The sequence below is a fragment of the Lathyrus oleraceus genome, chromosome 6 (genome assembly GCF_024323335.1).
Source record: "Lathyrus oleraceus cultivar Zhongwan6 chromosome 6, CAAS_Psat_ZW6_1.0, whole genome shotgun sequence".
Classification (NCBI taxonomy): domain Eukaryota; kingdom Viridiplantae; phylum Streptophyta; class Magnoliopsida; order Fabales; family Fabaceae; genus Lathyrus; species Lathyrus oleraceus.
Window position 1 is genome coordinate 310,196,831 of NC_066584.1, and position 72,089 is coordinate 310,268,919.

Genomic DNA, 72,089 nt, shown 5'->3' on the forward strand with positions numbered 1-72,089 from the left:
ACTTGAATGCTATGTCGTATTTGATGATGCAATCAGTACCAGAAGCTTCTGAAGTTATTTCCTCCTCTAGTTTTGAAATTTTGCTTTTCAAAGTAGATTTATTACTTTCTAAAGAAAATAATTTTTTGTTTAGAGAGGAAATATCATTCCCAAGCTCTTTCTAAGTTTCAGAAGCAGTTACTTGGACTTGTTTAAGGTCCTTGTATTTGCTTTGAGGACTCTGATACTTTTCTAGCATTTCAGAAAGACAACTTTCAATATCAGAATAAGATAGATTAGAGAATACCTCTTCAGAATCGGAGTTTGATTCTGATTCTGACAGAACCTTGTCTTTGGGTTCCTCGGAGCTTATGGGATCCTTAGTAGTTTCCATCAGTGCAACATTAGCTTTTTCTTCATCAGAATCTTCTTCAAATTATGAGTCATCCCAGGTAGCCATCATCCCCTCCTTGACTTTGGAGAAGTTCTTCTTGGGCCTTTTGTCCTTCTTTAGCTTGGGACATTCATTCTTGTAATGACCTGGCTCCTTACACTAGAAACAGATAACTTCTTTTCCAGAAGTTTTCTTCTTTTGACCAGAAGAGGATTCGAAGCGACCAACAGTCCTTCTGACTCCTTTGAATTTCCCTTGGCCACTTTGCTTGTGTTTCCAGAGTCTGTTGACTCTTCTTGTGATTAGAGATAGTTCATAATCATCTTCAGAGTCTTCATTAGATCCTATTGATTCTTCCTCGGGTTGATATGCTCTAGTCTTCTCGGGCTTAGATTTTAGAGCTATAAATTTACCTTTCCTCTAAGGTTCATCTTCTTCTAACTCAATCTCATGACTTCTTAAAGAACTAGCAAGTTCTTCAAGACTGATGCTATTAAGATCCTTAGCCATCTTTAGAGCAGTTACCATAGGTTTCTATTTTTTGGAAAGGCTTCTGATAATTTTCTTGACATGATCAGTTGTAGAATACCCTTTGTCCAGAACCTTAAGTCCTGCAACAAGCATCTGAAACCTTGAGAACATGGTTTCAAAATCTTCATCATCTTCCATTTTTAAAGCCTCATATTTCTATATTAAGGTCAAGGCCTTTGTTTCCTTTACTTTAGTGTTTCCCTCACGAGTCACTCTCAGAGAGTCAAAAATGGATTTGGCAGAATCTCTATTTGTTATCTTCTCATACTCCGTACAAGAGATAACATTGAGCAAAATGGTTCTGGCCTTATGATGATTTTTGAAGTCTTTCTTTTGTTGATCATACATAGCATTTCTTGCTAACATATTTCCTTCAGCATTTACTGGATGAACATAGCCATCAACTACGAGATCCCAGAGATCAACATCGTAATCAAGAAAGAAACTTTATATTTTGTCTTTCCAGTAGTCAAATTTTTCACCATCAAAAATAGGTGGTTTGGCACTGTAATGATCTCTATCATTATTAACGTTAGCACCAGCCATTGTTTCTCACACAACTGCACCAGTACTGAACACTGTGAGATGTTGATAAAAACTTTTTATCACAATCAGAACCAGAGCTCTTATGCCAATTGAAGGTGTGAAAAACACAAGAAAGGGGGGTTTGAATTGAGTTTTTAAAAGCAAAAGCTTTTACCAAAACAAAAAATCTACTAACAAGTTGAATAATGAAGAGATAAAAACACAATGATTTTTATCCTGGTTCACTTGAAACTCAAAGCTAATCCAGTCCACCCGCCAGGATGATTTACCTTATACACAAGGACTTAATCCACTATGATCAACATATTACAATAAACACAAAGAATACCCTTCTTTGTATTCTCAAGGATCCAACTAAACCTTAGTCTCCTCAAGGATTCATAAAGAAAAGTTTTATTTGTCTTCTCAAGGATAACCTCCTTAAGGAATCAAACAAATAGTTTGAATACAAGTTTATGTATTACAAGATGCTTCTTCAAAATTAGATTTTACACAAATGAATAATAAATACTTAAAGAACATTGAATACAAAAGATGAGCTTTTCAAAAAGAAAAATAGCTTGTGTAATTCAGTAGCAATAGAGCAAATGCGCCAGTTCTTCAAGTCTCTAATGTATGCTTATATAGTGTAAGCATGTGACCGTTTGAGGGCAAAATAGGGAAAGCTCCTTGAGTGGTTGTCCACTGTTGGATGAGAAAGGAATTATATAACGTATGTCCTTTCGCCCATAAAATCAGTGACAGGTATGATGAATAGTACAGTCCTTGCCCATGAAATCATGTAGTGGAAATGTTGTTCGATTTGTACTATGTATTGTTTGATCACACTCCCATTTGATCTTATCTTCAAATTCATTAGCTTCTGATAAAAGATGATTGAAGCATGAAGTGAAGAAATAGAGAGCTGGATTCAGAAACTTCAGAGCCCTGATTCAAAATCTTGATAGTGTCAGTAGTCTGGCTTGAGTTCTTCAGAGTCTTCAGAATCTTTAGAGTCTTCAGAAACATAACACAACTTCAGAAGCTTGCCATTATTTAGAAGCTTGTTGATCAGAGTCACGTCCAGAAGCAAAACAACTGAGAAAACATTGCAACAACAACATAGTGTCTCCTTAAAAGATTTTGATGGGTGAGATAAAGCAAAAGTAGAAAGAACATTGCAGCAACAATATTGACGTCTTTCAGAACTTCTAATTGCAACACAAAAGTGATTTTGGAGCACAAAGTTCAGAAACTAATGATGTTACATATCATATGATCAGAATTAAAACGGTTTGTTAAAGCTACACAATAACAAACCATTAGGGTGCCAAAATTATTCTCATACAAATACAACATTGTTATCATTAAAACTCAAGGTATAGATGCAGAACCAAATCTTGTTCTAACAGATCTTGCAAGTAAATCTCAATAGGAGGCTAGAGATTGTTCGCACGAAAACCACGTGCGAACAAATTGGCACACCTGGTGGGACCCATTGTGTTAAGTATATGTAATTACGTAGTGGTAAAATGGTAACACCACATCCAAATCCAAACAAAGAACCATCTTTGGGAGGAAGTACAGTTATGCCGCAAAGAATTGATGTTGATTCTGGCATTGTGTATGCGGTTTCCACTGCACATAATGGACCAATATTGACACCACGTCATCCTGACACTCCAAGGCCAGTGATGATGGGAACTTCAGGTAAATAGATGCCCAGTTTCACAGTGCCCATGCATCGATCCTTAGGAATGCCAGCCGAATTTATGGAAAGTATACATAATAGCAGTTTGACATTTGGTGAAAATCCATCGTCACCATTCCCACCCTACCATGGGTTAGGACATTTGGCAAACCAATTCATTCAACCCTCGGGTTTAGGATTTACATATCAGTCGATCCCAACTTTCACATCGAGCTCTATCGCAGTCATGAGATAACAGATGGACGAAAGTAATCACGAAATGGTCCATATGTTGACTCAGTAAATAGGTACCATACTTAAACCATTCATTCAAGACTCGAATCAGAGTTACCAATAACTGGAAACTCAAATTACCCTAATAGGGGATTTCCTAGGGGCTCCTAGAGAACAATTTCGACAGACTCCCCCACCTCCACCTCGACAGGAAACCCCAGTCTGACATGAGGAGTTGTTCGACGAAACGTTTGGCGAAGAACACCAGGTGGTCGAACCAATACCCAGGGTGGACCAATGACCTCCAATTGTGTTATTCAATAGAAATCAAGATCTCGGCCATGTGGTCAGGCAGGTTCGACAAGATGCAATAGTTGGAGAAAAAAATTTAGAGGTCATTATCGAACGAATCATGGTTCGAAATGGGGTGAACCCAGGCCTTCAAAGGCCAACGTATTCGTCTACATTACCAGATTTTGTTTTACAAACAGAATTACCTAGGGGATAGAAGGTTCCAAAGTTCACCAAGTTCGTCGGAGACACTGAAGAGTCCACTGTCGAACAAGTTGCCAGATATCAAACCGGAGCTGATGATATAGCAAACAATGAGGACTTGAAAATGAAATATTTCCCAAGTTCCCTTGTAAAGAATGAGTTCACTTGGTTTATGATGCTACCTCCATAAGTCACCCATACGTGGACGCAATTAGAGAGATTATTCTATGAACAGTTCTTTATGGAACAATCAAAAATAAGTTTGAAAGAACTGGCCAGCGTCAAACGAAAGACTGCTGAGTCAGTCGATCAATATCTCAACAGGTTTAGAATTTTAAAAGCAAGATGCTTTACTCAAGTCCCTGAGCACAAATTAGTCGAAATAAATGCAGGCGGTTTAGACTATTCTATCAGGGAAAAGTTAGACACACAATATCTTAGGGATATAGCACAATTAGCTGATAGAGTTCGACAGGTCGAATGCATGAAAGCTGAAAAAACCAAAACTGGTAGATACCATAAGAAAGAGAAAATGTCTTATGTAGCAGCTGACGAATACCCTTATGACGATGAAGAGTTTGTCGATGAAAGCGAGGTCAATGTGGTTGAGCTTAATCCAGAACCTTCTTATACGTGTAAATTGTTGAAACAATCAAATGGGAAAAGTCTTGTCGAAATGGAGAAAACAGATAAATATGTTGCTAAAACTTACACTTTCGATGTGTCTAAATGTGACGAGATATTCGATTTGTTAGTTAAAGATGGTCAAATTATTATTCCTCAAGGTTTAAAAGATCCCCCATTAGAGCAGAAAAATAAAAGGGGATTTTGTAAGTTTCATAATTTTCTTGGTCATAAAACATCTCAAAGTGTTCTTTTCAGGGATTTGGTGCAGAAAACATTGAAGGAGGAGAGGCTTCAATTTGGAGAAACGCCAAAGATGCAAGTATACATAGATCCTTTAAAGGTCGAAGAAGCCTTATATTCCGAGCTTTTTGAATGTATGATGGTTAAGACTAGTGATGGTCTCAACGAGTCTTTGCCTGCTTAATCTTTTGAATGCATGATGGTTGAAACTACTGATGGTTTCGACAAAAAGACTGAAGACGAATTAGAGGCAGTATATCCTCAAGTTGGAGAAGACTTGACTAATTTTCAGGAGAAATGCAGAGTGAGTGGGTTGAAGACGATGATATGTCCAAGGTGCAATGGTGTGTTCGATGATAAAGTCGCTAAAAAATATGAAGCTGACAAGAAGAAGGCACTGGAAGAGGAAAAGCCCAACATCCCAAGGTTTGTGTTCGACAAAAGTGGGGCACCTCGTCGAAATGAAGAGTACAAAAGGCAATTCCAGCAGCCTCGACCAAAGACCCTTTGTCCTCCGTCGGATATCCTACAAGAGAAGTGAGTGGAACCTGTGAATCATAAGGGGAGCAAAAGGCCAAAGTGGAAAGTGCTTGATTTGGAGAAAGAAGCAAAGACTTCAGAAAAGAGGGTTGAACCCAGAGGTTATGGGGTTTCCCCTAATTATAAAGGGAAAAACCTTATGACAAGAACGCAATTGAGGCGTTATCAGAGACACAAGAAAGCTGGGAAAGAGGCTTCGACTTCACAGCTGAAACCTGACGAAACATCTGGACAAAAAACACAATATCCAAAAGGAATGTGGGTTGAAAAAGGGAAAATCGTGGTGAACCAGACAACGGCCATGACCATGGAATCTTCAGGAGAGAAAGGAATAGTATCAACCCAAAGCATAAAATGCACATCTCTGGTCGAGGATAAGAAATAACCTAAATACAATCCTCAATCGAATGAGGAGGAACCTTAATATTCTCCTCAGTCGGATAAGGAAGAACCTAAGTATTCCCCCCAGTCTGATGAAGAATATAATTTGTCACCAGATGATTATATGTATGATGATACTAACGATGATACTTATGGTGAAGATTTCATCATCAACTGTGGCATCGCGTCGGTATTGCCTGCCGAATATGATATGGTGTCGGAAGTCTCTAAAGCAGACGAGGATTTCATACCAAATGAAACTGCTGAAGACAAACCATTATGTTATTATGTTATGAACAGTGGCGTGGTGGAAGAAAAAAAGGATATGTTTGAAAAGCCTAGTCCAAGAATGATGTATCATTTGAAACCATTGTTCATAAGGGCAAAGGTCGACGGAGTAGCAGTGAATAAAGTGTTCGTGGATGAAGGAGCAGCTTCCAACTTAATGCCTCATACTTTGTTTAAGAAAGCCGAAGGCTAGATTGCATTGTGAAGATGGCCAACAAGGCCAAACAACGGCTTCAGAAAGCCGAAGGCTAGATTGCATTTGTGACAATGAGCCTTTAAGGCTTGAGAAAGACCCATTAAATGAGTTGTAGAGAATGCAAGCGCGAGATCCACTCGAGGAGATAGATTTAGGGGATGGGGTCATAAAAGACCAAATTATATAAGCACTAAAGTTAGGTCAAAAATGAAGGCTAGACTGAATGAAGTATTGAAAGAGTACATAGATTGTTTTTCCCGGGACTATAGAGAAATGCATGGCCTAAATCGAAGTGTAGTAGAACATCGATTGCCTATTCATCCAGGAAAATGGCTAGTAAAGCAGCATCCTCAACTGTTTGCTCCAGAAATAACATTGAAGATTAAGCAGGAGATCGAGAGACTACTCAAAATCCGGTTCATCAGAACTGTAAGGTAGGTCGAATGGTTAGCCAACATAGTACCCGTTATCAAGAAAAATGGAACACTTAGAGTCTGTATAGATTTTAGAGACTTAAACAATGCAAATCGAAAAGATGAGTATTCGATGCTAGTGGCAGAAATGCTAGTCGATTCAGCCGCATGAGTCGAATACTTGAGTATGCTTGATGATTATTCTGGCTATAATCAAATTCTCATAGCAGAAGATGATGTTCCCAAAACGGTGTTTCAATTCTGCAGAGCTTTAGGAACATACGAATGGGTTGTGATGCCGTTTGGTTTAAAAAACGCCGAAGCAACCTATCAAAGAGCCATGAATGTCATATTCCATGATTTTATTGAAAATTTTATGCAAGTATACATTGATGATATTGTGATAAAGTCATCATCTGAAAATGGTCATTTGGGCCATCTTCGATGCTCATTTGAAAGGATGAGAAAATATGGATTAAAAATGAATCCATTAAAATGTGTTTTTGGTGTACATGTAGGAGACTTCTTGGGTTTCATGGTGCACAAAAAAGGCATCGAGATCAAGAAAAACAAAACAAAAGCAATTTTGGATCTTAAGTCTCCTTCGACAAAGAAGCAGCTCCAGTCTTTGTTAGGGAAGATAAACTTCTTGAGAAGATTTATATCAAATCTAAGTGGCAAGACGAAGGTTTTCTCGCCATTGCTCCAGATCAAGAAGGAAAGTGATTTCCACTGGAAATGAGAGCAACAAGGGGCTTTCAACGCCATCAAAGAGTACCTCACAAAGCCCCCCATTTTATTGCCACCTAGTATGAATAAGAATATGAGGTTATATATTGTTATGTCGGATACGACCATAGGAAGTATGTTAGCACAAAAGGATGACAATGGTGTCGAAAGACCCATCTATTATCTCAGTCGAATTTTAATAGATGATGAAACTAGGTACAATATGATTGAAAATTTGTGCCTATGCTTGTACTTCTCATGTATGAAATTAAAGCAATATATAAAACCAATTGATGTTTATGTTTCGTCTCATTTTGACGTTATTAAACATATCTTGTTTAAACCCATTCTACATAGTCGAATTAGGAAATATGCACTAGCATTAACTGGATTTTCTTTAACATATATGCCTTTAAGGGCTATGAAAGGCCAAATAGTGGCAGATTTTATTATAGACCATGCAATAGTCGAACCATCATTAAACATGGGCGACACAAACCCATGGAGGTTATACTTCAATGGGTCAAGTCACAAAAACGGAAAAGGTGTTGGGATCTTAATATTATCCCAACAAGGCATTCTGACAAAGTTCAAATGTAAAGTCGACGGAAACTGTTCCAATAATGAAGCAGAATACGAAGCCCTAATCATTGTCCTCAAAATCTTAAGGGATTTAGGAGCCAAGGTCGAGATAAAGGGTGATTCTGAGCTAGTGATCAAACAAATCACATGAGAATATAAGTGCATTAAAGAAAATCTATTGATGTATTTCGCAATGGCAAAATGCCTATTAGAGTGCTTCATTGTTGTCGGCATCACACATGTGCCTAGAATAAAGAATCAAGAAGCTAACGATTTAGAACAAGTTGCATCTGGGTATAAAGTGTTGAGAGATAGGCTCAAAGACTTTATTAAGGTGAAAGAAAAGATGATGTCGAACGTCTCACCGTCACCCAAAATGGAAATCCCAAAAACTGGGGGGAAGATGTCTTAAGTAAAAAAATTGAAAATTTTAAAAAGTTTGAAAGACATGAAGTTTTTGCCATTGACATTTATCGCAGTCAGATTGGAGAAAACCAATCATGGAGTACTAAGAAAATCCAATCGGAAACATTGACAGGAAAATCAAGTATAGAGCATTATGTTATGTATGTTTGGGAAATGAGTTATTGAAAAAGACTCCAGAAGGAGTGTTGCTCAAGTGTCTTGGGGATACGGAAGCATACTTGGCAATGTCTGAGGTACACAATGGAATATGTGGAGCTCACTAAGTTGTCCATAAAATGAAATGGTTATTATTTTGACAAGGTGTTTACTGGCCAAGTGTGTTAAAAGACTGTATTGACTTTGCTAAAGGGTGTCAAGAATGTCAGATACATGCAAGCATTCAACATGTGTCAGCCAGCGAGTTGCATGCAATCATCAAGCACTGGACCTTTCGAGATTGGGTGTTAGATGTCATCAGTGAGATTCAATCAGACTCATCGAAACAACAAAAATTTATCCTGGTAAGTATAGAATATTTCACAAAATGGATAGAAGTTATCTGTTTGATAAAACTGGATCAAGAGGTTGTGATCGAATTCATTCAAAAATACATTGTGTATAGGTTTGGAATTCTTGAAATCATTACTACAGATCAAGGTTCAGTTTTCGTTGGTCAAAAGATGCAAGAGTTTGCTGCTGAAACTGGATTCAAGTTGGTTACTTCCACACCTTACTGCGCCCAAGCAAATGGGCAAGTCGAGGTAGCCAATAAAGTGATAATTGGGTTAATCAAAAAACATGTTGCCAAGAAACCTAAGAATTTGCATAAAACATTAGATCAAATTCTATGGGCTTGTTGAACATCCCCAAAGGAGGCAACCAATTCAACGCCTTTTCGTTTGACATTTGGGCATGATGTCGTGTTGCCAACAGAAATCTGTTTACAATAAGTTAGGGTGCAGCGGCAAAATGAAATTTCGTCTGAACAATATTGGAGATTGATGTTTGATGAAATGACCGATTTAGACAAAGAAAGGTTGGCTGCAATAGACATGTTGTTGCGACAAAAAGCGTGTGTGGCCAAAGCGTACAGTAAAATGGTTAAGATAAAAACCTTTGCAATAAATGATTACATTTGGAAGGTGATCTTACCTATGGATCGAAGAGATCGAACTTTAGGAAAATGGTCACCAAATTGGGAGAGACCATTTCAACAACAAACAAACAATTATTCCTCCGTCGCATTCCCAGGCAATGGCTCATACAGTCTTTCCCCTCTAATAATAAACAATTATTTTGATGTCGAATTCCATACCTCAAAATACGAAAAGTTGAAAGTTTGGGTAGATTATGAAGTTGGGCCTCAAATATTAAAAGTTAGGTTAAGCAAATTGAATGGAACATTTCTTAACGCACCCTATATGTTTCTACCGCGCCACACGAATTTCCAAAATTTTCCCCATATTTTCGAAGATACATCTCTGGATCCACCTCTTACATACTAAACAAAAGTCATTATGAGTGGCGTCCTCTTATTTACCAGTTCAATAGAAATTTCGGAGATGCATCTCCGGAATTATGGGCGGGATTTTAAAATATGCTATCACCTATGCATGTCAGATATTTCTGGATGAGCTGGCAGAAGAGGCATATGAGGTAGAGGAGAGGTAGTCATACATGCACAGTAGTGTCTTATTATATAGTGTATTAATATGGTGTGTATTTTATCTTGACGGTCATGCTACTTTATTGATCTCGATTGTATGATATTTTGACATTTATTGATATTTTATTTATGTATGGCATTTTTTTACCATCTAGAATTATGTACGTAGATTTTTATTTTTCGATCGTTTGATATGGTTTAAGTCTTCATTTGAATACAGATAAATAAAATATAAAGAGTGCATACGAAGATGCATCTCCAAAAACTAAAGACATTTAAATAATTTTGTGTAGTGGTTAAGAAATATTAAGAGTGCATTAAGAAATCTTCATTGAATGAACCTATATCTCCTAAATAAATTGATTCACATTACATTTATTTGTGTAAATTTTGGGATAATGAACTTGTGTTTGTGTTAATGGGTTTGAGTTCTTCATTGTAATCTCAACTTGTTAATATTGAAGAACAAGAACAAAAAAACTCAACATAACTAAGAAAATTAATTCTGCAATCAGTTCATTCATTTTTCTTTGACATATGGGTTGTAAAGGGATTATGGGTAATAGAAATTAGTTTGTTAGTTTCTCTCTCATGATCTTTAAACAAAAACAATAAACTTATGTATTTATATCAATATTTTAATCAAATTTAACTATTTAATTTCCTCTTTATTTTATTTGACTTTGTTTTAATGATAATGTGTATAGCTACTATGACTGAAAATGGGGAATAAAGATTGGAAAAGTTTATAAGAAATTTGTGTTACTTTGAATAGTGTTCTTATTGATAATAATTATTGATACAAACAAGAATTGAATGGTTTATTTTCTTTCAAGAAAGAGTTTATACGGGTATCTATAATATAAAAAAAAATGTAATGTTGTGAAAATCTCTTACATGTTGTTCCCTTTCAAAACGACACGTCATCAAAATGAGGACAATTTGTGTCCCAAACTTATTTTTTGCAACCAAAATGTACTATTGAACCAACATGGTTACTACTTATTCTATTTTCTTCTTTTGGTATGTCGCCAATCGATTAACACTGATTCGTTTAAAACAAACTATTGATTTCAACTTTTTCTCTGCTACCAATGCTTTTTGTATTTCACTAAATCCCTCCAAAAGTTCACTTTTTCATCTCCTTTCTCTCTCCTATTCTAACCTCTCATTCTTCTTCATCTCCTTCACATTGTGAGTGACTTCAAGGTTGTTTCTTCTACCTTCATCCATATCTTCTTCCGTCATTTTTGTTCTTCGTCCTCATCCTGTTTTTGTTAACTTTTGTTTTATTTTCCAATTTGAAGAACATTTTGTGGTACAACTTTATGATATTTGCAAATCTCCTTAAGAAATACTGGTTCTACTTTATTGTTTGTTCATATTTATGTTGATTTTGATGCTATGAAGAAATGGTTTTTGGTATAACCTAACAAAGGTTCAACCTTTATGTTTGAGTATGATATCATTATTGTGTCTTTATTATGTTTGGTTCTGTTATTAGTTATCTCTTTAGTATTGTGTGATTAACATCACATTTCTTCAATCTAATTTCCCTATGGTGTCCCCTTATATTTGTGAGAAAATTCGGTAAAATTAAATGGATCCAGGACTGAATCGTGATTGAGAATCACTTTCCTTAAAAGTATTTCAAGCACTCTTTTATTATGTCTTAGAGTTGGAAAATGCAAGAACACTCAGGATAATATCAGCCTTAATTTCGAGCCTGCACAAGACAAGTGAAGAACCCGAAATGCAAGGAAGGTTTTTCTGGAATTTGGAAGAGAAATATGTTTTTAGTTCTTGTGTTGTTTTTTCTGAATAGAATCATATATTTATAGGAGATATGGATGTTGTTTCAAAAGTATGCAACCTTTGATGAAACAACACCATTTCACCATAAAACACAATGTTTCATATATGACACTATTTCATGAAAAGATATGAAAATTGAATTCAAAATTCAAACAAAACAATAACTATGTCCATGTGGCACCTTATTCTCTTTGTTCCTTTGGTGAGTTAAAGTTTCAAAGCATTTATAAATGCTTTAAAGGATGTCTCCACTTTCTATGTGGGACTTAAAGTAAAGCATTAAATGTTATTTAACTCTTTTGTCATTTTGGAACTAATATTGCAAAACAATTTCCAACAATCCCTCACTAGTTCTAATAATGACAAAAATCATTCCAGATAGTGAAATATAAAAAAGTGTTAATACAGTTAGGTATCTTTCGATTTTAAACTTAACCTTAGTGAGGATAACGCAAAGTTTAATCGGAATGTTTGGTAGCAAAGCTTTTAAACCATTAATCCATGGGATCAGACCGGCGTTACCTTACACACACTCTTTAAAGGTTCTTCCTTTACATATCTCGCTTAGCACTTATTTATGGCCATATGCTATCCTTTTCATGAATTTTTCATGAGAGAAACTCCAACTCTCACTTTGAGACGGCACCATCTCAAAATTCACATAGGTGAGGTTCATATAGCATCCTTTCCAATAGATACTCTTCTTCGTTAATGAACTTCATTAAGAGGTTTTGGAAACCTCAACCCTCAATTCAACACAGTCAACCTTATTTCCCAAATTCTTGACTTACATCCAATTCAACGACTTGTTGTTACCCATTGAATCTTGAAGTTAATGTTTTGTTAACATAAGGTTGTTGCCGCTGTCGGAACATTTATTTAAGGAGTCTCAACCTCATTCCTCTCGAGGTTGTTCGTACTAAGTCTCTGGCCAGTGGCTTAGTAAACGGATCTGCTAAGTTATAGCATGTTCGTATGTAGGTGAGTGAAATGATTCCATCCTTAATCAATTTTCTTACGAACGAATGTCTAAGTCCTATATGTCTAGACTTTCCATTATACACTTCGCTGAATGCTCTTGCTAATGTGGCTTGGCTATCGCAATGTATCATCACTTTTGAGACATTGTCTTTAGCCAATGGAACTTCCAACAGAAGATCCCTCAACCATTTCGCTTCTTGACCGGCGGAAGCGAGAGCCACGAACTCTGATTCCATGGTCGAAAGTGTAATGCATGTTTGTTTCTTGCTCTTCCAAGAAATTGCTCCACCAGCAAGTGTAAATATCCATCCAGTCGTAGATTTATGGTCTCCAATATTAGATATCCAACTCGCATCAGTGTATCCTTCTAATATGGCAGGGAACCTTCCATAGTGAAGACCAAGGTCCTTGGTTTTCAGTAGATAGCCAAAAATCCTTGTAATTGCCTTCCAATGTTCATTACTTGGATTACTAGTAAATCGACTCATTTTACTGACTGCAAATGATATGTCGGGTCTGGTACATTGCATTAGGTACATTAGACACCCTATTGCACTTGCATATTCCAATTGAGCCACTGATCTTCCATTATTCTTTTGAAGTTTGTTGGCATGATCAAATGGAGTGGTTACTTCCTTAAAGTTTAGATGTTTAAACTTATCAAGCATTTTCTCAATATAGTGGGTTTGACTAAGTTCATAACCCCCACTATTTCGCTTAACCTTGATCCCTAAAATTGTGTCAACAAGTCCAAGATCTTTCATCTTGAAAGTGGATGTTAGAAACTTCTTTCTTTCTAAGATTCCTTTTAAATCATTACTAATGATCAACATATCGTCGACATAGAGACAAAGGAATATTACAGTGGTTTTGCACGTCTTTGTGTATAAACACTTGTCACAAGAATTAGGAATAAATCCATTTGAGAGTATTACAGAGTCAAATTTTTGATGCCACTGTTTTGGTGCTTGTTTTAGTCCGTATAAGGATTTGACAAGTTTACACACCTTTTATTCATTCCCAGGAAGCAGGTAGCCTTCCGGTTGTTCCATGTAGATTTCCTCATCGAGATCTCCATTTAGGAACGTTGTTTTAACATCCATCTGATGGATTATAAGATCATTCAAAGATGCTAAGGCAAACAACAATCTAATAGTAGTTGTTCTTGCTACTGGTGCGTATGTGTCGAAGTAATCTATGCCTTCTTTCTGTCTAAATCCTTTTGCCACTAATCTGGCTTTATAAGTGTTTAGAGTACCATCGCTATGGTATTTCTTCTTAAACACCCACTTGCATCCAATGGGCCTTGATCCCTTAGGTAAGTCAACAAGTTCCCAAGTGTGGTTTGATACAATTGAATCCATTTCATCTTGGATAGCATCTTTCTAAAAAGTGGAGTCCCTTGAAGTTATTGCTTCCTTATAAGTTTTTGGATCATCTTCCACTTGAAGAATAATCGGAATGCGTTGAACAAAGTTCTTACAATTTCCCTCAACAAGATAAAAGGAAATAGATTGAGAATCAATCTCATCTGGTCCTAGATTCTTTGTTTTCCGAATTCTCTTGCTTATCCTAGGCTCGGGTTGTGGTTCAATGATTATAGGAGTGCCTTCAGTTTGTATTTCTACGATCCGAGAAGAGTTATCTTCATGAGATTCTTTATTAGTGGCCGACTCCGATCCTTTATCCTTTGTGATAAGGTTTTCAAAGAATTCTACATCTCGGGATTCAACAATTACATTAGATTCTAGATTTAAGAGTCTATATGCTTTATTGTGTTGTGCATATCCTACAAAAGCACATCTTATTCCTTGAGGACCCAACTTGGTTCTTTTAGGGTCCATGTTTTTGTAGTATGCCATACACCCCCACACTTTAAAGTAACTGATATTTGGCGCTCTGCCTTTCCATGACTCATATGGAGATATACCAGTTTTCTTTAACGGAATTCTATTGATTATATGACAGGCGGACAATAATGCCTCACTCCACAAGTTAAGGGGTAATTTAGAATGCATCAACATGGCATTCATCATCTCTTGATATGTTCGATTCTTTCTTTCTGCCATGCCATTTTGTTGCGGTGTTCGTGGTGCCGAACATTCATGTATTATACCGTGCTCTTCGCAGAATGCATCAAATTCAATTGAAAAGTATTCGCCGCCCCTATCACTTCTAAGGACCTTTATACTTTTATTTAATTGATTTTCGACTTCTACTTTATAAGTCTTAAAGGCATTAAATGCATCATCTTTATGCTTTAAGAGATATACATGAGTGTATCTAGAGGAATCGTCTATGAATGTAATAAAGTATCTATTCCCTCCACGTGTCAGCATGCCATTAAATTCGCACAAATCTGAGTGCACAAGATCAAGTAATTTCGTTTTCCTTTCAACACTTTTGAAAGGCTTCTTAATCATTTTTGATTCAACACATAATTCACATTTTTTGAAATCCTTTATATTACATGAAATTAGTCCAGATTTAATTAGTCTCTTCATAGAACTAATACCACAATGTGCTAATCTATTATGCCATAAAGAAACGGAATCAAGCATGTAAGCGGAATTAGAAATTTCATTAATAATATTATCATTAGTACATAGTTTGATCATTCCCTCTGCGGAATATCCTTTTCCAATGAATACACAATTACGGGTCAAAATAAGTTTGCCCGATTCATATACAGATTTAATACCCGGTTTTCCCAATAAATCCCCACTAACAAGATTCCTATTCATGTCTGGAACATGAAGCACATTTACAAGTGTAACTTTCTTTCCAGAAGTGAAGTTAAGTTCGACCGAACCGGTTCCAACAACTTTAGAGCGGACTTCATTTCCCATTTGTACCTCTTGTCCATCAATTGCTTCAGAATAGGTTTTGAATGCAGCCTTGTCATAAGTAACATGCACCGTAGCACAAGTGTCATACCACCAACCTTGAACTTTTTCTTTGATTGCCATAATTTCGCTCACTGTAGCAATTATGTCATCATCTGATCGAATTGCATTGATCTCATTTTTTGCTTTATTTTGTCTGCAATCTCGAGCATAGTGTCCAGGTTTACCGCATACGAAACATCCGTTCTTTGGACCTTTATGACCACCAGAGTTCTTGAACTTGTTATGTTCTTTCTTTGGTCCAAGATGACTCTTCATGCCATCATGTCTCTTCTTTCCCTTGTTGGTCACAGCGTTTGTTTTGAAATAAGTAGGGGGTTCTGATTTCTCCCTCTCCTTCGATTCCTCCTCGATTCGAAGATGTTTCTGAATTTTCTCCAAGGAGAAGTCCTCGGAACTGTGCAACAATTTCTTTCGGTAGCCTTTCCATGAAGGTGGTAATTTTGCAATAATTGCACCGACTTGGAAGGTCTCAGGGATGTTTATTTTTACTGCCTTTATTTTATTGACCAGAACTTGCAATTCATGCACTTGGGGAAGAATGGGCTTAGAATCTAAGAATTTAAAATCGAAATATTTAGATATTAAGAACTTCTTTGTACCTTCCTCTTCAGCCTTGAACTTGAATTCTAGTGCCTTCCATATTTCTGTTGCCGATGGATTGTCTGTGTAGAGGTCGTAGAGACGATCAGATAAAGTATTCAGAATGTGTCCACGGCAAAGCAGTTCGTCCTCCTTGCGTTTCTTGCGCTCCTTCTTGAGTTCTTCCGAATCATTTTCTGTTGGTTCAGGTATTGGTTGTAGGTCGGGATCAAGAACATAGTGAACCTTCAGGGCAGTCAATAGGAATGTCATCTTGTCTTGCCATCTTGTGTAATTTGTTCCATCAAATCGATCTAACTTGACAAGATCCTGGTTCATCACTTTGATGCTTGAAACAGTAGCGTCTGAAGCCATTATGTTACTAATACTTTTAAGATTGTGAGAAAATTCGGTAAAATTAAATGGATCCAGGACTGAATCGTGATTGAGAATCACTTTCCTTAAAAGTATTTCAAGCACTCTTTTATTATGTCTTAGAGTTGGAAAATGCAAGAACACTCAGGATAATATCAGCCTTAATTTCGAGCCTGCACAAGACAAGTGAAGAACCCGAAATGCAAGGAAGGTTTTTCTGGAATTTGGAAGAGAAATACGTTTTTAGTTCTTGTGTTGTTTTTTCTGAATAGAATCATATATTTATAGGAGATATGGATGTTGTTTCAAAAGTTTGCAACCTTTGATGAAACAACACCATTTCACCATAAAACACAATGTTTCATATATGACACTATTTCATGAAAAGATATGAAAATTGAATTCAAAATTCAAACAAAACAATAACTATGTCCATGTGGCACCTTATTCTCTTTGTTCCTTTGATGAGTTAAAGTTCCAAAGCATTTATAAATACTTTAAAGGATGTCTCCACTTTCTATGTGGAACTTAAAATAAAGCATTAAATATTATTTAACTCTTTTGTCATTTTAGAACTAATATTGCAAAACAATTTCCAACAATATTAGCAGGCAGAAACTCTACAATGTGCTCCTCGGCTGAAGGTACAGTTAGCCAAATCTTTTGATTATAGTGAGATATTTAAGTTTTAGGATTTTGATTGAGATTATTGTTAGATGATATTACGATTTTTATCATGCCATTTTCTATAATGTTTGTTACTCTATCTTTCTATTATTCTAATGATAATTCACATGCTCAAACTGAAGAAAGAAATGGATCTCCATTGCAGCAAGAGAACTGCAGATCGAATGCATCAGAGCTTCCATCCAACCACACCTATATTTGGTCAGACCTGTATTGAGATGTATTATTTCTCATTGATTTAAATTCTCAGCAACTTTTGCATTTTCTAGCAACTGCAGTTAAAAATACTAATCCCAAGAAGGAATTAATAAATTAGTGGTGGTAGGGAATGCGCACCGGTTTCTCATTGTAATTTAAAGAATTATTTATTTACTATTTTATAGATTAGAATATTGGTTAATGTTTCTATTGTGAAAATAAAAAATAATTGTTTTCAAAACACAAAATAAAAATAAATAAATAACCATTATCAAACATATTATAAATTAATTTAAAAGGAACAAGACTCAGGTAAATTTAAATAATAATTTAGAAAAAGTACAAGTTCACACAATGAAACTTCTACCATTTAATTAAATAACAATTAAATTATATTTGTGAATATAATTAAATATATAAATTAATTTAAATACATATTTATAAAAAGAATAAATGTATGAATATTTTTTGTTACTACAAATATTTTTTTATAAAAAGAATAAATGTATGAATTTTTTTGTTACTATAAATTAATTTAAATACATATTTATAAAAAGAACCAATTTTATAAAATAAAAGTTATCTTTTTTGTTAATACAAATATTTTTTTATTTTTTTATTACATAATGAAAGTAAATATATGAATTTTCCAGTACTCAGTCAACCACATTTATTTTTAGAACCTTTTATGCGCTATAACATTTTTGCAACCATTAATACTTACACATTACATAATCAATGTATTTCTCTAACTTTGCTTTTTGGCAACCTAAATTAACATGTTTGTTTCTTATGCATATACAATTCCTAACGAGTTCAATCTTAATGAAGCCATCAATAGCATTTAAGTGTGTCACATGAATTTTTAATTTTTGTACATATTACTTTTCTTAACAGTTTGTTATAAAAAGAAATTTTTTATTATTGATATAAATATTTTATATTATTAAAATAAAAATAATATTTATATAAAAAATATACATATTATTAATTCAAATATTTTTATATACGATAATTTTATTATTAATTTAAATACTTTTATAAATATTATTAAAATGAAAATAATACTTATATATTAAAAAAAAAATTATTGAATCAAATATTTTTAAGAATTAATTACTATGCACAGACTTTTAAAATAAAAATCAAATTTATTTTAATATTCAATATTATTAACTGAGATTATAAGTGTATTTCAATTAATTTTATATTTTTATATACGAAAACAATATTATTACTGATTTAAATATTTTATAAATATTTTTAAAATAAAATATTATTTATATACCAAAAAACTATTTTGTTAAATTAAATATTTTTATATACGAGAATAATTTTATTATTGATCAAATATTTTTTAAAATAATTTTAAAATAAAAAAAATATTTATATATAAAAAAAATTATTATCAAATATTTTTTATAAAAAAAAAATACTATTCTTATAAATAGAGATAATTCACTACTAATTTAAATATTAAATAATAAAAATTTATCGATACATAAAAAAAATTATAAAAACTAAAGAAGTTTTTTATTATTTTCAAGATGGCGTTAATATTTTAATTACTAGTAAGTTTTTTTTATGGCTTATTATTTTCAAGATGGCGTTAATGATTTAATTACTAGTAAAAAAATAAGTTTTTTTTCTTTTTATCAAACAAACGCACCGATTTGATTACTAGTAAAAAAATAAGTTATTTCAAATTATTCATTTAACTTTTGGTTCACACTTTAAACAGCTTAATATTTCCCGTTAAAAATAGAAGAAAAAAAATAAAGCATCGAATGATGATCAACATACTGGATTGTAAACAAGCTTCCAATTATAGTAAACATCCTCCAATAACATAAATAAGTCGCAATTTCTTCTTTTACCTAATAGTAATACAAGGCAACCCAACGGTAGCCAAATAAGCAATCCAAATTTCTGAGTAACTAAAATTACAATGTATATTCCCTTATAATTTTTGACAAACCTCTGAACATTACAGGGTAGCACTATAACTTCCTCTTGACTTTCTTATCTACATTTCCGTCTACTACGGTTTTCCTATGCCTATTTATCATAAGGACATTCGATATCATTTTCAGTGACCTTAAAATGCTGTGTCCGTTGACCAGAGCAATGCAAATTCCACATTCTAAAATATGCTCTGTCGAGATTCCTCACCTGTAAAATTACCAGCATAAAACTCAAATAATTAACCGTGCAGGACACAAAAATTAGATTGAAGTATAAAGTAGCACTTTGAACTCACCCATCGGTTTGTGTCGAAGAGAGGACAGGTCATGCGTACAGCTTTGAGCTTGTCAGTTAGAGCTTGAAGCTTAGGGCGATTCAGAGCCAGTGATACAGCTCTATCTTCATACTCTTTCATACTACATAGTTTCACAGAAGTTCAAAATTAAGCATGCAAGAAATTAAGAAAAGCAAATTCTCAAAATCGGAGAGCATTGGCATTGTTGAATATCTACAAGGGGGATTAAGAAGTCTATATCATTAATGAGACTCAAGCAGCAATTGACAAATATTATATTGGAAAACAGCTCACCTGTTGACAATCATCTCGTCTCCCAGTCCAGTGGAGAGACAGAGTGAGCCAGCAACCCTAGTAGCCATTTTCTCAAGAGGCAGAGTAACCATAGGAAGACCTGCCCATAGTATATCTGTTCCTGTTGTATGTGCATTGCATAAAGGCCTAAAAGAAAGCATATTCAGTATATGTAAGTGACACAGCAACAGAAGGCTGAAAAAGCAAAACAACATGTAGATGAGATGAATTACGTGTCAAGAAATAGGTCTGCTAAAGAACTCCGTCTAATGTGTTCGCTCTTCATCGCAACATCTGTGAAGATAATTTGATCGGGCTGCACCCCTTGTGTAGCAGCATCTGAAAGAAGTACAATAATTATAGTTAGTTCACAAGAATATTACGCAGCAAATACAAATAGAAGAATAAAATGTCCCATGGTTTTGACATGAATAATGCCCACCGGAGAATTGATTAAAAAAAGTACATTGCAAGCACACACATATTTATGTGTGGTAAGTATTATGAAAACAAAGACACATACATGCCCTCAGTCTCATTTCGCCTGCTGCAGGAAATTTCAGGAGCCAAAGTGCGCTGTTGGGCACACGTTTAAGTATATTGCACCTAAAGCAACACATAGGCACACACACGTAAAGGATAAGATGCCAGGTAGAGAAAAAATAAAATATACAGATGGAATATGGTCTTTAAAGCTTATCTACAGAAGAAAAAGAGCTTTAAAACATTACCATGTATTAAATATTTCAGGATCCATCTTATAAAGTTGATTGAAGCATGCAAATAAAAACTTATCCTCAGGTAGACCATAATCTGATCTTTTGGGCTGACAGTTTGGATCTAACACGTCCTGATTTTTCTGAATAAACAAATTACGGACAAAGACATTGAGTGCCAAATGCCAATGTATAGTAAAAATACAGACCTTACAAAATGTGTATCCAAGTTTTTACAATACAAATTCATAAAATCAAACCTGTTTATAATCATTTACGAAGTAGCAATGAGGGAGATGGACAATCTTTTCAGAGTAAATATGTGCATACTGAAGAGGTGAAACAAACTGCAAGAGAAGCAGCAATAATTCAGAAAGCATGTAAATAAGTTAATGAGATGGCCAGGTAACACCCAGTATTGCTCACCTCATCAGTGACCAAGTAATCTATGTAAGTAGCTCCAGTTGTGCCAGGAAATCCCATATATGAAACTTGAATTGGCGCAGGTTTCATGGCAAATATCTCATTTCTGGCACCCTGAGAAGAAAAAAAAGGACAATTGCACCATGCAATCAGAAATAACCAAAAAAGATAAAACAAATACACCAATACAATTCAAAGCCTTTACCCAATAAGTAAGATCAACCATATAAAATTCACCAGGCCAAGATCGTGTTATGCTTTCATACATAAAAAATCAAAGCATTTACCCACTGAGTAGGATAAATTATATTCATCAAGAGAGTGTCAGTCTTTTTATCATGAACCAATAGTATGGACCAAAACTTTATTAATTCAGATATATCAAAATTAGACTTACGGATTTATATGTAATCAGAATTTAGGTACACATAATCATATTTCATCTTTAAAATTATGTCATGATTATATGTGAGGATCAACTCTATTTTAGCATAAAACCAACAGAGTAAAATGATCAAACAAGCAACGGGTTTGTTTTCCAGTTGGATATGACAATCAATGAAATTTCTATCATAATGCCAATTTTGCAATACTAGCATTGTGACTTGCCATTGGGCCGCAAGAAAAAGTTTACTTACATGTATTCAACGAGCACTAAATAGGTTTGGGGAAATTCTAACGAATGCCCCAGGGGCACTCTTCAAGGCCTTAAAATAGCAAGTTTTTCTTGGAAATGTGCGTATTTAATACATTGGAAATTAAAATGGTTAATTTTTCTATAAAATATTTTCTTTATTTAGAATCCTTAAAGAGTGCCCCTGGGGCACTCGTTAGCAAGACCCAATAGTTTGAGTTATGGTTTTTTAATGGCCGCCCTCCATTTCATCTATACCCTCCTTAATTCCTTACTGGCACTGCTCTTATGAATCTCCAGAGTAGATATTGCCAAACTTTTTTTCTAGGATATTAATCGTCTTGTTTTGTGTGTGACAACTCATATCATGGTAATCTCATCTTAGCAGCAACACAATTATTATTTTCTTACTAACTTTTTACATATCAACATTTAATTCACACAATATTGTACTGTGAATCTTATACAACAACATCCACCAAGCCTTATCCCACTAAGTGGGGCCAGCTACAGCTCTCTACATATCCAAACCACATAAGTCTATTTCCTACCATCTTATTAAAACTATTGTAAATCTTATAGTTGTAATAAAAGAACTCTTTAAACTAGAATAATACTTTGTTGTCACATATTGGGCCAGTTTGTTTTAGCTTTAAAAAAATGGATTTTTTCTTTGTATTTTTGAAAATGGATTCTACAAAAATGTTTTTCAAAATATTACAAGTTTTTCTAAATTTGTTTTTTATAAATTAAAAGATTGAATTGTTCATTCTATAACATAAATATACATTATTGAAGATCAAAATATAGCCAAAATCACAATTTTTTCAAAAAATTGTATCTCAAAAATGATTTTTATGAAAAACTATTTGAAATAGCTTCAAAATTAAGTGATTTTTTGAAATTTTGATATTCAAAAAACGTTTCCATAAAATGATGAAATACCTAAAATAACATTTTAAGAATAACTATTCAAACCAAATTTTCATTTGAAACTTTTATGAAAAATTTCTTTGTAAATTTTTTTTACACTAAAATCTTTAACACTAAAAATCATTTTAAAAAAAAGCCAAAACAAAAGGGCCCATTACGTCTGAAGCATTCCTCCATTTTAACCACCCTTCTCGGGTGAAAAGTAATAAACACAAAATCCAAAGTGAGCTCAGTAATCTATAAATGTCTACAGATGCAACTTTAAGTAAACAAACAAGTAAACAAAATTGACTTGTATATAACAACAGACCTATTTATGAATTTTGATTAGTTAAGAGATCATACAAGAACACTCAAAGATGAGGGAACTACCTTTGTATAGCCATTAAGGTTGATAAGAATCTGAATCTTATCCTCGTTGATCAGTTTTGCTATCATATCTGATGTCATGGCAGATACATCCACAAAATGCTCTGCTTCAGATTGAATACGTTGCCTCCATTCAGTACCGTCATTTGGACTTAAAGCATAGCAGAATACCTAGATATACAAATTATCAATACATAGAGAACAGAAGGAAGAATATTTGGAAGACAAAAAGGTTGAATAAAACCAAATTCAATACCTCTACATTCTTACTGTTGTGCATACCGAAAACAGATCCCATTAAATGTGACAAGGGGTGATTACCAAAGTCGCTACTCACATAACTGCAACCCGAAAATTTCACTTGCAATTAAAATTTTATTACATATTTAGAACACGGGGAAAGAGGAGAAAATCATTTAGAGCTTTTACAAATTAATAATCACATACCCAATCCTTAGTCTTTCATAGCCTCCCTCCTGCTTGATAGGAATAGGAGCGGGATGGCTAAATGGTGGAAGAGAGAAACGAGATGCAATTACAGAGCAGTGTGCAGCATATTTGCGGCTGTGAAGAGACAAAGGACATTAAAATAAGCATGGTTGGAATATCATAGAGCATTCCTTTTTTTATTGAGTAGATTTTCTGCAAACACATTAATTGTACCTAATTTCCAGAGCAAGCATTGGGTCAAGTGGGTATGCTATTGCATGGAATGGCTGGACACTAGGAAGAACTGACATCTGAAAAATAGAAAAACAAAATAACTGAAGGATATCCAAACAGGCGTGCATGTTCATATCATAGATTAAGTTACTGAAAAAACAAAATTGTATACAAATTGCTCCTGACATTAATTTGCCTTCTGATAATCCCTTCTACTTCCTTGAACATTTGGTCACGATCCTCCCAACAGCAGACACACTGCAACATTGCAAAAGACTACACTGAGATACTGCATATTTACATTAGATGCAACAAAGGTATGCATAATGGGGTGATAACAAAGGAAACACCCAAGACTAAACAATAACCAAATACCAAAGAGAAACAGCCACAGACTACACATCATAACATTAAACATATGAAATAATGATTTCAAGTGCTGTGCTGAATAGTATATCCAAAATCAAGATGACAAGAGAATATCATATAGTCCAATCAAGTTGAACAGACAGCAAGCTATACTTATTCGTTCGAAGCACACAACCTACCAATACAACAACCACTTCAATATGAGAAAAGAGTAGAACTAACAAGATGAACTAGAGATTAAGGCAAAAATAAGGAGTTTCTACTTTCTAATAAGGTACTTCAATCACAGACAATAAGAAAAATAGTACAAGCAGCACACCCTGAAAAACACTATGATTTGGAAATTATAAAAATTCAATAAATTTTTTGAATAATCAACCAGCTTAAGAAACGAACAATGACTTTTTAAACAACTATTGACTCAATACTAAACATAACAAATGGTAAAAAAAACCTGAAGTGTGTGTAGAAGATTGCATGTTGCTTCAGGAAAGTCTTTGCGGAGAACCAATGCCTGTCTATAGCTCTTTACAGCTGCCTCTACATGTCCACTGAAATAAAGAGTAGAATTACATTAAGCATACAGTTTTGAGTTTCGACAGAGTAAGTAGACGTCATATAGTTGATGGGAAGCCAGCAACAGATGCTGCAAGGGAAATAAAGAGGTTCCAGACAAAAGAAACCTAAAACTTTTGATACAGCCACAAGAAAAATAATCCCCAAAAGATGTCACAAGGTCCAGGCTCACTTTCAATATTAAGCTAAAATACATTTTATTTGAATTGAAGCTTACACGGCTATTTAATATTAAGCAAAATAACAAACCTATCTTTATAGGCAGAAGCCAAATTAGCATGAGCTTCAGCCATAGTAGGCCTGACAGTAATTGCACGTATATAATCCTGGATAGCATCACTAACTCTTCCAATCTCCTTATAAGTATTGCCTCTGTTTACAAGACCATCAGCTGCCAAAGGATCAATGCGGAGGACCTCATTGTAGCAAGATATGGCATCTGCATAATTCCCCTACGATATTGCCCAAAAAATAAACAAGATAAGCAGCAATATAATTTTATCAACTTCTTCTCTAAGCTTCCATCCCTTTCAGTTATCTTATGTTTTATCATGAACATATACAAGTATACAACAAAAAAGCACTAGGTTTTCATACCTGCTGCTTATAGATTATAGCAAGGTTGTTATAAGGTGCAGATAATCCAGTGGTTACGCTTAGTGTAGCTTTATAATATGAAGCAGCAGCAGCCACCATGTTCCTGCATCGGCAATTTCAACCAAGAAAATTCAAATTCTCTCGCATAACCCACAAACTACTACCATTAGCATGAAGATAGAAGGATCACATACCATTCCATGTATATATTTCCAAGATTGGTCAACGCTTGTGGGTGGTTGGGCTGTAATGAAAGGCATTGCTTCATAGTAACAAAAAAACAAGTTGAGTAAGAAACTAATGGCTCGAAAGCATAATGAACTAATGACTAAATATATGTAAAGCAGAAAAGACATACATTGTAGCACTGGACTGCTTCCTCCACTCTGCCAACATCTTTCAAAGCATTACCCTAAGAAAACACAGATAATATTATCCAATTGCATCAAATCTAAAATAGCACATTTAGGATCTGGATTTTGTTTCCATCTGTTGCTTTTGGTTTTATTTTCAAAAAAATAACTTTGTTTTATTTCCTGTCTTCAAAGTTTTGTATGGAAAACGGTGAAAAGAGTAAATAAAAAAATTGAATAGAAAACCTTAAAGACAAAAAATTCTCCAAAAAGAAGCCCTTGGAGTCTTAAACTGAAGAGCAGAAGAAAAGAAACCAACCAAATTATTGTAAGCTTCCAAAAATCTGGGGTCACATGCAATAGCTTGTTTGTAGTGTAGAATTGCCATGTCCAGTTGACCTTGCTCATAATGTATACTGGCCAAATTACCTGTAACATCATTTTGTAACCCGGTAAAGCCAGTGTTGATTAGCATAGAATACATTGGGTTTACTAAATTGTACTAGTAAATTGTAAAGCCAGCATAATTTTAATAAATAGAAGGATACTTGGAACAGCCATAGATATCAGAATATAGACAAACAATTTTAACTGATATTCACTGTCTCACTACTTAAGCAGCAAAGCATAGTGCCTGGAAATACTCTCTCCACTAAGAAGCAGCCATAATTATATTACATTTTGCAAAGGAAACCAGGAAAGGAGCCAATATAAATATGAAACTTATTAGTTGACTTCTAATAGTGGCATGTTTATCAAAAATGGAGATTGTTTCCTAGCAAGCTTTTCTAAAAAAATAATAAGAAAAAGTGAATGTTATTAATATAATAATATATGCAAGCCTATCATGATACAATACATCAATGACTGTTCATGAGTAACGTGGCATGTTATCATTAGTGATTTTAGAAATTTACAATGACTGTTCATGAGTCACGTGGCATGTTATCATTAGTGATTTTAGAAATAGATACCCACCAATCACACGATTCTACTCTGTTAGGGTCAAAGTAGAATTCCTGTGTGTTAGAGCTTTGTTCTGGGAGTAGTTGGAGAAATCATCTACTACTTTTATCGTTTATTATCAATAAAAATAAAACATCATAATTTCTTTAATATCTCATCTATTCCTTTTCCTTTTTCTTGTGTTGGTTTATCGTTTCCGTTTGCGGACTCATTGATTTCTACCAATGCCCATTTCTTGCTTTCCAATATCTTTGCACTGATCTTATACAAAGAGGAAAAAATTAGCTGCAAACAGATAAAGTAAGGCAACAAAACTCACCATAAGCCATGCCATAGTTTGGCCGGGTTTGAAGAGCATGTTGATAACATGCAATAGCTTCTTGAGGCATCCCTAAAGCCTAATGAAGGAAAAGATAAAAAAAATACTTTCAGGGATCATCAATGTCAATCAAAGTTCTAACTGAAACCAATCAATCATATCATCAATGTCAATCAAAGTTCTAACTGAAACCAATCAATCATATTATTAACACCGTACCTTGTATACATTCCCAAGGTTCAAGTATGCATCAGGGAAGGAAGGTTTGAGTTTAACAGCTTCCTAAAATATTTAAATAAAAATGTTAAATGAGAATATACAATGATAGATAGTTTTGTATAAAGTGCATAAGAGACTAAAATGCACACCACTTAACATATCATACACCAAAACTGTGATTACTCACTTTTAAAGGTGAACATTAATAAACTTGCAAATAATAAGAAACCAACATGTCAGAAATAAAAATAAATACATCAAAGTTAGTCAGACAGTCTTGATTTATAAGAGGCTCCTAACAAAAATTCATTCAAGCACATCAATATGAAAGCGAGACACACCTTGTAATACTGCAGGGCTCTGTTGAAATCACCAGACTCCATGAACAGACCAGCAAGATTTGACCATGCAATAGCAAAGGTAGGTTGAATACGCAAAGCCTCGAGGTAACAACTGTATGCCTGCACAAAATGTTAGATTCTGACTATTTGCAGTGTTGCAGATGGAAGTTACAACAAGACCAACCATCATCTGAGTCCAAGCTTTGAAGACAACAACTTCATATCTGTATCGAACTGTGAATTTGGACACAGTTCCACCCACCAATTATTTAAATCAGTAACTAAAATGTAAAAAAAGATGTAGGGAATATAAGACTAAGTACTGAAGGAACCCTCCAGGCTTCCAGACCAGGACACAGCCATTTTTATCAGGTATGAATGGGAGGCGAGTACCAATGGAAGGCATATTGGTGGTGTTTATTCATTCTCGCAGTTCCAGCAGAGAGTTGTCTCAAACTGGAAGCCAAATAAAGGGTGTTTTGGCTCTAATATCAATGTGGAACACCAAGATCAGGGTAAATAGCATTGTAGAAGAAAACATCTTAGAAAAGCCTAATCACCTACATAAAAAAACTAAACAATAGGTAGAACACCACTCAAACTGGGAATCCAGTAGAGCATCATCTCAAACTTCAAAGCACAGAAACTGAACTCGCTATAGCAGAAGGTTGGGTTATAACAAAATCCAAAATCAGAAATGTTGCACTGTGGCAGACAGGTCATTAATAAAAGACTAAACTCCTTATCCATAAGATTTGATAGTTCATAAGAGAATTGTAAACTGTAAACAACATCAAAATTTTAAAAGGTACAAATTATAACATAAAAGTGTTAGGACTTACTTCTTGGACCAGCCCTTGAGCTTTCATTAAATTACCCAAGTTGCTATGTGCATCAACCTGCAATACATAGATAATAACAACAAAAACAATGATATATGACCAAAGCCTGTAAAAGAAGAGTAAAATGGATAGATAAGGAAGGTAAAAGATTACATCCTATGCCTTGGGGATAATTACGTATTAGCTTGAGCAGCAGTTACTCATCAAACAAGTAGCAAAATTACCATTAGAGGGTTGATAGCAAGTGCTTGACGACAGCATTGAGCTGCTTCAGTAAGTCTTCCTTTACGCATGTATGCACTAGCTAGGTTTGACCATGCATCGGCAAAATTGGGACGAAGCTGCAGCAGCAATGCCAAGAGGGGGGAAATTGCATCAAATAAGGGGGGAAATACTAACCATTGAAAATGATAATAATTATAACATATATGCATCATTTTCTATAAATAATTGGCATCAAACAAACTAGAAGGTGAGGCTTATATGGTTGTCTCTAATAGTAGAATAATGCCTCCACACACGCCTAACATTTGTGACCTATTATTACTATCGGCTGCAACAATTAAGAACATATTCTGATAGCCAATAAAATTAAGTAACAAAATCCAGTCTGTGTTAGTACTGAATCCATACAAGATGTGTTGTTGTCATCGATCTTATTTATGGTTCTTGGGCACAAATAATAGGAACTGAGATAGTGTATTCTAGAGTAATAATACAAAAAGAAGAAAACTAAACCAAAGCAACACGTAAATTCATGAAACAATTACATGACAAACTACGTTTACAAGTTCCGACTTGCATACAGACCTCAATGGCAACCAAGTAATAGCGAATTGCAAGATCAATGTTGCCTTTTTCCTGCAAAAAGGAAAAAGCTCTATTAACTCCAGAAAACGAATGAGATTCATCATTCATCCATTACACAAAAAATCAGCAGAGCATCCATCACAGTCATGGCATATTAGTATTGGTGACTTGCCTTCCATGCATTTGCCATATTACCGTAACACTCGGCAAAGTGTGGCTCGATCCTAAGTGCTTCTTCATTTTTTGCCACACACATATCAAAATCATGCAACTGCACAAGACAAGTAGTTCAACGCAGTCCAAATGTGGCACGTGAATATCAAATGTAATCAAACAAATAACAGAAAAAATAGATACAAAAATAGATATAATAAACCTGGTAATAAATTGCGCCAAGAAGCAGTAAGTTGTCCGTGCGAAGCGGATTTCTCTCATAGACAGTGTTGCTGTGTTCTAGCGCTTTCTTATAACTTCCAGTCTTGTACATTTGATGTGCAAGAGTCAAATGTAAATCTTCATCAACTGCATAAGGATATCAAAAATTGTCATAAAACCCTCACAATAGTGAAACGCTCTTGACTTTCATTATGAATTCATGCTTAAGCAATTAAGAAGTACTCCAAAGTACCAAATTTGAAATAACAAACTGATACAAAAATAATTTAAGCTAAAAACAACCCAATAAATTTATCACGGCAAAAAATCACCAAATAAACCCTTATTATGGAATTAAAGAACAGAACTAAAACCAATTTATTTTCAGTATTAATTATTGGCGCATGTCAACTGTAAAACCTCCGGAAGCAAATAAAACAGTGAATAAAAATCAAAACAAACCTTCAGTGGAATCATGTGAGCGTAAAGGCAATAGCGTAAGCGAAGCTGGCTCTTGCTTGACGGAGAACGGCTCAACGCGATCCAAAGCGAACGGCGACCGAGAATCGTCAGCTAAGCCTGAAAGCTGCGACTGGTGGTTATAGTGGTGGCGAAGGTGGTGATCTCCCTGCACGGAGATCATGGTGCCGGTGGGGAATTGGAAGCTGTATCAGTGGACCAAGAAGGTGAACATCAAATCGAACTGGATCGGGATGGGATCGCGAGAGAAGAAGGTGGTAGATGAAGAAATAGCTCGAAAATTTCAAACCCTAATTGTGTGAGAAAATTCTCGAGTGTGTATTTCTTCTTCTTCTGTTTATTTTCTTTCCTTCTCTTGACGCATTGGTTTTTCTTACGATTGGTGAAGACAGCACATCGCGAAGGAGAAGTGTTTTAAAGAAAGATGAGAATCTCGGTTGTGAAGAGATCTGAGCCGTCGATGTAGGTAGGACATATAAAGACGCTAGGGATCGGTAAAGTGAGATGTTGTTAATGACCGACACGTGAACACCTTTGGTTTATTACAACCTCTCTCTCTTCCCTCTCTATTTTTAATTCATTGAATAACCATTTATTTGATTGATTTATTCAATATATACAATAAATCTAAAAACGGAATTGTATCTTACACAAAGAAATAGATTTAGTAATAACACTCTATTTAACTTAAATAATAATAAAGATGTAATGTTTTTAAAATTTAGTTTTCTATTTTAAAAGTTACTTTTTGATATATAAAATTTATTTTTACTTTTTGAAATTTTTATAATCTCCTTCAAATTTGCATAAGTGACATTGATGATTAAGATAAAAAAAATAACTTTAATGACATAGAAAGCTGATTAAGATGATTTATCATTTAATATTTTTTATATAATTAATTAGTATTTTTAATTAAATCTTTTTAAAAATTAATTAATTATTTTTTTTTAAATTAGTTAATTAAAAATTGTAATAGTATTCTTGGACCACAAATCCATCTTATTTCAACACTAGTCCAATATTCAAGTATACAAGTAATAGTATTAATGAGTTATATAAACATTATTCACGTTTATTAAAAGATCAATGTGGAACTTTAATGGAAATAAAACTCACACTACACATTCCAACCTTTGTTTCTTTTCGATCTAATTGTAGTATCTTCATTTAACATTTGGTTTTAACTATCATCACCATGTCACCGTAAGTGATATCAGGAAATATTTGATTTATGAAACATATAAGTTTTTCAAAGTTGAGTGATTGTCCAATGTAGAATTTAATCCAAAACAAATCATGAGAAGGAAACATAAGTTACTCCAAGTCTACTATGAAGTCATCTCCAACTTTACTCTTCAAGTAGCAAATGAAAACACAGACATTTAAGTAAGTGTAAGACCCCAATTTTGACCCTAAGATCCCTCGTGTCATTTCATCATATGCATTGGCTTTAGGGATCACACATTAGCATCATCTTCACCCTTCATTCATTGAGTTTGCATTGGGAGAGATCATCAACCACATTTGATTGTACCATACTTTGTTTTTCATTATTTACCTACCAAAATACCAAAAATATGTCTATGTATAGTTTTACTTCTTTTGTAGGTAGTGTGTGCATCCACCAATGTCTCATCAAGCTCACAATTAGGGTTTGAGACCCTCAGTGCAAGGAGATTAATCAAGAGATAGTTTACATTGATTCTAGACATCATATATGGATCCCCATGATCTTCATTTATCATTTTGATCAAGAATTCATCAAGAGTTTGAAGCTTGTTTGCCTTGGAAGCCCTAATTCATCTAGGTATCTTGTGTGACTTCCTCAACAAGTTTCTTCAACATTTGATCAAATATTTCAAGGTATGCTTCATTATACATCATCTTATACATATATGATCATCCATGATTCCAAGAGATAAAGAGAACTTCAAGTTTGCAAGATAGTTCATGGTAGTTGACCAGAGAAAGTAAATTGGTCAAAATTGGGGTTCCCTGGATCCTATCTCCTACGATTTGTATCATATGAAAATGATTTCAAGATCAAAGTTACTCCTACTGACATTCCAAACAACTTTCATGTTTAGGTCAAGAGCTAGTTTTGCTTGTAAAGTAACTTTTTATGGTGAAAGATTATAGGTCATTTTGTTTAAACCCTAGTTAGAATGTCAACTTCCAATGACCATAACTTGCTCAATATTTATAAGATGAAGTTCATCCAAGTATCGTGATAAATTTCAAAATGTCCTTTCCAACTTCTATTCTTTGAAGAACTTCAAATTTAACTTGCAAGGCATGTGTCAAAAGGAAACATTATAGGTCATTTGGGGCCATTACCATTGAAAAAGAGATTTTTCTCAACTTCTAAAATACATAACTCCTTCAGGACAAATTCAAATAAGGTTAAATTTGTGACCAAATTGAATAGGTTTGAGAGAGATACAACTTTTATGAAAAAACTTTTTCCATTTGAATCCCATAGAAAAAGTTACTCAAGGTGGAAGAAGTGAACATTTGACTTGGTACTTAGAAATATTTCAAATATGTTTGATTCTCCAAACTTACACCTTAAAATTCATCATGATCCAAGCTTCAAATGGAAAAGTGTTCAATATTAAAGTTGTTCCCCTTTATATCACCTTTCCAAAAAGTCCAAGATCACCTCATTTGGCCAAGAATTGAATAACTTGCGCGTGACTTTTCTTCAAGGTTCCATTTGGATGAATCTCATGACCACTTTTCATTTCCAATTGCATGACTTCATGGCACAGTTTTAGCATTGCTCATGATCAATTTTGGATCTTTTGACATCATTTGACGGGCCTATCACACGTCCATGCATCCATGCAAGTGAGTATTACTATTTTTGGCATTTTGATGGAAGTGTGTGGAAATCAATTGCATCGCCTATAAATACAACCTCTTCTGCTCATAATTGGGAACACCTTGCCCAAGCTTTGATCTTGCAACCATAACCCTCACTATTAGAGGATAAACTTGAAGGTTTTCAATTGAAAATTGAGTTTCAATTTCACTTTTGTTTTAAAGTTGAAACTCCAAGAATCAAAGCCCTCCCTTGATCCAATTCACTTCCTGCAAGCATCTGAAGTCAAGCCAAGATCAATTGGAAGCAAGATCAAGCAAGATTCAAGCTCCCTCGAAGGTGATTTTTCAGAAACTACATCTCTTCGATTCTCTCTCAATTCTTCACCATTCTCTTTGATTTTTGGTTGCCTGAAGTCCTACCAATGTAGACAACAATATTAAGTTGCTTTGAGGATAGATCGAAGCAACTCAGTTCCTCATCCTCAAAATTCAAGTCCCTGTATCTTTTGATATACTTGGAATTGGAGAAAATTGAGGCCAAATTCGAGCTCCTGAGCAATTTTTCTTTGAAATAGTGTCATTGTTTTTCATTTTCCATTGAGATGAAGATGGACCGGTTCAGTGAGGTCCACCGAAGAAGATGACCGGAGTCCTAGCTCCAGTGGTGTGTTGGCAGTCTCCTGACCATCTACTCATGTTTGAATGTTTTAATCAGAGTCATTTCTTTGAATTACCACGTGTACATTGCTTTGACTTGAGTCCACCAAGGATAGCGTGCATGTGGCCATCAGATATGTCACCTCAATTAATGAGGGAGATCTGATGGCCCTTGTTTTTTCATATTTCTTTTTAATTTCCGAATTTTCATTTAATTGTTTTATTTTGTTTTAATTCATAGAAATTTCATTTTTAATCCAAAAAATATGGGACTTTCACCAAAAATATTTTAATATTTTTCTCTTCCATATCCTGAATTAAAATTATTTTTTTGACTAATTTTGATATTTTTCATGAATTAAATGTTTTTGTGCATATTTTTAATTGTTTAAAAATACTTTTGACTTTTTAAAAATCATTAAATTTTTTGTCTAAGGTCCTTTGATATTATTTGACCTAGGATAAATCCCTTGGTCATTTATTTGGTGTTTTGAAGGGATTTTAGGTTTTGACCAAATTAAAATGTATTTTAATTCATTTTTAAATTGATTATTAATTGATTAAATGCTTAAAAATGTTATTGAGCCATTTTTATGGTCTTGTGATGTTTGACTTTCTGTTTGGGCCTTGGTCAAGGTTGATTTGACTTTTGTTGGATCAAAACCATTGGATTTAGGGGATTGATGAAATATACATTTCATCTCCCAAAATTAATGGATGGTTTTAATTTAATGAAATTCCTCCCATGATCAATTTGTGTTTTATATATTCCTCTCCCTCTTCATCTTTATCCTTATTCTTCCTCATTCCCTCATTTGACTAATGAAATCTCTAATGTCTAAAGGCTAATTGATTCATCAATGACCTTGTGTCACATGAATCAATACAAGTATGACTGATATATGTCTCTCCCTCTTGATCATTTCTTTTAGTGTATGGTATATTTTAAGAGTTTGGTTCTTCATACCAAATCTCTAACATGCATTAACACCTAAATTCTCATTGCCCGGTCTCAAATAGTTGTGACTTCTACATAAGTTCAATTACGATTACTTAACATAGAGCTAAATTTGACCGTCAAGGCATAAAATTCTAGTAAGTAAGATTGTAAGTCTCCCATTCTTCATGGCATTGTGTGGAGACTTGACCTTTTTTCCTTTCATGAGAGCTAGTGGCATACTTGTTGAATTACCCAAGTTGGAACCCTTCTCATGGAAGATGTCTTGGTTTAAGGATCCATACTTGTGAATGAATGGTCAAGTGTTCTCCAAAGAATGACTTAATCAATTAAAAACCATCACTAAAACTTGACTAACTTTTGACTAACATTTGACTAATTCTTGTTAATATTGCTTTACTTTCAAGTCATTTACTTTATGCAATTTAAATTTCAGTCATTTATCATTCATTGTCATTTACATTTCATATAACTTGCTTATGATTATGTCCTTTTCACTTTGTTCATTTGAGCCATATCTTGTGATTGTTTATATTATTTATGTATTTTGGTTTTGTTTGTGGTCTTAGGACCTTAAAATACTTAATAACAACAAAAGCACTAAAAAACATCTGGTGGAATGTTGATCTTGATCTGAACTTTTGGACTTATGACTATGCAACATTTCCTATGCAAAAGGACTTAGCCAATGCCAACATTTTGAGACTGAGCTATTGAGAAGTGTGCTTTCATCTGATACAAGCCTTGGGATTTGTTGGAATTCATTTGCTACTTTGTCTTTGTGGTTAATTGTTATTTTAATCCTGTGTTTGATGCTTTTTTCTGAGTTGATCAATGAATATTTCATCTGATACATGAGAAAACAATGAAGAATGCTAGATATTGGATTTTCTTGCTTGGATATGGTTATCTTTATTTGATGTCTTGATCTTTATGATGTCTGGATATTGCTTATTACATATTACTTATTGTTTGGTCAAAGTCCAAACGAAAATGAGTTTTTATATGACATTCTTGTTTGTTGGATTGCATCATATTGGTCAGATCTTTTCAACCCTTAACTTTTAAATTTGTGCCTAGGATAGTCTCTTCATCTCCTCCCACTTCTTAAAATTTCAAAACCTTTCCCCCTTTAAAAAAATTGCTTATGATTTCAAACTTAGACTTTGTTTTAATACTTAGAAACTTTGGCCTTATGCCATTGAATTTTCAAACTTTTCTAAAATCGAATTTGTAAATAAACTTAATCATATTGACTTAAAATTTCAAAAGACAAAAAAAACTAACGACTCCATTCCAACGTTTGGCCCTTTGTGCATTTTCTTATTAAACTTTTGTTAAAAACAATTCACCAACTTATTTGAAATTTTTACCATGAACTACGAGGTTTTGATCCCTCATTTTTATGTTGGTACGTAGGCACAAGTCTAAAGGTCTTGTCAAACACAAAAATATAATTAATGAATTCTGTTCTCATCCCCACACTATATTCTTATCAAACATCATTTATACCAAAAAACACATGCACACATAAAAAGGTCTCCCTAGGAGTACCTAAGACACTTTGGGTGCTAACAACTTCCCTTTGTGTAACCAACCCCCTTACCTGTAATCTCTGGCATTTTATTAGTTTTGATTTGAAAACTTATTATCTTTGGATTCTGTTTGTACTTTTCCCTTTTCCTTTGGAAACAATAAAAGCGCGGTGACGACTCTGGTTTTATTGACGTTAAGTTTATCCATAGCTTGATGGTCATGAATTTACCTCTACAGAAATTAAGTGGTGACTCTGCTGGGGAGTAGTCCTCAGTGGGTTTAGCCTACTTTTTTATATGTGTATATTTGTATATTTGATGTTTGTATATTTGTTTGTGTGATATAATCTGTTTGTTGTGCTTGGTGATCTTTTAGTGGTGAGATAAGTTCTAACCCGAACTTGAGTGCAATTAAGATAGGAGGATGATATAGTTATGTTCAACTTGTGTGGAGTATGTCGCACCTCGAAAATGCGATTCCTCGCGATGGTCGCAGAAAAGATTAGTTCGAACAGAGTCGCCACCGAACTTTATTCATTTTAATGAAGGAATAGGAAAATATCGATAAAACCTTTAAGAAAATAGAATAATGGTCGTCGCAACCATATTCGGGTTCGGAAGTCGATTACGCAAGGGGAAAGTATTAGCGTCCCCCACGTCTGTTGTACTCAACGAGAACCTTTTAGTCTAATTTGCTATTTGAATGTTAGTTGAATGTTATTTGCTGTCTTCAAGTGATAAAGGTCGACAATAGATATGGATGAAAACCTCAGAAGGGGACATGAGAGGTTTTTTATTAGTGTGCTCGCCAAGATCTCGCAATCTCGTGCCTACGTATCCTTATGGTGCAATAAGAAAATCAGAGCATTCGTAGTTCGGGGAACTACGGTTGGTTGGTGTCTTTTATGATCCTACGCGAACCGTAGATTAAGGAAATCAGAGCATTTGTAGTTCATCCCAAAGTTTAACGAAGCGAACGCCTCTTATACTCTTTTTCATCCAAAAGTTTAAATTATGAAAATAAAGTCTTTAGGAGTTATATTGGTTTGGAAAAGTAATTTGAGTTTGTACTACTAAGGTTTTAATCAGAAGTCGACAATTTGAGCAATATGGTGTGCGCCAATCGCTCAATTGTTCGAGAGATGGTGAGGCGAACGCCTCCCATTCCCTTCATCCGAAATTTAATTAAAATAAGATTCTTAGAAATTATATTAATTTGAAAGAAATGATTTGAATTTGTATCGGCGTGAAGTTAATCGAGTTTTAAATGAATCACTTGGCATTGAACCAAGGTTTTGCTTATGAATAAGATTGGAAGAATTTAGTTTGAAAACGATTATGAAATTGTCATAGTGATCAATTATTTAATTAGTACAAAAATAATAATTAAAAAATAAATAAACCACTTAATTAATATAATCAAAATTAATTATCAAAATTATCTGATTAAATCAAATAGTCGTTGTAATTAAAATTAATTATCTAAATTAACTAATTTAAATAATAAATAATTTTAATTAAAAAAAGTTGAAATATTTCTTTGAACTCTAGGAATAGAAAGACTGTGGATAGAAACACAATAAAGTAGAAAAAAACCGGTTTGTTCATAGCGACAACGGGATCGAAGTGTCGTATGTGAAGGTCCAAACGCGGTGAAATTTCGTATTGATGTATTGTAATTTGACGATATATCGGCATGAACTACCGAATTCGCGAATTAAAAGGTTATTAATTTAAAAACAAAAGCTCACCATTATTTACATTGTTTTCATAACTTTTATCAAGACTCATAACTACAAAATTTATAATAATGATCAACTGGAAGGAAAAAAATTATATCATCCACTTCATTAAATCTCTTTCCTCTTCAGTGGTCTAGTTTGTATAATCACACCAACAGAAAAAAGAAGTTAAGGCAAATAGAGACGAATCTCATTCCTTTTCACTAGTCTAGTACAACATTTGCAGTATATCACTCAAAATGTGCATCCAAACCAAATCCCTATCTAACACAAAGTATCATGGTGTTTACATAAATCTCTTTAACTTATACACATATTTATTTTCCTATATATTAACACCAAATCCAAAATAATAAACTTATGAACCACAATAATCGCAAATTATAAGAACAAATGATGCATTATCTCTCAACAACATAAATATCGAAGCAATATAGCCAAACTGGACGATAAATACGGGGTTCAATGATAAATACGGGTTTGAAACGATCCATAGTCGAAAGCAAATCCAACCGAAAAATAAAACAAGCTTATAGACTATACCGAGTTGGATTGATGCGGTAAGTGGTGATTAATATCCTGAGATTATGCTGCCCAAATTATATTTGAAGTAAATCCGTCAACCTTTCCGATTTCGGAACCCTTGGGTCGGAAGAGATGTGGGTGAGAAGAGATGTTTACGGCGAGAGGGTGGAAGAGCGCATGTTTATTGACAGTGGTGAAAGATTAGGGATGAAGGTTGTGATTTCGTGAGATCGCTGTCGGCGGCGGCGCGACGAGGTTGAGGGGGTGGGTGCAAATGTTTGGTGGTGGAGTTCGTCGGAGTTGGTGTTTGGACGATGGTTTTCGTGACGGTGGTGTTGAGGAAGGGAGATCGTTTGGTGGTGAGTTAGGTGTGGGTTTGGCGTTTTGTTTGTCGCCGACGGAGGTTGTTTGTGAGATGAAGGGTGTTTTGGAGGCGAAAAGGTTGTTGCGCGGCGGAGGATAGTTGAACGGTTGTGTAGTTGGGTGACGCGACGGCCGAAGGATGATGCCGGCGCGGTGGGTTCGTGAGTTGTTGTGGCGAGATGATGGCGGAAGAAGAATGGAGGATGGGGGTGAAGGTTGTTGATGGATTCACGGAGGAGTGAGTTCACCGACAACGGAGGGAGATTGTGAGGGTTTCCGACGGCGGGGGATTTTTGAGGGTGTGTAGTGTTGCCGAAAAAGTTTTGGCCTTTTTCTTTTACCCAAGAAGACGATTCTCTTCCTTTTTTTTTTTTTTTTTTTTTTATGAAAAAAGGTTGTTTTTTTAGAGTAGGTGACCAAATCACCTCCTTTTTCTCTTCGTTTCTCCTTTTTTTATTTTTAAGGGAGAGCCTCTCCTTTTACTAGTGGTTAGTGAGAGCTATTGGAGAGAGGTGTCTATCCGTTGAGGAGAATCCTCTGTCCTTTAGTGGTTACCCGAAATTTAAAAGAAAACCTTACAGCTGGCCAATAAAAAAAGAATCTTTTTCGTCTTTCCCAATCCTCTTATTAGGGGATTGTCACGAGAAAGTCCCCCCCAAATATCTTCAACGCGTCTCTTTTACATATCCACCTCCATGCTGGATTTTATTTGCTAATCTAACAATGCCACGTGTCACGTTATAATTGGGCAAAGTGACATAATTTTCAAAACCACCAATATGAGGGAGCCACGTGGTACTGATTGAGGAGATAAAGTATTTATTATTTCTTTGATTTTATTGATTGAAGCAAATAAAATAAAGTACTAATTTATGATTGGTTGATAAGGGAAAGTGAGGATAAGGCATGTGGGCCTTTGATTAAATTCGAATCGACGATTCAGATTAAATCAAAGAAACACATTTAATTTAAAATGGCAAAGTTGCCCCTTTTATATGATTTTAATTGATTTAAAACAATTTAAATCATCACATCAAATAAAATTCACATCTTTCTAAATACACATGATGAAAATAAAATGAGAATACGGAAAATTCTATTTATTTCTTTTGAATATTTTGGCGAAAGAATAAAAATAAAATGACTAAAAATGAATAAATGTCGGGCGAAAATTTGCTCGAAAAATTAAATCGGATGCACTAAAATAATCAACACGAAATATACTTATTGAAAAAATACAACATTTATTTTAATTTCGAAATAAATTTTCACCGGTTAAACGGCTCAGACGGATCAAAATGCAACTGAACAAGTCGTCGAAAAATATAACGAGCACAACAGTTTAAACTACGTGAACCGTAGATTAATAATATTGACGTCTACAAGCTTGATTTTGAAACTTTTTACCCACTGATTTTGCACGTGCTTGAGAAATCATTTAACCAATTTGTCTGTATATTCAAGAATTTATTTCGACTGATATTTTAAGTATTATTTATGATGAAATGCATGTCATGTTATACATGTGATGCAAATTAAAAATGAAATCAAATTTATGAAAACTTAGAAATGCCTGGACAGAATTGGGGTATGACAGAGTAGTCCTTAACAAGTTGGCTTGAGACTCATCTACTCAGTGGATACCCTTTTGGAGTTATTGATGTCACATAAGTTATTTGTGGATAGGCATTACTTTCTCTGATTTGGGGTCCGAGAATCTGAGGACCATAGAACATTTAACCCAACTTGGCCTATTTAGGACGTAGTGCAGAGACTGTTCAGGTGTAGACTTGATCACAATTGTTACACGATACTACACTTAGACGAGTTTATCTTGAGAATATTATGGGTTGATGAGTCAGTCATCATAACCTATAATATCTAATAGATGGGATTAAGACTTTGAGAACTTCTTAGAACATGATCTACATGTTTTTATCCTTAATACACTCCTTTGGGATGGTTATTAACCTGACTACATGCTCGTGATTCACAACAAACCCTTTATTTCTTGGTTTATCCGATTAAGTCTTGTCAATATCAATGGAACTTTGGTGTTAATAAGGTGAAGACCATAATCCACCAAAATGGATGATTGATCTTGATGATGACTTGATCCATCCATTGACCTTTGTTTGTGTTTGTCTTGTGAATGATCCCTTACTTGTGATTGTTGCATTCATGCATTCATGCGCATTATAACATTCATCACAGAGAAATAAATTTCAAGGAACTAAGGTCGTATTTGCAAATATTTTTAGACCATGGATTATGGACAAAGGAACACTAAGAAGTATAGTTTCAGATGTCCCGATTTGAAAGAGCTAAGGAAGTTGTCATCCTTTGTATTAGATCCATTGGACTTCAAGCAACATCATGGGAAGGTTTTATCTGTGTTATCTGCTAATATGGTTGAAGGACTTCTAAGTGTGTTGGTTCAGTTTTATGATCCTCTCTACTGGTGCTTCACTTTTCCCGATTATGAGCTTGTGCCTACGTTAGAGGAGTATGCCCATTTCTTAGATTGAAGCCTAGTTTTTTTAGTTCTTTTTTATTGTTGGATTAATGGGCCTACCAAATATGGGTCGCCTATATTTTTTCCAACCTATACCTCTATATGCTTGCTTGCATCCCTTCTTTATGTTTTTTTTGCTATCTTCTTGCATAGTGAGCCTTAAGTCTATTTATATTTACTTTATTTATGTCATCCCTATGTTGTAAATGTATCCCCATCCCTTGATTTTTAATCCTCATTTTATTTTCTCATGTTTCTTTTATTTTAGTTAGTTAATAAATTTAATTAGTTAAATAAAGTAACAATTAAAATCAACATTTCTAAATTAAAACCCTTGATCAACAACAAGTGATTTTCAAAATGTTTCACCAATCCCATCCAATTCCACAATCATTTCGTCATCAATTAAAAATAATCCATTTAAATTCAACAAACGCGCATCAAACTACTTGATAAACATCAAGTCATTTTTAAACTTAAACGTTTCAAAATCTTTTTCACAATAAACAATTGGATGAAAAAGGATTAGTTGGACGTAATTATCCATCATAGTCCCTGAGTATTTTGATGATGATTGTAATTAGCCAATCGTTTGAATACTCGTCTTCCATTCAAAACACAATAAATAACTGAATCCATTTCATCTATTTAGTGGATAAGAATGGATTATTTGGACGTAATTATCCAGCCTAGTCCTTGAGTATTTGGATGATGACCGTAGTTAGCCTACCGTTCCAATACTTGTCTTCCGTTAAGGAAACATGACTTAATTCGCCTCACAAATTTCATAAAATAACTAGGACGAAAAATGATTAGTTGGACGTAATTATCCATCCTAGTCCCGGAGTATATGGATGATGGTTGTAATTAGCCTACCGTCCGAAAACTCGTCTTTCATCAAAAAAATCTCAATCAATCAAATTATCTATTTCCGCCTTAGCGCGATGTCAAAATATTTTCATAAACGAAAGATGCTTCGTCCATTTCGAAACGATGCAAACAACGTTTTATTCCTACCATGTGCGAGTAGTAAGTAACGTTTTCCGCTCGAATGAGATGAGAATGTAAATCTCTGAGAGTCCGAATTGTGTTGTCCATTTCGACGCGACACAAATGTCCCTTCCTAATGTTCATTTCCCTTCTTAAATAAATGATAATCGTCAAACACTATAATAAACAATCCAAAAAATATTTTTCTTTCCCAAAACTACGTAGCTTTAAATTCTTCATCGCACCAAAGGATGCGTAGGAGCAAGACTTACAATCTTATCAAGCACCCTAATAAAAAAACTTTTTTTAAGCCAATTAACAAATAAGAAGGAACACAAACACTTTTTAAACTAACCGTTAACACAAAACTAATTAGATGGTTCCCGTTGAGTACAACGGATGTGAGAGATGATAATACCTTCCATTCACATAACTGACTCCCGAATCCAAATTTGGTTGCGACATCATTTTCTTTTTTCTTTAAGGGCTTTATCGATATTTTTTTTTTTTTTGAATAAATAAATTTTGGTGGCGACTCTATTATTATTTCGAGCGTGCGAACACCCATGGTATTTTCGCAACGCGACACACATCATATGTTTATCATGCGAATTATTATAATTAAAATTAAGTAAAAAATATTATTTATATTTTTACGCGTGTGCATGTTTAAAAAAGCAAACAGATGACCATAGTGCCCATCTAGAAGCTAATTTTTATTATTGTTAAAAATAAAAATAAAAGTTGTCTCTTACCAGAATAAAAATAATTTTTTTAAAATATAAAAAATTATAAATTATATTTTACCTAAAATATAATTTTTTTTATCAAGTAACTTTGTGGCAAAGAATTCTACATAATATAATAAAATTGAAGGGAATGTATATATAACTATATATTTATAAAATCGAAGGGAATGTATATATAACTATATTTTCAGTCAGTTACACCTAATTTTTTATTTATAAAATTTACTATATTGTATTTGCCTAATATAATATTTTTTAGTATAGTAATATATGTGAGTAAAAAAATTAGTATTCTTTGTGGTTAAGTTATTTCTAAAATCATATAAAGAAATTACTTTCTCGAATATCTCAAACATTATTTAAGAAGGGAACAAAATATAAGAAATCAAATACTTTTTTAAAGATTATTATCATTTATTTCATAGTTCTTATCACACATTTCACCAACAATTTCAACAGTAGCAACAAATATGAAAACGAAGTATGAAGAAGAAGAAAACAAGATAGATGTTCTTCCAGAGGAATGCATTGCCAACATATTATTGCTAACATATCTAGTTGATTCATGTAAATTCTCCATTGTTTCCAAAGATTTTTGTTCTGCCTCTGAATCAGACATTGTTTGGGAACACTTTCTTCCATCTGATTTGATCTCAATCATTTTGGAATCTCAATCTGGGTCCTCTTTACTAACCACCTTTCCCTCTAAGAAGTCTCTCTATCTCACTCTTTTTGACAATCCCATTATTATCGACAATGGTAAAAAGATATCATTATCACTATATATAATACGATTATATGTTAAATATTTGACTCTTTAATAGTATTTGAAATAATTAAATGGTGCTACTAAAATTCAGAGCTTTCAGTTAGAGAAACAAAATGGTAAAAAGATATACATGCTTAGTGCTAGAGATCTCTCCATCGCTTGGGGTGACACTCCTACCAATTGAGATTGGATACCTCTACCAGAGTCCAGGTGAGTTCTTATTTACAATATAGTAGTGATACCTTTAAAAGAAAGGGTGTTTGATTATGTGACTGTGTCGTACACCTGCATTGACACAATTTAGTTTTATTTATTTATTTTTAAATTATTACAAGTGTTGTTGTCTTAGTGGCGAGTTGTGTTCGGGTCTATGTGCTTCATAGCTTATTTAGATCTTATTTAAATAATTTTCTAACATTGTTAACATGTTGATTTTGCCATCAATTATTGTTTATAACAGATTCCAAGAGGTTGTTAGGCTACATTATGTGTGGTGGTTTGAAATTTATGGGGAAATTAACACACATGTTTTGTCCTCAAATACATAATATGCAGTTATTCTTGTGTTCAAATTGATTGATCCCCATGATTTGGATGTTATTCCTGTGGAATTAACTATAGATAAATTTGAAGACCGCATATCTACAAAACAAGTTTGGTTAGATCCAAACTATGATAAAGAACGAGATGATGAGTTATTAGGGCTAGAGAGTCCAAAACTGAGAAGTGATGGGTGGTTGGAGATGGAGATTGGAGAGTTCTTTAATTCAGACGTACAAGATGAAGTCATTCAAATTGGTGTTGTCGAGATAAAGGTTGGTCGTACAAAGAGTGGTTTCATTCTTGAAGGAATAGAAATAAGACATAAGAATTAGATTATCATAAAATCACTTTATTTTGCACTTGGCTATTCTTATGCGAGAAGTTTATGTATTGAATAAAATGAATTTGAACGTTTGTTGTATCTAAATATTATGTTTAGAGCAAAAAATTATTTTAGCTTTTGAAACAATTGCAGGACTTATTTTAATTCTTAAAAAATAGAAGTATTTTTTAGTATTTGAGAAAAATAGATAATTAAAAAAATATATAAAATAAAGTAGGTTTAATTGCAATTTTGATTCTCCGATCTTATTTTATTTTTTGGATTTTGGTCCCCCCATTTTAAAAATCACAATTTTGGTCCATTTTTTAAGTTTTTGTGTTGGATTTTAGTCTCCAAAAGGGACCAAAATTCAACATAAACTTAAAAAGGGACCAAAAATGTGGTTTTTAAAATGGAGGAATCAAAACCCAAAAAAGAAAAAGAAAATAGGGGGACCAAAGTTGCAATAAAGCCAATAAAATATACCAATTACTTAATATATTTAAATATGATGCATAACAATTTTTTTTTTAAAAAAATTAATAGATTAAAGTATACCAATATAATAAAATAAAATGAAATATATTGTTATGACAATCTCCATTTTCAAAACTAGTTCCTGTCTGATAGCTTATTTTAAAGTTAGTTTCTGTCTCGCAACTTAATCCTTTCACCATTTTTCACATGGCAACCCATTTTAAAGCCATTTCTCGTCTGATTGTAAATCAAATCCAGTTCTCGTCTGGTAGTCAATTCCAAAGTCCCATTTCCGTCAGACGACTTATTATTTTCAAAGTCCGGTTCTCGTCTCAAAATTCTCATTTTTAAAATCAGTTCTTGTTTGGAAATTCAACTTCAAAGTCCAAATTTCATTGGCATACACATTCATTGACCATGCATTACATTTAATGTATCATCTCCTGCATTAGCATAAAGTATATATGCGTATCATAAAACATGATTTTGTGATCGCTCATAGAAGTCCAGATTAATCCACAACATAAACCAGAATTCATGAACTACTCTCAAGAAGGCCTAGTTCTCTTCTTCGGTGCCAATCCCAATGACCTTTCATAAACCCAATCAAAATTGGTGTCAATCGTCAAACCAATGTCTTCCCCCATCAAATTCATTCACAACTCCCCAAGTGAGTTTCTTGTCCAGCAAAATTCAGAAGTTTGTTGAATTTGAGGATTATTGGTTGTTATTTGGGTCGTTTAGTGAGAAGTCATAACCTATCCTTTTGTCACGTGAGAATATGTAACCCACCCTTTCGTTCTGATGGATTCCCAGAACTCTTTTCTCTTTTTTATCCGATGGATTTCTGGATATTTTTGTTTTGATGAACTCCCATAACCTTTTCTTTTTCCCATCCAATGGATTTTCGGATATATATACTTTCGTTCTAATGGATTTCCAAAACTTACTCTTTTATCGGATGGAATTTCTGATATTTTAGTTCTGATGGATTTCCAAAACTTTTCTCTCTTTTATCCGACGAATTTCTGGATAATGGGTTGCCATAAATTACCTTTTTTATCCGATAGATTTCCGAATATTTTCGTTTTAATGGATTTTCAGAACTTTTCTCTCTTTTATCCAATGGATTTATGGATATTTACTTTCATTTTGATGGTTTGCCATAACTTTTCTCTCTTTTATCTGATGAATTTCCGAATATTTACTTTTGTTCTGATGGATTTCCAGAACTTACCTTTTTTATCCAAGGGATTTCCAGATATTTTCATTTTGATGGATTTCCAAAACTTTCTCTCTTTTAATCCGATGGATTTCCGGACATTTACTTTCATTCTAATGGGTTTCCATAACTTTTCTCTCTTTTATCCGATGGATTTCAGAATATTTACTTTCGATCTGATGGATTTCTAGAACCTTTTCTCTCTTGTATCCAATGGATTTCCAGATATTTACTTTCATTCAGATGGATTGCCAAAACTTACCTTTTCTATCCGAGGGGTTTTCAGATATTTTCGTTATGATGGATTTCCATAACCTTTTCTCTTTCTTATCCGATAGATTTCCAATTTTTTTTTGATGGATTCCCATAACATTTTATCTTTCTCTTTCTCTATCCGATGGATTTTAGGATATTCATTTGTCGGTTCTCACGGATTTCCAGGACTTACCTTTGAAATTTTTTCAACATTAGACCTTATTCGCAAATCACCTTGTTTAATCCCCAATGAGTCCATCTTACATTTTTTGTCCCTAATAAAGGAAGTTTGCCAATAATTTACATTGCATATTCCATCCCTAACAAGAGAAATCTCCATAAACTTATAGCATGTCATCTCATTTCATCAAGGGATAAAGTCCGAGTCCTTTGTATTTAACTATTTTCCACCATGATTATATAAAGATTGACATTCTTCATCTCATTTCCTCCATTTTCATCTTTTCACTCAACCATTGACTTGAGATTCATCTGCATTCATTCATATGCACCATGCATTCAAATTAACACCATCTCATGAATATCATATATTTAAAGCTTGTGAACGACAAAAACTTAGTTTAGTACGAGGTTTGTGACACTTGCTCATCACTGGGACAAAACCCTAAGTCTTTGATCATTGACCTTTGGTCTATCTTGACATATCATAACATCAAAGCCCTGAATCTTGGCGCCGAAGACCTTGAGGTTTGCATCATGGCATTCACTCATGTGGTTTTCTTTGTGGTATTGAAAACCCTAATTGTTGATTCATAACCTGGGTTCCTTGTCTTGAGGCTTGTTTTAGAAAGCCTATTGCTTATTTTAGGGACCATACATCATGTGATTTGTCTGATAACATTGTATTAAACATGAAACCCTAATTGGGGGTGTTTTAACTTTTGATGACCATGTGGTTTGTTTGTTGATCTTGCAATTAAGCAAAACATTGATTCGTGGCAAGAGACTTATGGCCATCTTTTGACCAAAATGCAGTACATGGTTATTGGTTTATTTGGTATTTGACATTGTTGCATTCATATCAATCATTATTCCATTCAATTCGTACGCCATTTGTTCATAATGCATATCTTGAATTCAAAATCGAGCTTTGGTGGAAAATTCTTATTTGAAATAAAGCATTCTTATTTCATTTGATTCAAAGAAGTTTGCATTCAAAACTAACCAGTACATTCAATTTACATTGTCAATACATATTTACGAAAAATTGGGGATTTTGGCATGGTTGACTTTTTAGTCAACTATTGACCAAAGGTGAATAGTTTACCAAAGTCAACCCCTGATTCCTAAAGAGACCATTTTTTCCATTTTTGGATCCCTCTTCATTCACTCTTCACTCTCATGAGTCTCATTTGCCTTGATCTACCTACAAAGGTAAAAGACATGAGTGAACTTTGAAACCACTTCAACATAGCATTTCAAGCCCTTTCAAACTTGACATTTAAATTCATCTCAACTTAAGGTTTATTAACATTCCAAGCCATGTCACATAAGTAAAATCCCCACTTCATAAAGCAATTTAAATTAAACCATTTATTTCCAACATTCAATAACAGAAAGTTCTGCCAACTTAACTAACATTTGTTACAATTTTAATTCACTTGTTTTACTAACTAATACAACTCGGTAAGTGATCAATGGAATTCTACATTTTTCAACATTCATGACAGACTGCTAACGGTGTCCGAACAACTAACTGAACCAACAAGCTTACAATAATCCACCACTTATCTAACCATTCAACAAAATAATGCAAGATCTTCTGTTACTGATTCATTTATGCGGTCACCAAAGAGGAGTATATTTTCAAGTTCCAAAGCCTTCTATAAAAGGCCCCAAGAAAAAGACCCAAGCTCTTTCAGTACCATTCACCAACCTCCAAACTTCCTACAAACGAATACAAACGAAATCATTAGAAGAGATATATTATACAATGATAATAATAAGATGCACTAACTTATGGAATTGCCAAAACATTCACTAACCGACAGTATTTTTACAAGAGTTGATATCAGGAAATTCAAATAAGTAGAAACAATCCATCCCTCATGTATTCGATACATAGCGATTTAATCGCTTTTCTTTCACACTTGCATTAATTTTTAACATACTTAACCTAACTCTAACATAACTCAAAATCTAACAACAAATATTTAAATCCAAACGCAGCAGCATGAAATTCCATTTAACCACAAACTAACAATAATCGTTCAAATCATAGTAGTGTGGTTCGTAACTCAATTAACTTAATTACCCAATCTTCAAATTACTAACTTCAACCTCACTCGCTGAAAATAAATTTCATTTCATTTTCATTTCAATCTCATTAACTTAACAAAATTTGAATTTCATTCCAACTAACATTTCATCTCAAACTAGCTAACGTAACACATTTCAATCAGTTAACAAAGTTTCGCATTTCGATTTCCCAAATTGCAAAATCCCTAACTATTTCACAAACTCACATTTCATTAACAGATTTTTTAACCTTTAAACCAACCTAGTTAATCTAACTAACAATTAACAAGTTTCACTTCTATAACTAACTACCTCACTGTTTTTTAACACTAGTCAATTGTCATAGTGTAGCGGTAAATTCATGATCATTAAGTTATGGATAAACTTAACGTCAATAAAACCATAGTCGTCACCGTGCTTCTATTGTTTCTAAAGAAAAAGTACAAACAAAACACAAAGATAAGAAGCTTTAAAATCAAAACTAATAAAATGTCAGAGATTACAGGTAAGGGGGTTTGTTACATAGAGGGTAGGTGTTATCACCCGAAGTATCCTAGATACTCCTAGGGAGCCCTTTTTATGTGTGTATGTGCTTTGGTATATAATGATGTTGGCAATAAATAGAGTGTGGGGATGAGAAAAAAAATCATTAACTATATTTTTGTGTTTGACAAGACCTTCAGACTTGTGCCTACGTACCAACATAAAAATGAGGAATCAAAACCTCGTAGTTCGTGATATTAATTTCAAAGTGAGTTAATTGCTTTTAACAATTAAATTTTAAAGAGGCACAAAGGGGCCTAAAAGAGTTTGAATGAGTGTTAGTTTTTTTTTGTCTTTTGAAATTTTAAGTCAATATGATTAGATTCATTTACAAGTTTGATTTAAGAAAAGAGTTTAAAAATACAATGACATAAGGCCAAAGTTTCTAATTTGCAAGAGAGTTTAAGTTTAGAAATCACAAGTAAAGAAGATTTAAAAAAAGGGGGGAGATATTTGAAATTTAAGAAATGGGAGGAGATGAAGAGACTAATCCTAAGCAAAAATTTAAAAGATGAGAGTTGAAAAGATCTGACCGATGGGATGCAATCCAATAGACAAGAATGTCATATAGAAATCCATTTTTTCCTTGGACTTTAAATCAAGCAATATCAATAAGCAAGTAGCAAAATGAAGAGCAAATCATCAAATAAAGATAGTCACATCCAAGCTAGCAACTTCATAGTCTTCTTCATGATCTTCCTATGTATCAGATGAACTACTCCTTGATTGGGTCAGAATAAGACATTAGACACAGGTTCAAAGTAACATTTGCATCAAGACCATGTAGCAGATGAACTCAAGTGGATCCCAATACTTGCATCAGATGAAAGTTCAAATCACAATAACTTGGTTTCATAAATGTTGACATTGGCCAACTCCTTTTGCATAGGGAATGTTACCTAATTCTAAGTCAAAAGCTCATATCATATCCAACAGCCCACACAAACATTTTTTAGGGTTTTTGTTGTTTATTAGGTATTTTAAGGTCCTAAGACCACAAACACAAACAAATATATACAATCACAATATATGACTCAAGTGAGCAAGGTAAAAATGGCGAAAACATAAACAAGTTAAATGATATGTAAAATGGAAAATGAAATGACAAATGACTTGAATTTAAATTGCATAAAGTAAATGACTTGAAATTAAAAGCAATAATAATAAAAGTTAGTCAAATGTTAGTTGATTAGATATTAGTGAAGTTTTGCTTTTCAATTAATTAAGTCATTCTTTGGAGAACACTCAACCCTTTATTCACAAGCATGAATCCTTGAACCAATACATCTTCCAAAGAAAGGAAAAAAGACCAAGTTTCCACACAATACCATGAAAAGGGGGGAGACTTACAATCTCACTTACTAGAATGTTATGCCTTTGGGTCAAGATTTAGTGCTATGTTAAACAATCGTAATTGGACTTATGTAGAAGTCACAACTATCTGAGGTTGGGCAATAGCAATTTTGGTGTTAATGCATGTTAGAGATATGGTATAATGAACCATACTCCTAAAACATACCACACACAAAAAGAAAATGATCAAAGGATGAACCTAATCTCACTCATACTTGTATTAGTTCATCTAACATGAAGTTATTGATGAACCAATTAGCCTTAGGATATTGAGACTTCATCGGTCAATGAAAGGGATGAGATATAATGGGATTGAAGATGAAGAGGGAGGGGAAATGAGACAAACACAAATTGGTCATGAGAGGAATTTTATCAAATTAAAATCATTCGTTCATTTTGGGAGATGAAATGTACATTTCATCAATCCCCTAAATCCAATGATTTTAATCCAATAAAAGTCAAATCAACCTTGACAAAGGCCCAAACACATAGTCAAACTTCACAAGTCAATTAAAATGGCGCAACACAATTTCTACACAATTAATCAATTAAAAATCAAATTAAAATGCATTTAAATTAAATTATGTTTCATCAAAAACCTAAAATCTCTTCAAAACACCAAATAAATGGCCAAGAGATTTATCATAGGTCAAACAAGGTCAAAGGACCTTAGACAAAAAATTTCATTGTTTTTGAAAAGTCATAAGTATTTTTAAACAATTAAAAATATGTATAAAAACAATTAATTCATGAAAAATATCAAAATTAATCCAAAAAATAATTTTAATTCAGAAAATAAAAGATGAAAATATTTGAATTTTTTTGGTGAAAGTCCCATATTTTTTGGATTAAAAATGAAATTGATATGAATTAATTAAAAATAATGGATTAAATAAAATAATCAGAAATTCAAAAAAAGCAGAACCATCTGATCTCCCTCATTAATTGAGGTGGCAGATCAGATGGTTGGAAATGCGTGCTCCACATGTTCTCAAGTCAATGCGCGTACACGCATGGTAATCAAAAGCAACGCATGAGATTAAAACAATTTAAATAGATCAGATGGCCTGGATTGATCCAGCGCACCACCGAAGCCCTAACTTTGGTCATCTTCTCCGGCGAGGACCATCGGACTGGTTCAACTCAAACCTCATGAAAAATGAAAAGTGAGTATACTAATTTGAAGGAGAAATGCTCAGGAGCACGAATCTGGGCTAAATTTTGTCCAATTCCAAGTATATAAAAAGATACATGGATTTGAATTTTAAGGATCATGAACTTAGTTACTTCGATTTGACCTCAAAGCAACCTAATCTTCGTGCCTACATTGATAGGACTTCAGATAACCAAAAATCAACAAGAATGGTGAAGAATTGAGGGAGAATCGAAGAGATGAAAATTCTGAAAAATCACCTTCAATGGAGCTTCAGATTGGCACGATCTTGCTCTCAATTATGCTTGGACTTGCTTCAGATACTTGATGGAAGTGAAATAGATCAAAGAAAGGGATGGACTCTTGGAGTTTCAATCTCAAAACAGTTGGAGATTTGAAACTCGATTTTTAAAGAAAATCTTCAAGCTTATCCTTCAATGGTGAGGGTTTGGGGTTGCAGGTTCAAAGCTTGGGCATGAGGTCTTTAATTATGATCAATGAGGGTCTTATTCATAGGCCATGAGATTGATTTCCACACACTTCCAAATTTGGCAAATTTTGAATTTCCCCTTTGCATGGTTGCATGGGCATGTGTAGGCCCATGAGGTGATGTGATTTGATCCATGATTGAATGTACACCATGCTGAAATCATGTTAGAAGTCCATGCAAATGTGTGTGAAAAATGGAAGTTGAAATTATCCAAATGGTCCTTTGACTTACACCCATGCGCAAGTCCTTCATACTTTGGCCAAATGAGATGATATTGGACTTTTTGGAAAGGTGAGATCAAGGGAAATAACTTTCATGTTGAACACTTTTTAATTTGAATCTTGGATCATTTTTTGAGGTGGAAGTTTGGGAAATCAAACATATTTGAAAATTTTCTAAGTCCCAAGTCAAATGTTCACTTCTTCCACCTTGAATACCTTTTTCTATGAGATTCAAATGAGAAAAGTTCCTTCATAAAAGTTGTATCTCTTTAAAACCTATTCAATTTGGTCAACTATTGGACCTCATTTGTATTTGGCATGAAGGATTTATGCATTTTAGAAGTTAAGGGAAAATCACTTGTTCAGTGATAGTGGCCCAAAATAACCTATAATGTTTCCTCTTGGCACATGCATTTGCAAGTTGAATTTTCACTTCCTCCAAACATAAAAATTTAATTAAACATATTTAATTTGATCATGAAATTTTAATGGCTTTCATATCATAAAAATTGAACAAGTTATGGTCTTGGGAAGTTGACCTCCAAACTAGGGTTCAGACAAAATGACCTATAACCTTTCACCATAAAAAAATGACTTTAAAAGAAAAAATAGCTCTTGACCTCAACATGAAAGTTGTTTGTAATGTCATTTTGAGTAACTTTTCTCTTAGAATAATTTTCATATGACAAAAATTGTAGGAGATAGGGTTAGAGAACCCTAGTTTTGACCAGTTGACTTTCTTTGATCAACCACCATGAACCAACTTGCTAGCTTGACATTCTCTTGACTTTTAGGACTCATGGAGGATACTATATGCATAAGATGATGTAATATGAAGTATAACTTGAAATATTTAATCAATTGTTGAATAAAATTATTGAAGAAGTCACACAAGATACCCAGATGAATTAGGGTTTCCAAGGCAAACCAACTCCAAACTCTTGATAATTTCTTGTTCAAAATAACATGTGAAAATCATGGGGATCCATATATGATGCTTAGAGCCAATGTAAACCAATTCTTGATTGTGCTCCTTGCATTGAGGGTCTTAAACCCTATATATGAGCTTGATAGAGCATAGGTGAACACACACACTACCTACAAAAGCATGAGGGATCTCAGGGTCAAAATTCAGGTCTTACACATAGAAACTAACCACTAATAGATTAACAAAATTTTATAAAAACCTAGTTACACGGCAATAGAAAACCAGATGGAATAACTAATTCAATGTGCATTTCTAACTAACTTAATCACAGGTGAATTTCAGGAAAATTTAGGGTGAATTTGGAAATAGAAATTTGAGCTTTATTTAAGAAGTACCTCACTATATTTCAGACGGATGAATCCTCAATTTTCATTCTTCACCTTTTCTCCTCAATTTCTCTTTAATCTTTTGCAACTGAATTCTCTCATCATCATGGATTCTGCTTCGCCTTCATCATTATCGACTCTGCAACCAAACACAACAACATGCGCAAGGAGAATGAGCAAAAGCAGTCTAAGGAGAAAAAAGAGAAGAAAAGATTGAGGAAGGAGATTGCAAGAAGGAGTTACCTCAAGTTTCGCCATGCTGGAACGCTAATTCGGCAATTGCTTCAAGGCTAGCTTAATTTATCAGCGCTTCCTCTTAGCCTTCATCTCGAGTTGAACTGAACACGTTAAACCTACTTCATGGCGAGTCAATACACTATGCAACGATAGAGATTGACGGCGGAACGAAATCTCATTGAGGAGTGCAATTGGAGGCACGATCGTGATTGTGGATTTATTTTCGATTCAGTTGGTTTTGGATGCGATTTTGGTTGGGTTTAGGATTCAATTTGGATTGAATTTCAATTTGGTAACGTTGGATCGATATGGTTCGCAATTCAGTTTGGATGGAGGTCTTGGCTGAAGCAGGCTTCTCATATGTTCGTTCCATTTCTTGGATTTGTTTCTTGTTAATTTCATGGTTTGAGTACTCGATTTGGGTGGAATTTTGAGCTGAATCGGGAAATGTGCGTGTGCGTTTGGGGAATCTTGTTTGTGACCGTTAAGGAACAGTTCTTGTGGCCTTACATTGGGCCTTGAAGACCTTAGGCCCACACACACCACCACATCAAGCCCGTGGATCCAATTACTCGTACTACGCTCCCAAATCCATATACACATCCCTCTCTATTGGACTGGCTGGAGAGTATGGGCCTCAACTTTGGGCCTCAAGTATTTCTGCCAAATATCCCGACTTCCATTTCAGCACCCCTGGCTTTTTTTTTCTTTCATTTTATATTCTTTTTAGGATGTTAATTAGGGATTTTTATAGGATTAGAGATTAATTAGGGTTCTAATTAGGTTAATTTGAACAGAGTAATTAGATTTTGAATTTTAATTAGGTTAATTAGGTGATTTAGAATTTAATTAGGTTTTAGAATTCAATAAGAGCTTTTTAGAACTTAATTAGATTTTGGAATTTAATTAGGTTAATTAGGTGATTTAGAACTTGATTGAATTTTAGGATTTAATTAGGTTAATGATAAAAAAAATCAATTGATTAGATAATTAGGTTTTTTAGCTTTAACTAGATATTAATTCATAATCGTGCCATTAACCTTAGTACTTAGGGTTTTAAATCTTGAGATGCATGTCCCTTAGCTTAGGGCTTCACTTAGAAATATATGATTTCATTTAGTCGATTAATTCAATAGGATATTTTTGTATATAGTTCAATCTATTATTTTAATCCCATCGATTAGTGTTGACCAAAGGTCACTTTGGTCAACCAAATCCTTTGCAATTGTGTTGTAAGCCACATGCCTATTTCAAGTGATCATAAAACCCATGATCACTTAATATGACAAGTTCATTGCGCTCAAGCCATTATGGATATGCTGAATCTCAGGAGCTTAAGACCTCAAGATTCAAATGCAAGATCAAGACTTCAAGTCAACATCAATCAAGCATAACTAGCAAAGTGGACTAATTCTCAAAGCACAACAAAGGTATCAACACTTAATAAATACGATTTAAATTGCAAGCCTTAAGCCTTAAGTAATAAGGAATGATGAGATGGAGTTTCTCCTACCCTTGTCTAGGATGACTTTGCATACGGGGCGTAGGCCCTAACTATTCAAAGCATTCGCCCTTATTCATAGACTTTAGCATAATTCGTATCAAACAATTGTCAAGTCTTCGCAATACAACAAACAAGATGGTATCATCAAGATCAACAATCAAGATCAATAATCAGAAGCCTATAACAACACTTGTCAATCATGATAAGGGTATATGCTATGAGCCTTAAGTAACAAGGAATGATGAGACGAAGTTTCTCCTACCCTGTCTAGAGTGACTTTGCGTACAGAGCGTAGGCTCTAGCTATTCAAAGCACTCACCCTTGTTCATAGACTTTAGTGCAATTTGAATCATACAATTGATAAGCATTCTTCAAGTGAACATCAATCTTTCAACACTTTAATAATGGAGCACCTTTGCCATTAGCAACTTGCGGTTGTACACCCTCTTTCAATCAATTCTTTGCCTTGTAAGGTGATAAACCTTGGCACTTGCCTAGTAAGGTGATAAACCTTGGATCTTGTTCTAAGCCTCGAGAGGTGTTAAACCTTGGCTATTCAATTTATTTCTTTGCCCTGAGAGTCGTAGACTCTAGCATCTGTCTCTTTTTTCCTTGTAAGGTAATGAACCTTGGCACTTGTTCCTAACCTTGTAAGGTGATAAACCTTTGCAATTGTTCCTTGCCTTGAGAGGTCATAAACCTTGGCTATCCAATTCTTCGCCTTGAGAGGTGGTAAACCTTGGCTATTTTATTCAACTCTTTTCCCTGAGAGTCATGGATTCTATCATCTGTTTCTCTTCACCCTGCAAGGTGATAAACCTTGACAGTTCAGTTCCTCGACATCATCGGTTTTAAACTCTGGTAGTGATACCTTGCCTAGAAGATGTGAACATTGACACTCCTTTTTCATCCTTGAAGGGTAATGTATCCAAGAAAATAAATCTCGTTCCCTTTTATTTCAGCCGTAGTAGGCTGAACTACGATTGCTCTGACTTTCTCATTGCACGATGAGAATACGTAGGCACGAGGGTTCAAATCCTCCGTGAGCATACTTATTTATTCGTCCTTCCGCCTTAGGGCATCATTCATATATTTCATAACCCATTATCTACCTTCAATCATTGAATCGTTCACCCCAGTGACATATTGTTTCTTTGAAACCGAAATATAGTTTTTTTTGGAATTCCATATACACCCTTTTAAGACCATATAGTGGCAAAACCGTATTTGTACCTAGAGTTGTTTGGGCTTGTACCCAAACATTTAATTCTTCTTTTTCGGCCCAACCATATAGTGATACTATGCCTTAGGCCCTTCACTTATGCTTTGTGCAACTTCCCTCTATGGTACAAATTCCATTTCTCCTATCGATTCCAATGTATATCCTGACCTTTGGTTTCAAATTATACATCTTCAGTCTTTTGTTACTAAACCCTTTCTTATGTGATTTTGATCACTTCATTCTGTTCATTTCCATGATAAATTAATATTCTACCCTCATTCATTTCATGTGATATACCCTATTCTCTGAGGCAAATACAATATTTCTTTGAGCTCCACCTTGTATCTCCTTTGTGAACCAAAAGTTGTTTGTGTTATGAAACCAAACACATAATTCTCTTTGTTTTCGGTTATTCCAATACAGTGATACCATGCCTCAGCCCCCTCACTTGTTGGTTCATACCAGTTTTACTCTTGGGTTCATATTTTCACCTCTTATTGGAGTTCAAACAACATAATCCTTTGGTTCAGACCATACTCTTTATCACAACTTCTTTTCACCTCCCACCATTAGTTCCATGAACTACTGATTGAGCCCTGAATTCCTCATTGCACTAGGAGGATACATAGGCATGAAGACCCTAATCCTCACCGAGCACTCTATCTATTTCTTTTCCTTCTCCCTTATTCTTTGTGAGTAATCTTTAGATATCACACCCATTCGAGCAAGAACAACCAAAACGGTTCCCATGGAGTATCATGGATGTTAGGGGTGCTAATACATTCCCCTTGTATAACCCACTTCCTTACCCAACATATCTCTTTCCCCTGGGTTTTATCGATGTTTTACCTTTCCTTAGAGAATAAATAAAGTTTGATGGCGACTCTGTTGTATGTTCCAGCGTGCGATGCGTTCGGGTATATTTCCGCTAGCTTTACTATCATACCCTAAAATTTACCCCTTGTTATTTCATTATGCATCATGGAATTTGCATATCATTGGATCTCATTGTCATATCCTAAATGTAGCTTCTTTTCAAATCATTCTTTACATTAGGAGTCTCATTTGGAAAAATTCAACAAAAAGGGTCAACTTTTAGGTTGTGTATTGAATTTTTCATATCATCACATTTTGTGATAAATTTTCATTCTTATGAGCATACATTGTTCATACATATGAATATTTGATCAATAATAATCTTCCTCCCATTTGAAATAATTGAAGAATATGTGTTCGAATAAATTTGCACGAATATGGATTGTTATGGTTTATAACATTTGTTTTTGCCTTTACAAAAAGATTTAAATCATGACCACATTAGTATCGTCATGATATGTGAACAATAATATAAGGAATTTAAGGCCATGTTTTACACTCCATTTATATTCAAATTTCAAGTTAAAAGTGATTTTCTTTTGTTACCATTCCCTCAAGTTTCACCAACCTTGACATCCCATTGTTAAATTCAATACATTCAAATCCAAGGGTTCATGATCATTTAGAATTCAAACTAAGGCTGATTTGGGAAAGATTCATTTGATTAATTCTCATGCACCATCTTTCTCTACATTGTTTTCATACCACAATCCCAAAATTTCAATTTGACTCAAATAAAATAAAAGGTAAACCAAATTGAGTTTAAAATCAAAACTGAATTAAAGTTGGAATCAAACTATTTTTTTTCATGTATCATAATCATATTATCATACAAATACAAAATTAAACAAAATAAATAAAGTGGAAGGATTTGAAGTTGAGTTTAGGAGGATTGAAATTGTTTTATTACATTTGATCATAATAGTACAACATTCGGCAACATTTACATGAGAAAATTATAGCAAATGACAACAAATTACACAAAAGAAAACGTGCACATGGCTAACCAAAACCACTACTCAGTCTTCACCTCTCCACATTCTACAAAACCAGGGACTAAAATCTCATACAACCTCACTCATCTATATCCTCTAAACATCTCTCCAAACTTCACATGATTTCTCATACCAATTTCCTCAAATCTCACAAACTTTCTCACATTCACACACTTACAATTAACCCTAAAAAATCACTATAAAACCGAGCCACTAATTCCCCATTTTTGAGAAACCATCCTACCTATGAGAAAATAAAATCCACAACATTCCAATCTTCAAAAACCCTTTTCCGAAGCTCATTAACCTAGCTTCTAGAGCTTCTCATTGAAGCTTTAAGAAGCTTGAGCTAAACCTTCAAAACCCACATCCTCGACATCCATACATCAAGCACACGCAAGGAAAATAAATATAAGAAATGGAGACTAAAAAGGAGTAGAGAACAGAAGAAGAAGAAAGCAGAGAAGGAAACAAAAGGAGAAGGGAACAGTAAGATAAGAAGAAAAAAAAGATAATAGAAGAAGAAGGAGACAATACCTGGAAATCCTCGGTTAACCAAGGAGCTTGGTTCTTGTTTTGGTATTTCCCTGGCATGTTTATGCATTTTTACTTGCTAAACCATTCATTTATGCCCCTTTATTCATTCCTCCATATTAATTTGTGTCAATTTGGCTTGATTTTGCTGATTGGGTGAGTTAGGGTGATCTATGGTTCTTCAGTTACGGTCTCGATCTAGCTTTTTGTGTTGACTTTTTGTTTATTTTGATGTTTGATTCATGATGAGGAGATAAAAAATGCTAGGTTTTTTTGGATGTTTATGGTTTTGTTGAGTTTTGGAATCTGGAAAAATGATGAAGAACATTCATCGTGTTCTTCATCATGTTCATTCAAACCATCATGTTTGATTTTTTTCCAGTGAGTTTATGTGTGTTTAAGTATTAAGAGGGCAGAGGTAGAAGATATAAAGAGAGAAATAAAAATGGAGTGAGAGAACGGGATGCATAAAATGATGAGGGACATGTTGATCCCTTATTTTTGTTGCTTTTTTTTCATCTACATCTTCGGAGGGCCACATGGCACCCTTTCATGCCGTTACATAATTGATCAAGGGGCTCCTATACAGAAGCCCTCATCGTGAACCCTCGCGTTCGCGCCTTCAAATCCACATCCGAAAAGTATGATGATTTGATCAAGATATCTAATTAAGACCACATGATTGCAATCTAATGGCCACATGTTTTTTTCTTTCTGTTTGTGTTTTTTTTTCCTGAACTGACTAGTGGGCCTCTAACATGTCGACCTTCGGCCTTTTTCTTTTTATCACGCATATTTACTTCCTCACACCCCCTGTTGATGTGGGGGAAGAATTTTGGGCCTTGATCATGAGCCTAGTCGCCCTTTAGACGCCATACCCCAAGGTTTTGGGCCATGTACCCTTTTTTATTATTTTTGTTTTGGGCCAAGCCCGTGTTTATTTTCGTATACACCATTGTGTTGATAGTACTTCTCCTCCCTTTTAGTTTATTCCTTTTACTTATTATTAGTTAATTATTTATTAGTTAATAAGTAAATGAAACCAATAACCATAATTTCAATCTGTCTAAAATTAAAATTGTAAATACTTGATCAACATCAAGTATATTTTCAAAACAAAAAAATTCCACCACTCCTTCATCAATTTCAAAACCACTTCATTATCAAATCCAAAAAAACGGTTTCATATATCGATGTCATACAAATACAAATCAAACACTTGATAAACCTCGAGTTCTTTTCAAACTAGATCGAAAATACTTCAAAAATATTTTTCACAATTAAATCGGATAAAAAAGGATTAGTTTGGTGTATGCTGCTCTTTTCCCCGAGCACTTGGATACCTGATGTATAATTTACCTTTCAAGTATTTGTCATCTTTAAAATACTTTAATTTGATTAAATCTTTTTCGCAATTAAATCAGATAAAAAAGGACTAGTTATGCGTATACCCCTCTTTTTCCCAAGTACTTGGATACCTAATGTATAGGTTGCCTTTCAAGAACTTTTCATCTTTAAAAGACTTTAATTTGATTAAATCTTTTTCACAATTAAATCGAATGAAAAATGACTAGTTAGACATTTGCCCCTATTTTCCCTAAGTACTTGGATACTATTGTATAACTTGTCTTTCAAGCACTTGTCTTCTTCAAAAGACTTTAATCATATCCAACCATTTCACAATTAATTTGGATGAAAAAGGACTAGTTAGGTGTATTCCCATATTTTCCTCGAGTATTTGGATACCTGTTGTATAACTTTCCTTTTGAATACTCGTCATCCACCCAAAATCAATCAAACCTCTTTTTTGCCTCAGCGCGACCAAAAATCTTTTCATAAACCAATGATGTTTTATCCATTCCGATGTGAAGCATAAACTAACGCTTCAATCCTCCCTTGTAGCAAGCAAGGATGTCCGCTCGAATGCGATTCAAACATGATTTATGAGAATCCGAATCATGTTTTATCCATTCTAATGTGATAGACTCGTAGCGTTCGTTGCTTCCATGACTGGGTAGCAAACAATGTTTTTCCGCTCGCATGCGACCTAAGCATCCTTCACTAAAATTGACCAACACACACACATTTTCTACACAAAACTAAGTAGCTTTGAATTACTCATTGCACCAAAGGATACGTAGGAGCGTGATTCAGCGTCTCTTCAAGCACTATAACAAAAAAATCCAAAAAATATTTTTTCTTGCCCAAAACTACGTAGCTTTGAATTTCTCATCGTACTAGAGGATATGTAGGAGTAAGATTCAACGTCTTGTCAATCACCCTAATAAAAACCTTATTTAGTTTTTTTATTTTTCCTATCAAACTTTTAATAACTAGAAGAAAACAAATAACATCATGCTAACACTTATTTGAAAAACTAAATAAATGGTTCTCGTCGAGCACGAGGAATGTGAGGGGTGCTAATACCTTCCCTTTACATAACCGAATCCCGGATCCGAATTTTGTTGCGATGACCATTTTTTTAAAAGGGTTTTATTGATATTTTACCTTTTCCTTTTGGAATAAATAAACTTCGGTGGCAACTCTATTGTATTTCGAGCGTTTGTTACACTCGGGTATCTTTCGTGCCGGGACACATAGTTCCAAAAAGAATGCACACTTATGGAAGCACCTTTTCTCTAGCGTACTTAGCAAAGTCTATTTAATTTCAAGAGCACGAAAATAAGTTTAATAGATATTATGAAATAAGGGAGATTCTCCATTCCTACCATTTGGAAGAAAAAGTATTTGAAGATTGTGAATTTTTGAAACTCGTCCATGAAACCATGCTATAAAGTTTCGTCTACGACATCCCATATGAAGCATTTCCAACTTTGGTGAGGAAGTTCTACTCCAACCACTGTTATGTTGATGGATTTCTCACCAGTGAAGTAAAGAAGCAACATATCATACTTTCTCTTGAAGAGTTCTCAAAGATTTGCAACCTTCCTTGTACCAGTACAAATTACAAAGTTGATGAAGATGAAGGTAATAACTTTTCTTATCTACTTGTTATTATCTGCTTCCTAAATCCAAACTATGGTATTCCTCCATAGAGTGGCAAGAAACACAATAAAAGGGGTTTGAATTGAGTTTCTAAAAATGAAAGTTTTTTCAACCCAACACAATTAAACAGTAAACACGAACAAGAAAAAATAACATAATTATTTTTATACTGATTCAATGTTAACTAAGCTACCTCCAGTCCACCCGCCAAGATAATTTTGCCTTATCAACAATGATTTAATCCACTATAATTGAAACTGATTACAGACACAACAAGACTACCCATCAATGTCTTCTCGAGTATATTTGACTAAACCATAGTCACTCAAGGAATGCAACTCAATAAATGAGATTACAAATATGTGTTTACAAAATTGCTTCTGAGAAAGCAGAATAACGTAAGTATTACGTACAATGAATTTCTCTCATAATAACAAACAAAAGCTCTACGTGTGTTTCTATTTTCTATACACAATAATATTTAGTTCAACAAAAATGCTGTGTATGTTCACGTAAATTAGCAATAGCAACTAGCAGCTTGTTCAATATTCCAAGTCTCCTTGATATAGGGAATGAAAAGATTCGTTGAAGGATAGAACTGGAATACCAAAATACAGTCGTAGCCTTGTATAATAGGAGGCAAAATGGTACAATAGTATTATCCTTAGCCTACAAAATCAACATAGTTGAATGAATATTTGATCTTGTATTGTGTATTATTTTCCTTATGCAAAACCTTTTGATCTTATCTTCTAATTTTCCGAGGCTTCTGAATAAATGATGTTAAAGCATGTTTAGAAGGATCAAGAGATTGGTTGAGAGAATCTTCAGAACCTTGGTCTTCAGAGTCTTGACACAATTCCTCAGAACCTTGTCTTTTGAGTCTTTAGATCTTGTTCTTCAGATTCTTCAGAACTTGAGAGTGCGGAATCTTGAAGGCTTGATAAACCTTCAGAGGCTCTTCTATCAGAGTTACAATCAGAAGTTTTAGCACAAACGTTCATCATAATCGTTATCTAAAAGCATTATAGAACTTAACATCATCTATGTTTGGTTATGAACAATTTGGGGAGATGATAAGCATTTTGTGAAATGGTCAAAATGAATAAAGGATGCATGAACCATATTTGTGAAAATTGAAAAGAAAAAATATCAAAAAGAAAACACAAGGTGAAATTTTATGGCAAAAGAGAGACTATGGATGACAATTAGACCCATCCCCAGTGGGTACCCACAAAATTTATTCATAACGGGTAGGATAAAAACCCGCAAAATGAGTACAAATGTTTGTTTATTTCTTAACTCTACAATAACATCCTTGATTTTTTTTTTGTTACTAAAAACTTAAAATTACATGATAAATTATAATTGATCAAGTATTTTTATTAGAAATGCGGATAAATGAGCATAGGTATGAGTACTTGGGTACCTAGGCAAAAGACCCGCCCCTATTGAGTGATACCCTTGTGAAGTAGTGATTCCTTTGATTATTGATTGAAATTCTTTATTGTATCCTTTGCTATAATAACTTATTTATAGATCTTATTTGATTAAATAACACCATTTGATTATCTTTAATTGTTTGTTGAAAAAGCCATATAAGTTTGAAAAACAATTTGAAAAGTTTACGATAAGTTTTCAAGACTATGTACTAATGATTTGAACCTCATGTGTATATTTTCTTTTTACTTTTGTTTGAGGGGAAAAAATTCTAAGTTTGAAAAAATGATTAATGTGTAATTTACATGTTTATCATTGAGGATTTCACACATTTATTAACTTATTTGAACACGAAGCAACGTAGAAACCCTCTTATTTAGGCATAGAATAATCAAGGTCATGTAATTTTGAATTGATTCCAATTTATAAACATTTGAATAAAATAGGGTTGATGGATGCAAGTCCATGAATATATGTTCAAAATCCAATGAACATAGAACAAGATACCTACAACTTGAAGGTCAAACTCAAAGCTAAATACATTGGGTGAATTTTCCTCGATCAACAAATCTTAGCAAAAATATGGACTTGTAAAATATGAAAAATTTGTTGTGTGAATCACAACTCACCCAAAAAATTGAAGGATACTCAAAGGGACGAATGCACTCATTGGAGTATGTGGACCTATGCCCCCACTATTATCCCACACATACATACATTACTAATATGATCAATATTAATATTAATATATAAATTAATATTACACAGTATTATTATTGATTTAATGTTTTAATATATAATTCAATATTGAAATAAGTGCTAATTATAATTGAAATCAATGATAACATATTAGTATTTGGTGTCATGAAATTGACATTAAATTTTGTATTAAATGTTTATATTGAATTTTTAGTTAAAATTTATTAGATAATATGAATCATCTATTACTACCACATATAATTAAGGCAGATTCTTGATACCTTTAGTTTTTGTTGGGTACATGTATTCTTAGTGTTATTATTTAATTTGTTTAATTAATAATATTCAATATCTTTAATATTAATTGATTTAAAGTTTTAATTTTTTAAAATTAAATAATATTAAAAAATGATGTGACATTGTAGAGTTAATTAATGACTCTTAAATCCAAATTAAACTTTAGATCTTTTACTTGTGTATTTTTTATAATTATTGTCATTACACTAAGAGACTAAAAAACTATTATATTAATGATATTTTTTAAAAAAATAATACATACTTTACATTTAAAATTAATATTTTATTTTTAATTTAATTTAATTAGTATATACTATTAAATAATATAAAAAAATTATATTATATTTAGTTATGTCTCACAAATATAAATATCGTGCAAATATTTTATAACTATTATTGAAAAGTAGCATAATAAAAAATAATTTAGTAATATATATATATATATATATATATATTATATATATATATATATATATATATATATATATATATATTATATATATATATATATATATATAATATTTGATATCATGGTGTTATGTTCATTTTAGTTATTTAAATCATATTGATCTCTAATGTCTTTTTAGATATCGATCACATTTGTAAATATATTTTAAGTTTGGTTATTTAAATCATATTGATCTCTAATCTCATGACGAGGAGAAATTTTAAGTTTAGACCGTGTATATATATATATATATATATATATATATATATATATATATATATATAACAATTAATTTATCATTTATAACATGACTTGTGAACTTAGACTGCTTATGTGAAACACTCTTTAGAATTTACCTAGGTAATCATATATCAAAAGATAAACTATAGATATATATTTTTTAATTTGATATTCACATATATTATTTGAGTATTAATGCTGTTATATTGTTGATTAGGCTGAGAGATTGTTGAGTAAATAATATTAGTGAAATCACAATGTTATTTTAGACATAGATAATGTTGTTGAAAAATTATCGAAAATATGAATTGATGACTAAAATTTGTATAACTGGTAACTGTTATACATATAATCATATTCCTTGCAATCTTACCCATAAATCTCTCTTGAAAACTTACATGCTTAAAATAATATCATTTGCTTATAATTTGTAGTATCACACGAGTCTTTGAGAAGACAATATAAAAATACCATTGTGTTTTTTTAAAACAATACCATTGTGTTTTTTTAAAACAATACCATTGTAATAAAATTGATCATTAATTACACATGGCTAGGTCTAGGGTATGTCTATTCTGGTACAAAATTTAACACCCTAAATAGGATGTCTAAAAAACATTTAAGGTGTTAACTTTTGATACTAGGTTGATTAGGTAATCAGGTCAAAATTACATAAGAATGAAATTACATGGAAATCTATTGTCTTTACACTACAAATTGCTAACTGAAAAGTAAACTTAATCCATCTACTCAGGAATACGATGAAAGTAAGTAAAAACATCATCTTCAATGTTAAGCCTTCTTATGATGCAACTTAATCTATAAGTAATATAAAATATACGGGAGGAGATTAAATCTCATTAGATTCCTTAATTAGGACCACCAATTGTATAACTATCTTATTCCCAATTCTTACATCATTTAAATAGTCTTTATATAAGCAACATTAAATTTTAACATACAAACTACTTTAGCCAACCATCTTAATTACTTTGTATTTAACGATTTGTATATCACTGAATGTTTGAACTTCATAAACCATCAAGATTTTCGATACAATATCGTTTATGCTCTTAATTACTAGGGATTCCATGTTTTTACATTCATATTGCTTAGGAGATTTCAAACTACTTAACACTTATCAGGAAGCCCTCTTTCTTTTCTTGTTTTTGACATAGAAGAGGAACTAGATCAAGAACTCGAAATCATGGCAGACATTGACATAATTGGCATTGCCAAGATCGAGAAAGAAACACCAGGGATTATGCAGTGTTTGATCCCAATGCCATGAACACATGTATCACTCGACGAGTGATCATTGTGGCTCAGTTTGAGTTTAAACCAATGATGTTTCAAATGTTGCAAGTCATTGGTCAATACTCTGGTGCTGCAAATGAAGACCTACATTTGCACTTGAGATAATTTTTGGAGGTTGCTAGTAATTGTAAGATTCATGTCATTAAAAATGACGTCTTTAGGTTGATGCCTTTTTCCATACTCTCCAAGGAATAGAGCCAAGAGCTGGCTGAACTCCACAAAGCCAAATTCCATATCTACATGGAATGCTTTAACTGAATTTTTTTTTGTCTAAGTATTTTCCTCTTCTCAAGAGTGCTAAGATGAGAAACAAGATTACCTCATTTAGACAAGGAGAAGATGAATCCTTATTTGATGCTTGAGAAATATTTAAATAGTTTCTTAGACAATGTCCCCACCATGGGATACCAGTCTTTATACAATTAGAAACATTCTACAATGACTTGGTTCACTCGTTAAGAAACATGCTTAATGCATCTAGTGGTGGTGCCTTGTTGTCTAAATCATATGAAGACGTGTACAAGTTAATTGAAAGTATTACAACTAACACCTACCAATGGCCAGTTACAATATTTATTTTTGTCTCTACTCAAAAGAAACTAACCACTGTTCATGAATTCACTGAGACCATAACCTTAGATGCTCAAGTGGCTCAGATGCACCAAATGATGAAAAACGTGATGATTAATCTTGATGTGCCAGCAGTTGAGCCTGTTGTTACCTTGGATTTTCAACATAGATAGTAATGGTAAGCAAGACATAAAGGCATACCATGGTGAGTTGTGAAGTCGAATATGGTTGATTGGGACTTTAGGTTGAATTGGTGACTTTGGTTTTTCGAAGGATGGTTTAACATTTCCCAGCCGAACACTAATCAAAGATTAAGGGGGATTTATGAAGTCTGGACTTAGTAAAATTTCCAATATTTGGGTTGATTATTTTGATCATTCGAGTGAGTCAGACATTGATAAGACCGGGTGGTTATTCAGAGACACATGGAAGTTCGTCAAAGATAACGGTTGCACAGGGGCGAAATATGGCGTGATATGTCGAGTCGACCGTTGTGGATAGTTATTTTTAGACTAGTATATAAGTAGACGTTTTCTTATGTTGTAGGGGTCCACATTTGTACGAAAAATATTGCAAACTCAAAGTATCTACGTATTGAGAAACGAGTGAGGAAATATGCGCATATGCGTTCCACATTTATGACTTTCAAGCATTTTTACATTCACGTTATTCATGCATTTAAGTTAATTTTTGTCATTATACCTTTAAGTCTTTGCATTTCAACTTCAGTCACTTTACTTGCAAAGCTTTTACATTCCGATTTCACTTAAGTTCAGATCATTATCTTTCAAACACTGCTCTCCGATTTTGACAACAACATGTTCAAAAACTACAATTCACACAAATATGTTCTAGGATATTTTCGAGTTTGATCCTTTAAGTATTAATAGAAACTTGTCTTGTTTACTAAATTCACCATTAAACACATGTCAAGATTTAGCTGGCGCATCAGAGGTTTCCTGTGTCTATTATGGGGGTGCTCACTTATTTGAAATTGTTCAACAAATCTTGTTTCTGTTAATTATGTGGGAAATAAGAAGTACAACAACACTTATAATCCTGGTGGGCATAATCATCCAAAATTCTTATAAAGCAACAACCAAAACCAATTTAAGCCTCAAGTACCATAAGCTCTACCTAGTTTTTTTGCACCAAACTATGATGTGGATAATCAAGGGAATAACTAGTTGGAAAATATCTTGGAGTACTTCATTCAAGAGACCAAGATTCAGTTTCAAGCTTAAGGTGTAGGCATGAAGAGTTTGGAGAATCAAATCGGGAAAATTGCTTCTACACTTAGTCCAAGAACTATGAGAGCACTTCCAAGCTCCATTAAAACTCCAACATCTACCTCTAGAGCTAAGAGTATTGTAACATGAAAAGTTATCAAGTTAAGAGATGGAAAATAATGTGAAGGATCATCATCAACAAGAGAAGAATCACCAAAAGATGACCTGATCACCCCTGACACTTCAGAAAGGGAAGTACCTAGACCCACTAAAGTTACACCTTTGGTGGAACCTACTGAAGAACATGTAACACAAGTGAAAGGCACTCTAAAAGCTCCTGGTATGACATATAATCCAGAGAAACAACTAATTGACATGCCAGAGGTTGATACACCGTGAAAATTTGTTCAAGAAAGACCCACACCTCCTTTTCCTCAAAGGATTCGAAAGGCCAAAAAAGAGCAGCAGTTTGGAAAGTTCATGGAAAATTTGAAACAACTTTATATCAGCATACCATTTATTGAATCAATTTAATAAATGCCAAATTATTCAAAATTCATGAAGTATGTTGTTACAAAGAGGAAGATATTGGGAGAGTTTTCCACTGTAGCACTAACTCAAAAGTCCAGTCAAGTTTTTCAAGGAAAACTCTCTCTCAAATTAAAGGGTCTTGGAAGCTTTACTATACAATGTAACATATTAGACTCTTTTTATGGAAGGGAATTATGTGACCTTAGAGATAGAATTAACCTTATGCCCATGTCTATTTTTAAGAAGTTGAGAATTGGAGCTGCTAGACCAACTACCATCACACTTCAACTAGTTGACCAAGGCATTTGCTACCCCAATGAAATATTGAATATGTGCTAGTAAGGGTTAATATGTTTATGTTTCCATCTGATTTCATCACTATGGATTTTAATGTTGATGAATAAACTTATATTCTATTGGGAAGACCCTTTCTTGGTACGGAAAGAACATTCATAGATGTAGAAAGAGGAGAAGTAACCATGATAGTCAATGGACAACAAGTGATATTTAATGTATTAAATACACTACAATATCCAGAAGAAAAAGTTGATGACTGTTCATTGATCTCTAGCTGGGAAAATGTGGTTCACAAGAATATGCTCAAAACAACAACAACTTAGAGCAAGAATTGGGCGAGTTAGATAAAAGGAGCTAAATTAGATGAAGGAATCATAAGTGGACCATTCTGCAAGGATAATGAGAATGGATAACCACTAGAAGTTTATGAGCATACATCTAAAACAAAGAAAGACAATGATACATCAATGGAGGTACCCCCTGAATTGGAGCTTAAGCAATTACCTGCCCATTTTACAATATGCATATCTGGAGGCAGGATAGAAGTTGCTAGTCATCATTGCTACTCACTTATTTGATTAACAAAGGTATCAACTCCTGACACTTCTAAGAAAACAGAAGAAGGCTATTACTTGACACATGTTTGATACTAAGGGAATTAACCCTATTGTTGCATGTATAAAATATTATTGGAAGACAAGGCCAATAATAGTATTGAGACTCAAAGGAGATTGAATCCCATCATTATGGAAATTGTAAAGAAATATATCATCAAGTGGTTAGATGTTGGAACTATTTATCCAATCTCTGATAGTGTGTGGGTGGGTCCTATCTAATGTGTTCTAAAGAAAGATGACATGGAAATCATTGAAAATGAAAGAATTAATTAATACCTATAAGAGTTGTCACCGGTTGAATGATATGCATGGATTATAGGAAGTTAAACAAAGCCATACACAAAGATCATTTTCCTCTTCCTTTCATTGATCAAATGTTGGATATGCTGGCTGGTAAAAAATTCTACTATTTTCTTGATGGTTGCTCGAGGTATAATCAAATAGTTGTTGCTCCTGAAGATTAAGAAAATACAACTTTTACATGTTTGTATGGAACCTTTGCCTTCAAAAGGATGTCATTTGGACTATGTAATGCTCCAACTACCTTTCAATGTTGCATGATGGTAATATTTTCATATTTAATTTAGTGCTCAATGGAAGTATTCATGGATTATTTTTCTATCTTAGGAGAAACATTTAACAAATTCTTGGATAATCTGGAGATGGTGCTCACTATATGTGAAGAAAGTAATCTTGTGCTGAAATGGGAAAAGTGTCATTTCATGGTAAGAGAAGGAATGTCAAGAATCTACTAGGAATCTTCGAGTTCTTTATTAAAGCCATAGTGTTCTCCAACATCATTAAAATTATAGGTCTTACCAAAATACATTTGGGGTTTACCCTTCTCATTAGAAAAACAAAAATACGCTTTGGGCTTAAAGGTAAGGTAATTATTAAAGATATGTAGAAGCAAATAAAACTACATCACTATTATAAGTCTGAGGACCTCAATAGGATCTAAACATATTGTGGGAGAAAAGGAGAGAAAATCTGGCAAAAAGATATGCCCCATGTTATGAATATTTTCCACGGTCATTCACATCGTTGTGCCGATTTAGAAAGGGAAAGCAGGTAATAGTATGCCGAGTTGTACTTTATCTTCAATGGTGAACAAAGTTTAAGGCTTTATTTTTCTAGACATTTCATCCTTTCAAGATTCATGCCTAGGGGGCTTATGTACATTGCAAAAATTATTTGGCCGACTGAGGTATGAAACCGGAATTTCTAAACCTGGTCGAGATATCCATTTTTTGTTGAGATGGTCATGTAGAAGCCATATACCGGCTCACATAGGTCAACCTCTGATGTCGGGCTGCCGGGTTCCTTAAAATAGTTAAAGGGCAGACTAAGGATCATATGAAGATTATGAAATGTTAGTGTACATCCTGGATTTTATTAGGACCCAGATATGACCAGGATGTATCTCGGAGAATATTATGAGCCCAAAAAGAGAGTTATATACTCCTTCCAGATTTAATCGACCGGGCTCTGAAGGAACCCTCAAGGGTCTGAACCGTTACTAAACGATTAATGAATCGGTTACGTATCAGTAATGGTCTTAAACGGTTACAAAGTACTTATTAATTCTGTTAGGAATAATTTAACTAAACGATTATGTTTATGATGGCCATAAAGCTTAGTTATTGTGACTATTTAGTATGGGAGGCTTACAATATAGAAAGATCCCAAGACCAAATAATAATGGTAGATACATGGTGAATAACAGAAAAAGAGCAAACCTACTAAAAACTTAATACCATCAACAATGGTGGCTATGAACCCTATTGCAATCACAGACACTCCAACCATATATTTACGACCTTCCCTGGTTAGCATCAAAGAGGTTAACCTTTTAATGTTTTTTGCAAGAACACCAATGATATTCATATATTTTGGTCATGGAACTAACTCCAAAAATTCATTTCTTCTGAATTGACATAGTTCCTCTTGCATGAAATTTATCCAGAACTCATTAATTAGTGCTTCTTTGACATTTTTAGGTTCAATCTTAGAGATGAAGCATGAGTTTACAATCATATTTGTAATGACTTCTTCATTTAGAATTCCAATGGAATTATGAATTGGATGATCCTTCTGAATTCTAATGGAAGGTCCTTTATTGACAGTGGTTTCTTAATAATTTCTACTTTCAGTCTCAATGCCAGGCCCCTTGTCTGGGACATCTATTTGTTAAGGGAAAACATCATCTTCATCTTTAACAACTTCTTTTTTCATCAGGATTATCATC

The 72,089-nt window shown here is 33.7% G+C and overlaps 1 protein-coding gene, 1 non-coding gene and 1 pseudogene across 2 annotated transcripts; 1 reads left to right on the top strand and 2 right to left on the bottom strand.

Moving 5' to 3' along the window:
* Positions 1–19,262: 19,262 nt before the first annotated feature.
* LOC127097721 (probable UDP-N-acetylglucosamine--peptide N-acetylglucosaminyltransferase SEC) lies at positions 19,263–30,513 on the bottom strand. The gene is made up of 28 exons (XM_051036217.1): positions 29,981–30,513; positions 29,520–29,665; positions 29,316–29,414; positions 29,144–29,194; positions 28,558–28,674; positions 28,334–28,390; positions 27,492–27,611; positions 27,151–27,213; positions 26,932–27,010; positions 25,966–26,075; positions 25,652–25,705; positions 25,488–25,555; positions 25,294–25,396; positions 24,946–25,148; positions 24,575–24,671; positions 23,938–24,009; positions 23,752–23,828; positions 23,536–23,652; positions 23,345–23,429; positions 23,092–23,259; positions 21,156–21,266; positions 20,990–21,076; positions 20,745–20,872; positions 20,537–20,619; positions 20,247–20,352; positions 20,014–20,160; positions 19,720–19,840; positions 19,263–19,631 (listed from the first exon to the last, which is right to left on the bottom strand). Exons 1-28 carry the CDS (start codon positions 30,159–30,161, stop codon positions 19,518–19,520), a joined length of 2,964 nt encoding a protein of 987 aa, XP_050892174.1. The 5' UTR covers positions 30,162–30,513; the 3' UTR covers positions 19,263–19,517.
* A 12,772-nt stretch (positions 30,514–43,285) lies between these two features.
* LOC127097722 (F-box protein At2g02240-like) lies at positions 43,286–44,555 on the top strand (annotated as a pseudogene).
* Positions 44,556–66,896: 22,341 nt separating this feature from the next.
* LOC127098827 (small nucleolar RNA R71) lies at positions 66,897–67,003 on the bottom strand. Its single transcript, XR_007793520.1, has one exon. It is a non-coding gene; the product is annotated as a small nucleolar RNA R71 (small nucleolar RNA).
* Between the last annotated feature and the right edge of the window lie 5,086 nt (positions 67,004–72,089).

Excerpts from the sequence above, each read along its gene's own strand:
- LOC127097721 (XM_051036217.1), bottom strand. The coding sequence starts at position 30,161 with ATGATCTCCGTGCAGGGAGATCACCACCTTCGCCACCACTATAACCAC. Across the intron at positions 23,260-23,344 it reads ACAACAGTAAGAATGTAGAG|GTATTCTGCTATGCTTTAAG; the intron begins GTATTGAATTTG and ends TTGTATATCTAG. Across the intron at positions 20,353-20,536 it reads CGAAATGAGACTGAGGGCAT|ATGCTGCTACACAAGGGGTG; the intron begins GTATGTGTCTTT and ends TACTTCTTTCAG.